Source organism: Gossypium hirsutum, chromosome A11 (genome assembly GCF_007990345.1).
Source record: "Gossypium hirsutum isolate 1008001.06 chromosome A11, Gossypium_hirsutum_v2.1, whole genome shotgun sequence".
Taxonomy (NCBI): domain Eukaryota; kingdom Viridiplantae; phylum Streptophyta; class Magnoliopsida; order Malvales; family Malvaceae; genus Gossypium; species Gossypium hirsutum.
Genome location: NC_053434.1, coordinates 39,072,212 through 39,144,300, shown reverse-complemented (window position 1 = coordinate 39,144,300; position 72,089 = coordinate 39,072,212). Strand labels below are relative to the sequence as shown.

Here is a 72,089-nt window from a genome sequence, read left to right as displayed (position 1 = left end):
AAGACCCAACAAACCACCCTATCTATCAAACGGAAGTGACTGTAGAACCAAGCTAAAAGTAACTGAGCACAACCAACTAACCTGCCTGCACTAGCCCTCTTACATGCATTCAATAACCTGAATGTCTCCACCAAAATCACAGGAACAGGAGTGACCCGCTTGCTAGGTCGATGGAAGAGATCCGTGGTCGCCTCATCCACATATCCCAAGGCCTTGGGGAAAACCATCAATCTGTATAAGCTTAAGGCAAATATGTCTACCCTCTTCGCCTTGTCTAGATGTGTCTGGATCAGATCTTTCAAAACTCCCCACGGAATGCACTTACTCTCACCCTTTTCCTTAATTCTAGCCATGATCCACTGCTCGCTCATCCCCGTAATGGTCATCAACTTCTTACCAAAGGTTGGGACACAAGCAGCTCGAGAATAAATCCTATCACACTGAAATCTAGGACACCGAAGTAAGGCTGTGTATTCCTCCACAGTAGACACTAAATCTACCTCCCCAAAGGTAAAACAACTATATGCTGGGTTCCAAAACTGAGCGAGAGCTCGAAACAAGTTCTCATCAACCTGAATATCAAACAAATAGGGCAAATCTCCGTACTTACCGTAGAATGATTGCTTGGTCTCATTGCCTCATTGATCCCAAATCGCCTTAAGCTCCTGCAGATTATTCTGTGTAACACTGATGCGAGTGTAGTCTGACAACTCCGACATATATCCCATAGTTATGCTATCCCCTTTTCCTAGCTGAGTTTGCTCAGACCATCTATGGACGTTAGCGTTGCCCTCCACTCTATCAAGAAGTCCGTTCTCCATAACAAAACTTTCTAACTTAGAAACTGACCATGAATCGATACCTTTTAAATACGAAATGACATGCAATGAAAAAAAGAAACAGTCAGTATCACATAATATTAATAAACTGAAGAATGATATGTGAAGGTAATATCTAAAGTATAATTCTAACTAAGTTAAGCTCTTACGGTTTTTCTATATAAGGTTTTAGTTCTAAAGTTGAGGTACCTGAACCAGCAGATTCCTCGATTCTCACCCATTATAGGCTCATTTGAATCGAGTTCAGTTCAGGGGAATACATTTCCCTATGGCTACACGGAGATGAAAATCTCACGAAACCATAGGTACGGATGTATCCCGAAAGTGATCCACTATCCTGCACGGAGGCGAAAACCTCACGAAGGCGTAGTTTCTCACTCCCACTTAAGGGTGTGACCACAATGGTCATGCAAATGTAATGCGTATCAGAATATATAACATATGCAATAATACAAACACATGTAATGCAAAGAGGATTGAATTTTAAAATTTTTCAAATTTTTGACATTAAGACAAAAGGTAATCAATTATATGGCTTGACTCTCTTATTAGTCCCCAGTGGAGTCGCCAAGCTGTCGAAACCATTTTTAAATCGAGTTTTGGAAAATGGGAATTGACTTTAAGCAAAAACGAAAACGGGAGTCGCCACCAATCTTTTTAGATGTGATTGGATCACCTTATAAAATGTTTTGTTTTAAAACATTAATTTTGGTCTACGAAAGTCGAGAAAACAGATTCGGGAGTCAGTTACATACGAGGAAGGGTTAGCACCCTCGTAACGCCTAAAATTGGTACCTAATTGATTATCAAGTGTTTTTAATGTCGGAAATTTGACAGTTTTAAGATGCAAACCTCTTTTAATTAGAATGTCTCAATTTTGAAAATTAAGGCTCACTTATTTCAAACGAGTCAAAACATCACATCCAGTAAGTTAGGACGCAACATTTTAAAACCTTCGAAACTAAGCTCGTCTTTCGAAAATTTCTATCTCAAAACAACAAAACGCCATATCCAGTAAGTTAGGACACTATGTTTTAAAATCTCGAAATAATTGTTTAAGTTTTGAAAACTCAAAATCACTTAGAAGGGTGCTTGACTATTTGAATTCAACGAGAAAAGTCGCAACCCAGTAAGTTAGGGCACTACCTTTCTCGAAGTTTCCAAACATCAAGCATTGCCTTTTATTTTTTTAAAAAAAAGCCTTGGAATATTATTTTAAATGACGTTTTAGGATGACATATTAATGCATCATGAAGCATAGATGTACAAAATATTCTAACATTCACATACAAACATAAATAATATCATTAAGACAAAACTAAATAACATGAACATACGTTTAATGAAAAAAATCATACTAGGGTAAATATAAGATAATAAACAAATAAAAACATGAGTCAACTAAAAGAAAAGCATAATACATGCAAAAATTATACAACAATATATATCATAAAATAGCACATAAAAGAAATAATTAAACATAGCATATAAAAAAGGAAACTATGCACAAATAAGATAAATGACATACACTAAAAAAAATGAATAAATAGAACATTTACAAATTATAAAAATATAATGCAATAGTTCAAAATACATGAAATGATAATATAATATATATACATGCATAGAAAATATATATTTGAAAATAAACTATATAAAAAGGTTAAATATTATAATATATAAAATACATAATCAAATGTATAAAAGATAGGAATAAATATACATATTTGAAAAATGAAGAAATTAAAAATAAAAAAGGTTGAAAAACTAATATAGACGACGAATAAAATAAGAACGAACCACAGACAGTAAGAATGCAAGAGGGAGAGAAATTTGAGTGAATGCTCTCAAGAATTCTTATTGCTTCCCAAAACTCAAGTGATTTACAATGAAGGGAGAGGCCTCTATTTATAGTTGAGCCTCCCCAAATCCAACGGTACAGATCAATTACATCAACGGTTAAGATTAAAGGATATCTACAAATTAAATCTCTAAGATTACAAAATCATATCTTCTAAGATTGCATATCATATCTAAGATTGCAATCATATCTAAGATTGTATCATATCTAAGATTGCATATCACATCTAAGATTGCATATCATTGAAGATTATATTTTCATATGAGTCAAGCTTGTAGATGGACCTTAAATCTTTTCAAGTAATGGGTCATTCTGATCGGGCCAAATTATATTTGTAATTACGGACTGAACTTGGACTTTTTTTTTGGGTTTATTATTTTTGTTTTTGGACTTATTTCTGGGCCCGAGAAAAATTGAGTATCTACACTAGCCATTCACCCTCTTCCTCTCCTATTTTCTCTTAATTTTTCTTTCTTTCTTCCCTTGTGTGCCGTCGCCCAAGCCACCAAGATTCACCATCAATTTCTCTTCTTTTTGCAATGGGTTCTTGCACCATTATTTTCTTCTTCTTGCTTTCACTTTATCATAAAATTTCCAGGCTTAAATCTGAAATTTTAGCACTCAAGATCTACTTCCATTGATGCCCCAAAAGAACTTCATTGCCACCCCTTTTACCTAGCTTGTGTAAGTTCTTGTTTTCTTTCAATTTCTTGATGAATCTTGTAAGTTAAAAGCCCAAACTTCCAAATCTAAAATTTAGGGGATTTTTAAAGATTTAATGGGTATTTTCCAGCTTTTTGATTTTTTAAATCAGCCCAAATTTTGCCATCACGAGTGGTGGTGCGCTCGCTTATGGGCAAGAAAAGAAGGTTGTTTTTCTTTATTTATTTCCCATCTTTTTCCAGCATGCTTTTGGGTTCTTGAACCCTTTCTAATTAGCCTTTAATCACATGTTAATTAGGGAAAATTATTCTTGATTAATCGGCAATTCAAATCTGACAATTTGGGGAGCATAATTGCGGGTAATTGTAAACTAGTTTGTCTTTCGACATAGATTTTGGGAAAATATTATGGATTCATTAAATGGAGGATTTTAATCAAGATTAACTACAGATTTTCTAGTATTTAATTGTGTTAGGTGATGACCTGAACACTCCAAATCAACAGTAAAGCCGAAAGACATTTGCGCGTACAATTTGCATCAAACAATGTAAGAAGTCTATCTAGTTTGGATTCAAAAAATAGGTGTAATTATGACGATTGGATCGAACCCATAAGTGGGTGTTTAGGGGTTGTTTAAGAGGCGTATTAATTGAGTTTTATACTGATTTTTTAATTTAATTTGATTTAGGTCCGTTTTAAAGTTTATTAGAGGAATTGTAAGATTCGCTAGTGTGCTGCAAAAGAGCGTTAAATAAGGTGTGAGCCCTAAACTAAATAACTTGATTGGTAATGATAATTATTATGATTTAATTGGTGATTTAGCTTGTTGATCGGGCTTGACTTAATTAGCTAAGTAATTAATTTATAAGTGGCTGAATCAAGTACGATCCGAGCCCTAACTATGTGGCATGGTAGCAATGTTGCTAGTTTGACTAAATGGTTGAATGTTTGGTAATTTGATGTATGATTGGTTGTATGTATAGTGTGGTTATAAATGAAAGCAAGGCTTATGCATGATATATTCATACAAGTGATTCGTTATGATATGTTTGAAAGACTGTTATACATGCACACAGAAATGTTGTAAATGTACATGAAATTGTGATTTGTCAAATGATACCATCTTATTGGTAAATTGAAAAGTTGGAATATTGATTCCATTCATTGAAAGTATTTGATAATTGAGGGCATGTTGAATATGCCAATTGAGCATAAAAGTATTTATTTATGGCTATGTATGAGATTGTATGACATATTACATGTGCATTAGGGAGGGTTATTTTTGTTGTTAACAGAGGAGTTCCATGGAGTACTAGCGGCATATTAAGTCTACATTTATACGTAGTCAGTGCACTGCACCTAAAGTACCTAGGGAAGCAGTGATTTATCACATTTTTACTGGCAGAATTTTCTGTTTATTTTTATTGGTGGTTTTAATCACAACAAGCTTAAACCCATATTGTTTTGGTGTTCAGATGATGGGTTATGGGGAACTCGTGGTGTTTACCAGATGGTTGGGGTAGGAATATTTTCGCATTGTTTCATGCTGATGACATACTCAAATGTTATTGATTTATGTTATGTATTGTATTGTGTTGTATTGAATGGTATCAAAATTAATGATTGTTACTCGAATGAATGATAACCCATGCTCATACATTGTTTGACATAAATATGATAATGGCTATATAATGATATGAAATTCCAATGATGGTTTTGTGTTCTTTTGTTAAAGCTGACATGTTTCATTGTATTTGGTATTTATGCCCGTTTAAATCATTGTTTGACTCACAGTAAGCTTTCATAAGCTCTTCCCCCATAGTGTTTAACTTTTCAAGTAAACCTCGAAACTAGGCCCGGACCCATCATATTACCTTGGACCTCAAACTATTATAATAAGTATTATTAAGTCTCTATTGGTTTTGAGTTTGTAATTTTCAATTATTTTTGGTCTGTGGCTTGGTAACTTTTCATTTGCGGAGTTTTGCATGCATGGATTTCTCAAGCAAAAAAACCGAAAAACACATGATATCTGGCTTAAGTAAAATTTGACATTGATCCCTAATTTCCATTGCATTACAAAGAAACCGATTTTGAAAAAAAAATTGATAAGGTGACTAGATTTTCAAAATGACATGAATAATGGTTTTTCCACTACATTAGTTAACATCAAGTTTTTACATTAGTTTCAAAATAACACCGTTAATAATAAAATGAATCTTAAATACAGATGACTTAATAAATGAATTTTTTTTACTAACTCAAAAGTACAACTACGGTTTTTCTCTAAAATAAGTTTATTTAAAGTCTTCAAAAGTAACATAAGTTAGCTTAGCCATTTCGGTGGCTAATGTAATCTTCTCAATCTAGCTATAATGTCTAGGCTGGGTTTGGGAGGTTAAAATTTTGTACTTTTCATAATTGATTGAACAAAAAAGATACTTATTTATAGTTAGGTGACTACTAAAGTAGTTTACCCTATTATTTAAGAGTTTGACTGAATTGGTGACACCCATAAACTAAATCCCAACTCAAGTGTGAAATTTTTACATAAAATCTAGAAAAATACTTACAAATGACTAGATTTAAACTCAAGTCATCATAATTTCTAATGTCTTAACATTATCATTTCAACCAAAATCACATTCGATTTTTTTGTCATTATTTATTTATTTGTTACATAGAATTTTCACCCACATTGTGAATGGTGTCCCATAATCTAATTATGAGAATTGTTGTTTACTAGTATATAGATATATACATATGAAGAATATTTAGTTTCTTGTACACTAAGTTTAACTCTTACCAAAGGAACATATTTTAAAATTACAAAAATGGATGAATGGTTAAGTTGAAAATTTTCTTAGCTCAAAGGGTAACATACTCCCTATAAATAACATATATGTCATTACAGTAATATTAGATGATCTGTTTCAAGAAATCTTGGGCACTTATGTTCCTGAAGAAATGAGGATAAGTCTGATCAAGCATGTGATAGTTGAAGTGATTAAGGGTACCTTTTTTTCCAAGGCCCCTAGCCCTAATGGATACCCTAAAAAAAATTTTCAAGAATTCTAGAATGTAGTGAGTGCTCTTACCTTTAGATTCATGTTGACTACTTTTAACTCCACAATTTTTGCTTTGATTCCTAAAAGTCCCCAATCACAGTCTTGCAACAGATTTTAGGCAAAATTCTTATTGCTTTATAGTGTGCCACAAAAGTCCTCCTAACAAATTAAACATTTCTTTGCCTAATCTTATTTCAAACTATTAGTGTGCTTTCATGAAGGATAGAAAGTTAGTGGACGATGTTTTACTAGCACAATAGTTGGTTTTCAACAGGATTTTAAACCTATCAAAGAGATGTCCATGGGTCGGGGTTGAGGCCCAGTTCCAAAATATTTTTTAAGTCCAAACCTATTTTCGAGGCAGTCTGACCTGTCCAAAAAACTCGTTTACTATTTAAAAATTAATAAAATATTAAAACTATATATTTTTTTAGTTACTATTTTATATATTTTATAATTAAATTTTAATTTAAAAATATTTTTATTATTTAAATTGAATTCATGCTAGACCGAACTGGCTCGAAGTGCAAAAATCCTTATCCAAGTCCAACCCTTAAACAAGACTATTTGAGATATGGTAAGGCATAGGCAAGCAAAGGTCGCTTGTGATAAACTTGCAGAAGGAAGTTCATTTATTATGTGGTTAGCTATACAAAATAGGGTCTTAATGAAAGAGAAAGTAGATTACATGGGGATATCAGGTTGATCCGCTACTTATATTGTTACAATTACATGTCTTGCGACCTAGTCCAAATAGCAACTAGGCTAAGAAAACCAGAACAGCTCGTTATCGCCCTTTCCACTTGATGTCCACAGCTCGCCTTCTCCCACATCCATAGCTCGCCATCCACCTAATGTCTACAACTTGCCTTCTCTTGCATACCCATCTCGCTAAGTTCCTAGCCCACCAGGTAGCTAGCTCGCCAAGTACCCTGCTCGCCAGGTATCCAACTCACCATGTAACTAGCTCATCGGATAGCCAGCTTGCCAAGTACCCAACCCACTAGGTAGCCAACTCGCTAGATAGCTAGCTCGTCAGGCTACCAGCTCACGCCTCGCACACCACAAGATCTCAGCAGGGATATCTCTAAGGACAAGTGTGGATCCTAGGGGGATAATGTGTCATTTATACATGTCATCTAGTTATCCTCTAACACCTCACATCAGGGAACCATACCTTGTAAATATGAAAAATAGCCTCTATGAGGAGGACAAGACGAAAAAGCCCTCAACATATATACATAAAATTTTGTCCATGTAATGCATTGATCTCAACTTACCATTGATCTACAAACTGCATGGAATGCATTTATACACATAATCTGATAGGAAAACAATCTAAGGGTGCATAAAGGTTCCCCATTGTTATTTAATGAAATCTATAACTATATATAATTTCAACATACATAGTGTACTGCAGATGTTTTCTTTTAAAAGCCAGACATATGGCCCCTTTTTATGGGTTCAGGGGTGAGATGATGCAAGAAAGAAGGGGAGTGGCTCTAAATGTCATTGTCAAAGTTCTAGGTTTATAGAATTTGGAAACTAGATCCAAAACCCAGTTAACTTTGTCTTTGTTTGTTGTTGTTGTTGTCATGTATTCCTTCAACACAACAACGTTCTTGCTGCTGCTTCCTTTACTCCTTTCGACGCTACTCCTTGTGATGGTGCAACATATCCTCGTCTAAAAACAAAAACCAAACATCATTAAGTCATTTTCCCTTTCTCACTTTACTTAAAAAAACTGAGCCATGGTGGGAGATGCATTGGAGTGAATAACCTAAAATAACGAATGTAACACCCCTTATCCATATTCGATGCCGGAACAGGGTACGAGGAATTACCGAACTTAAACACAAGAAAACATACGTTTCCAAGCCATAAATTTGGCATCAAATTAAAACTTTTCAACAACCAATCATATATCCCCTAAATCGAGCCTACGAGGTTCAAAACATACATTGGAGAAAGTTTAGGACTAAACCGAGAACTTTAGAAAATTCTTCAACACTTAGAAAATTTTTCATCAAAACAGGGTCACACGCTTGTGTGGCTTGAGACATGCCCGTGTGGGTAGGCCGTATGGTCAAACACACCCGTGTCTTAACCTGTGTAACTCTCTGTTTATGACGTCATGCACCAAGGAAAGTCACACGGGCGTGTCACACACCCATGTGCTGGGCTGTGTGGCGAATTTAATTTTTAAAATTTTTCATAAAATAGGTGCAGACTTCACACGCCCTAGACACACGCCCATGTCCCTATGCCGTGTCCTTCACATGGCTGAGACACACGGTCGTGTTTCTGCCCATATGGACAAAATAAGGCTATTTACCAAGCCATTTTGCCACTTTTACTTGCACCAATCTACACAACAACTGTAATATCCTGAATTAGGGCTTAATCGAAATAGTGGTTTCGTGACCACAAATCCGAGATAGAAATAATTATTTTATAATTATTTTGATGATTATGATATGATTGCATGATTGTGTGAAAATTTCGTGATGAAATTCTATGCCTAAAGTGCTTAAATTGAAAGTAGGGACTAAATCGAATAAGTTGCAAAATTTGCATTTTAGAAGTTTTTAGTATGAAATTGCATTGAAATATTAATTAGGAGATCTTAAATAGCAATTTTTGACCAATTTTAAGTTCATGGACAAAATTAGGACATGGAAGGAATTTTTGGAAAGTTTAGTAGTAAGGGCATTTTGGTCATTTAGTTATTAAAATGAATTAAAAACAAAATTAAAAGCCAATTTTGTCCATCTTCTTCATTAGGCTGAAATTTCAAGGGTTATCCATAGTTAGGGTTTGTTTCAAGCTTCCAAGCTCCATAGTAAGTGATTCCAAGCCCCATTTTTAATGTTCTTTACGTTTTTGGAATCACGGTAGCTCGATTAAGCTTATGTTAGCAATAATTCAACCTAGGGTTTATATTTGGAAAAATACCCATAGGCGAAATTTGTGTATTTTGATGTTTTATGATAGAATATGGGGTTTTAAATTATGTTAGACAACTTGTGCTACTCGATTTTGAGTGAAAACGAGTAAAAGGGCTTAATCGACAAAAATACCTAATAGTCACAAGTATATGTTAAAGTAAGAATTTGATGTTTCTATAGAAGGGAAAAATGATCAGCATGTTATAAAACATAAGAATAAGGAATAAAGTTTAATTCCCGAGCCTAGGGGCAAAAGTGTAATTATGCAAAAGTTTAGGGGCAAAAATGTAATTTTTCCAAAGTTCGTATTAAATGCTGTTTTGATGAATGTATGTATTGAATAAGATTAATTTGGCATTATAGATCAAGAGAAACGAGATTCAAGTCGCGATCGAGGAAAAGAAAAGATTGTGGACTAAATTGCAAAATCTTTATATTTTGGTACCAAGGTAAGTTCATGTGTAAATAATGTAGCATAAATGTTATTTTTAAGTTATTAATGTTAATTATATGATATGCTGATTTTTAATTGTGAAATATTATGCTTTGTGGTTAATATTGAGTAATATGCAAATTATGTTTACTACTTGATAAATATGAATTGCTACCGAGTATCGGTTCCGATATTCCATGGAAGACGAAAAATGTGAGATCGAGGAAAAAAGCCCGTTTGAACCTTAGGAATAGATTAGGATACAAGTGACATGTCACTAGGATGGTTGAGCATCCGAACTCGTTGAGTTGAGTCCGAGTTCACTTATGGATGCGAATGTCCGAACTTGTTGAGTTGAGTCCGAGTTCGTGAAATGTAACTAGGCATCCGAACTCGTTGAGTTGAGTCCGAGTTCACTTATGGATGCGAACGCCCGAGCTCGTTGAGTTGAGTCCGAGTTCACTTAAGGGCGGGTTACATGATTTCTTGATTACATATGAGGCACTTATGTGCAAATTATCCGTGTATCCGAGTTGTATTCCGATGTGTTCAACAGGTGAAATTTCTAGTGAAATGGAAGAACACTTAAGATGCAAGCGACGTTTTGGTAAGTGTTGTGAAATGGACACTTTGGACGGGTATGTTCTTAACCCTCGGGTTGAAAATAGATACAACAACGATAAGTTGGTAAGATGATGAATGATGTTTAGAAATGTGATATATGTTTTGGTGATACCATGCTAAAGTTGTTTGGTATATTTGTATTGTTATGTTACTTGTTATTTACATATGAACTTACTAAGCATTTATGCTTACTCCCTCCTCTTTATTTACTGTAGTTTTGAACAAGCCAGCTCGGGAATCGGGACAGGTCGAAGGTTCGATCACACTATCCAAAGGACTTTCATCTGGGTAAATGGCTTGTAAAACTTAAGTATGGCATGTATATCAATATAATTATTTTGTGTAAATAATTTTATGATATGGCCATGATTGGTTGAGAAAATGTTTGATATTGATAAGTCATGGTGATGGTTAAATTTAGATCATGTTTGATATCATGGAAGTTTAATAGGTTATCTAGTTCATAACAACTCATGAAAAGATGAAATTTGCCTTAAAACAGAATATTGCTGCAGCAATGACATGAATTTGAAAGATCACTAAATATAGTATAAATGGAACTAAATGATGAGTAAGTTATGAAATTGAAGCTTAATGAGTCTATTTTCATATGGATTAAAAAAAATAGGCATATAAATTATACTTTATGAGATATTTGAAACCTTGTGAAACAGGGCCAGAGTGATTTCTGGATCCTCTGTTATGACTTTAAAAATTCATAATAAATTGAAAACAAATAATTAGAAGTCATTATTTATATGTAAAGATTCCTTGTTGAGTCTAGTTTTAAGATAAATAAACCTTGTAGTCATTGAAATTCTGTATAGAGAGATATCTGATTCGTAATACACAGAGGTCAGAGTAGTCAAACCCTGAAACAGGGGAGACTTTAACTAATAAACTGTACTAATTGGCCCAACCAAAAATTCTAGAAAAAAATTAGTAAATATATATATGAGTCTAGATTTAGGGAAAATTTACAGATCTTGATTTCGAGTTCCGTAACTCGAGATATGATTTTTCTTGTAACTGTGACGCGGGTAGCTAGAAAGCTGTGAATGTAGAAACAAATGATTTGAAGTTCTTAATTTGATAAATTATGTTCGGTAACCCCTCAAGCTCGACTCCGGAGACGGTTTCGGGTGTGGGGGCATTACAACAACAAGCAACACCAATCCAAGCATAGACATGTAACCAAATCAGCCACAAACAAGATATCAATACATCATTTGCATATACTAATATCTATCATGCATAAACATCACATACTTTCTTTTCCATTCATGCCACTTTCATCTTCATGATAAGCTTCATCACATAATATACCAATGACCAATAAGATTAATATTAGTCAACTTCCATTGGCAATATACAAAATGAATCATTTACTATTATAGTGCCAACACATTTGGCTAAACCAATATGACACATAACAAAATGACCAAATCCCTATACTTTCCATACTCAAAATATTAAAACCAAGTATACCCGAAACAATCGTTTGATAGTGTGAATCGAGCTTTGACTTTCCTCAATCCCTGAGCTAGCTTGGCGACACTAGATGGAATAGAAAGAAAAAGGGAGTAAGCTTTAAAGCTTACTAAGTTTGCATGCAAATAATAAGCAACATAAATCATACATTAATCATATAACTACTCAACATAAGTTAACATAAATATCATCATATACCTAGGCATAACTTACTCATTAGCATTCTTACCAAGATTTCATCTCATACTAAAGTCCATACTCATGAGTTTTACATACATACTTGTACCAACTATAACATAGTTACATACTTTATCAACTTTGATACACTCTTCGGATTGCCCGTTGAACACTTGGAATATTATCAGATACACGAAAATTCTTGCACATAAGTGTCACATATATATCCAATGCTACTTCACATCTCATAACACGTAGGGCTCGCACACGAGCTAATTACACACAAGTTGTCAGTCAAGATGTAGCTACACGAGCTGCTCACACAAGCTGTCAGGTTCCGCAATGCATGCCGGACTACCTAGCCACTGGTAGGACGTACATGACCAGCACTCGGATTCACATAGATCACATAACACATGGTTTCCTAGTGACATGTCACTTGTATCCTAAACTATTCCTAAGGTTCAACCGGGATTTTCTTATCGCCGAAACTTCGTTGAATATTTCCATAGAAACAATCATACAATTTATGCAATATTAAATATTAAATACATAATACAACATTGAATTATTTACACACAAACTTACCTCGGTACAAAATAGTAGGAAATAGACCTAATTGTCAATAACCATATTTTTCCTCCGATCAAGGTCTGAACTTCGTTTTTCTTAATCTATAATAGCAAATTTAGCTTATTTAATTATTACATTACTCAATTCTGTCCAAAAATCAACTTATGACAAAGATTACATTTTTCCCCTAAACTTTGACATATTTACATTTTAATCCTTTGGCTCGTAAAATGAAATGTATCTATTTTCTTTGTTACCCAAGCCTAGCCAAACCTAAATCATGCTCATAACAGCCCACACTTTTCATCAAATCACATTTCTACTACCCATTTTCACAACTTTTACAAATAAGTCCTTTTTATGCATTTTCACTAAAAATCACTTAGTAAAAGTTGTTTATTACACCTTAAACATACAATATCTTCCATCAAACATCAAAATACATGCATGTCACATAGGGGTAAATTTTTAAACATGAACCCTACTTCAAAATAATGGTAGAAATAGGTAAATCGGGTTACGAGGACTTCAAAAATGTAAAGAGCATTAAAAACAGGGCTAGGATGTACTTACAATCAAGCTTGAAAATTGAAGAAACCCTAGCTATGGTCTCCTTGTAAAATTTGGCCAAGGTGAATAAGATGGACACCAATTTTTACTTTATTTTCCCTTTTTATTCTTTTATTTACCAAATGACCAAAATGTCTTTAATGCATAACTTTGAAATTTTACCTATTCATATCCATTTTTGTCCAATAACTTATCCAATGGTCTAATTACCAACTAAAGACCTCTAATTTAAAATCTCATAGCAATTGGACACCTTTAACAAGTAGAACTCAACTTTTGCACTTTTTACGATTTAGTCCTTTTGACTAAATTGAGTGTCCAAACGTTAAAATTTTCAAATGAGATTTTCATAGAATAGTTCCATAAAACTATAGACCATAAAAATATAATAAAAATAGATTTTTATATGTCAAATTCGTGGTCCCGAAACCACTGTTCCAACTAGCCCCAAAATTAGGCTATTACACCGAAAATTTAAAAAATTACCAAATTAGGCCATTTTTTTGAAAAATTACGGGACTAGGCTGATTTTACGAAAGTTTTTCTAGCTGGAAGCGTTTTAATCTAATTCCTAGAAAAGCTTACAGTTGAAAGCGTTTTTTGCTACTAAAAATGCTTTCAACTGAAAACGTTTTCCTTGTGTTTCATTTTTATAGGGTTAGGGTTTTGTGTTTTTAAAGTAGGGTTAGGGTAAAGATAAGGTTTTATGGATTTTAGTGTTTAAGGTTTTGTAGATTTTTTTATATTTTTTAAGTTTAAAGTTTAGGGGATTTTTTTATATTTTTTAAAGTTTTTTATATATTCTTTTTTCTTATAATATTTTGAGATGTAAAGTTAATCATTATTTAATTTGATGTTTAGAAGCATCATATTTACACACATCGTATATTCGAATCATTTGAATTACAAAATTTAATTCGATTCAAGTTTGAAACTCGAACTACTTTGTTTGATTAAATCTTAGTTTTTATTTTTTTTCGAATTTTTTTGAATGCAACTGAGTTTTGGTTATTATTTACAGTGCATTATTTTCGAACATTCAAATAGGTTCAGTACATTATTTTTTTCCAATGCATTATTTTCAAACATTGAGATCGATTCAGAAAATATATCCCAAGAATCTCAGGATATCTGATGGTTGAGTGGGGAAAAGTCTGGGGTTGAAATTGCTAGAGGGAAAATGCTCCATTTAGGATGCATTTACAGTGCACTGTTAGAAAAAAGCATACCGTGTAGACCTAGGTATTGCCGGGGGAGTGTACAATGTAGACCTGAAACAACAACTTGCAACTATGGGAGTTTTGACACACTTGGTTTTCAATGCGCTCATGCAATTGCAGCATGTAGCAATCAATGTTTGGATCACATGAGCTTTGTGAACAAAGTGTACAAACTAGAACACATGTATAACGTGTAGAGAAATGTATTCCCACCGGTCCCAGATGAACGTATGTGGCTACCTGTATCAAACGTTCCATTCAAGTTGTTACCCGATAGATCATTGCATCAAAAACCAAAAAATAGATCAACATCGACTTGAATAAACAACATAGACATTCAGGAGAAGTCAAACCAACTGAGGCTATGCGAGTGGTGTAGGAACCTAGGGCATACAATGTCATCATGTCCAAATCGACGGGGTGATATAAGGACAACACTTCATTAATAGATTTTTTAATTTTTTAATTCATATTCAAACTTTGATGTAATTTGTAAACACTTGATTTTATTATAGCATACAAATAAAAAACACAACTTTATTCTATTGTTCTTGTGCATGCTTGATTTAATAATATGAAATGACAACGACAACCAATTTTGATGCAAAAATGATATTTATCTAAAAACATAAGGATGTACAACATCGAGACAATAAAAAAATTTCATATTTATTTAAAATTTTACATAACAAGAACAAAAATAAAATAAATCAATGCAATCCCCGGTCAAAATGTGTGCCACATTGGGGTGGTTGACAATTGCAAGCCAGATTCCTTCTTAGTTCAACTTCTGGTATAGGTTGTGGTCTTAGTGTCTTATCTTTTTTGCTTTCATCCATAGTTGACTGTTATCGGCTGCTCCTTAGTTGCCATTATGTATCCTCTGGTCTAGGAATAGGTGGTTGCGAAGATGGTACCTTGGTAGAACAATGATCTCAAAGATGTTTGCAACAGCAACGACATAGGGGTATAACTATATTGTATCCTATACAACGATGGCATAACGATCGGACTCCCGGTCGATGCCTCAAACATAGACGACCTATACGTTGTCGTTGAAAACGTCGATGGAATCAATGTGTAATATACTGGAGATTGAGGTCCATAAGCAAAACATGGCATCGAAGTAGAAGCAGAAAAATGAGGTGCAATATGTGGTGCTGTGTAAAAAAGACGGGGTTAATATAAGCACTAGAATAAGTTGAGTCATATTGACCGGGGGTGGTGCGACCATCAGTGTTGATTCTTGTATAGGTGTAGACGATGGACCCGCCTTGGCAGCTCTTTCGTGGCCTCCTCGTATGCGGTTGTGTACCCCTTGCCTCTTCACTTAGCAAATATGGCTTGCCATAGACCCTAAACTATGGCATGTACTCCGATAGCAGGCTAACTTAGGTGCAACAATAGCCTCGTGAGTAGGTAAAAACTCATACTTATTGTTCCAAATGTTGATAAATTGCGCATGGAATTTAAGCCAATTCTCATCCGTTCTCTCATGCAAGTCGATATGATACAAATCTTTGATGTCATATGGTGCTGGTGGAATCAATTGCTTGAACTCGAATTGCCACGACACTCTATCCGACTCGTACATCTCCACAATAACGTACACTACCAATGGCACATTCACGTGCTGAATGTTAGGATTGACCAAGAATTTGGACGGGTTGTATTCTTGAATTGCCAGATTGGAGTATCCCGTCCATTCAAAATTTATTAAAATAATAAAAATTTTAGTTATCTATGTACTACCAATATTTAAATGAACTACGTTTATATTATATAATTCAAATTTAAAAAATACATACCTCTACTTTCGATCATTAATCTAACAGAAGCCATATATCTTGAAGCTCATCCAGTAGTCCCATGTGACTCGACCCATGATTCAACCTATTGAAATAATATGTTAACACAATAATTTAAAATTTAAATAATTTTATTATGGTAAATATATTATCTAATGGATTTTACCTTGTTACAAGTGAGAATGTATAAGGGTAGTCCGCTTGAGGATGTAAAAATGGCAGCCGATACCGTGCCCATGATTGTAGTAGTAACATGCAACTACCGATTTTGATTTTGTGTGACCCGACACATCTCTCGATACAATGTTGTCAACACGGCTAACCCTCAACTATGTTCGCCTGCTTCTCTAAAGTCAACGAGTTTTAGAAGTTACCTTAAATGGACAAGATTTCGTGACTTATTGGGCATTAAGAGACCCCCGATAATCATAAAGATGTACGCCCGAGCATGTTGTTCTCTTTGGACTTCAGTCAGCTCCTAATTGAGCCCACCGAATTTTTTTTAACCAATTCATATCTATCCGAGCTCCATAAATCGTTTCTAAAACCCTACCTAAAAGTTGCTCACATACGTCTCTCCAATCGACTGCGTAAATTGACCTAGTCACTATTAACCTATCCACCAGTAACCCGAGCCATAACTGCACGTCCTCTAGAGTGATAGTACGCTCGCTGCATGGAAGATTAAACATGTGTGTCTCGAGTCTCCACCTTTCTACCAACGCGCTTACAAATGTGGGGTCCAATTTACACCCTCGACCTATAAGGGCCATGTGCAAAAATCTAACATCTCGCAAGTAGGGTTCGATTAAGGGTGATGGAGGAACATGTAGATTACAAATATTAAATTCCAATATAATAAGAAAATATTTAAATTAAATTACACTAAATATAATAAAAAAATTTACCATTTGCAATTTATTGACAGAAATGTGCTTGCCATCCAAATGGATTAGAGACTGAGCCATTGTTAATTTCGAAAAACATGAAATAAACTGTAATAGAAAAAATATTTTTACGGAAATCTTAAAACAATTTTAATAAAAAAAGAGAGTTGACAGGGAAATAAATTCTAATTGAGAAATTAAGAGAGAATGGGAGAAATTTGAGAGCGGTTTGAGATTGAATTGAAGAAAAAAAAGAAATGGGGGGATTATATAGAAAAAAATTAAATGGTCGCTGGGGGAAACCGTTGGTCCCAACGGCTAATTAAATAGCCGTTGGAGAAAATAGTCATTGGGGTGAGTGACTGTTAGGAGAAAATGCTTTCAACTGAAAGCGCTTTTCTGCAAATTAGCTAAAAATGTTTCCAACTAGAAGCATTTTTGTAAAATCGATCTAGTCCTATGATTTATTGAAAAAAATGACCTAATCTAGTAATTTTTAAAATTTTCGATATTTTTAAGTTATTTACTCGATGAACTACCCGCAAAAATTGTAAAAATTATATTTTTGTCACTCTAAAAGTTGTAAGGTAAATAAAATGAAAAATTTATAATTCCCCCTAAAAATAAACGGAGAATATGGGCTTCAGTGCTTCACCACTAAGTTGGGATGGAGCAACAAATCAACAAAAGAAAATTAGTAAAATTATATTTTAGTCAATCTAAAAGTGGTAAAGTTGTAAGCTAATCAAAAGATAATTTTACATTTTTTTCATTTTGATCCCCGAAATTTATAATTTAGTCTTGATTCCCTCAAAATAAAATTTTATCGGGTACCTTGAGAAAGCATTAAGCGATTCCATGGAAAAGGGAAGTGTGAAAATATATAAAATATCAAAAAATTTTAAATATATTTTTTATAATTTTTTGAATCCTTTATTTTTTTTATAAATTTTAATAATTTTGGAAAATTATTTTTATTTCTAATTTATATTTTTAAATTTTTAGAACTAACAATAAATTAACAGAATATATAAATATTGATGTTAAATTTATTTTCTTTTTCCGAAATCAAGACTTAATTAACAAAAAAATAAATATTAGAGAATAAATTTATTATTATATCAAGTCCCATCAGTGTTCCATTTTGTGATAAAAGCACTTTAAAGATAAGGTGATTATCATGCGAAAGTGACATAACGGGTGCAACTAAATTAACAACAAAAAAAAAATTATCAAAACAAAAATGCATTAAAACTTGGGTAAGTATATGAGTAATTTACATAAAGTTTACCTAAAAGAAAAGGGCTTAATGCACACTTTAGTCCTTAAAGTATACTGTTTTCCCCACTCTGGTCTTTAAAGTTTTTTTAGCCTACTTCAATCCTTAACATTATCAGATGTTCCCAGTTTAGTCCCTAATGTTATCATACATTCCCGATTCGGCCCTTTGGATGTTAAAAAAAATCGGCCAACTAATCATATGTTGCCACATGTCATACAATGATGTCATCATTCGAAAAAAACCTTAAAAAATATTTAAAATTGCAAAAAATCATTTTAAAATTAAAAAATTACAAAAAATATTAAGAAATAATATTTTTAGAAAATTACAAAAACAATTGTAAAAATACTAAAACACTAAAAATATTAGAAACTTTAGTATTTTTAAAATTTTATAAATCACATTTATTAGAACTTGAATATGAGATCATTGTCTCTTAGAAGGATATCACCTATAATAGTTGTTTTACAATTTAATCAATCAAAATTTATAATTGGTAGATATTTTTAAGAGATAAATTTAGATAAATTTTTTAATTATTTAAATAATAAAAATAATGCTATTTAAATTAAATAATCATTTAAATCATAAATAATATTATTTTATTATTTAAATTATTTTAAAAAATTATCCAAGATTTATCACTTAAAATTTTAAAATATTAAAAATATTAAAATTTCTAAATTTAAAAAAAAACTTAGTAATTTATATATGTTTTTATTATTCAATTTTATAATTTTTTATTTTTAAATAATTTTAATAATTTTTAATTTTTTTAAAATATTTTTTGTATTTTTTAAATAATTTTCCATTTTTAAAGAATTTTTATAGTTTTTTCAATGATGCGCACGATAATATCATTATGTGACATATGACAGTATATGATAGACTAAACATCCCAGCTGTTAGTTTTTAATGTTTAAATGATTAAATTGAGAATATTTGATAATATTAAAAATTGAGGAGGGTTAAAAGAAAAACTTCAAGGACTAAAGTGAGAAAAGCGATATTATTGAGGAATTAAAGTGTACATTAAGCCAAAGAAAAATAAAAAGAAATTGAGATATCTTAAAAATTTGACGCGCATTCTAGCGCGTGTCTGATACATTCCTACTTCAAGCTTCTCTGTTTAATCAATCGGTATCAACACATGAAAAAGAACCATACTCGATCCATCTTGAAAACCAAATTCTGGATCTCTGCTTAGCTTTCTTTCTTTATCTCTTTAATTTTTTCAATTTTCCTAATCTTCGTATGTACTCCACTTAAGACGTTGAACATTTTATTTCTGGAAAAATATAGTTTTAAACCCAAGTTTAATCGATTGACAAATTTAAAGACAACACCACTTCTTGCATTCCAATTGTAAAAGATACCCATTGGCTTGTTAGATCCAATTTAGTTCAGAAATGATGGGTTTTTGGATCGTGGATTTGGGTGTAGATCTTGGGTGGATTTTGGTGTGAGATGGATATTGGTTTGAAATTTTGGGTACCCATTTCAAGAAATAATTACTGTGCTTTAAATTTGCGCCTGTTTGATGGGATTTGATTAGTATTGCAATTGCCTTAGAGTTCAGTTGGGTCATTTTTTGGACTAGATTTTTCTTGTTTTTTGTGTGCCAGAAGAAAGGAGAAAACAAGAAGGAAACATGTTTTGGAGGGAACGTGAGATGGAGAACAAAGAGCTTAATGGAGGACCTCCTTGTGGGCAGATTAGAGTTCTTGTCGTTGGTGATTCCGGTATCGAATTTTACTTTCTTTTCTTTCTTTCTTTTTTAGTCACAGAATCTTATGTTTTCATGTATTGTTTATGTATTTGCAAAATTTTCTGCTATTTTCTTTATGCATTTCTGTATGGAGTAACTGTTCAGGGTTTTAACGAGCTTGTATGCTTTAAAAGTATTATAATTGTAACTATACGAGAAGGAACATGCTTGATAGAGATATCTTGGTGTAGAAAAAACCATTGTTTAGCTATTGCTGATTTTGGATTGGCTAAACTTATGAATGTCAGCTTTTAGCCTCCCGAAGTGCAACTCTTGGAAAAAAGGACGTTTAATTTACCTGCCAAAATGTAAGGATAAGAGCATTTAAAGTAACAAATGATTTTATTTGCAAATCCAAATTTTGAGAGCTTGATCAGTGTGAAATAATAGACGAAGTTTATGGTGTGAAATAATTGCCTATCTCAGCTTTTGCTTGAGGAGATGTAGTGTGTGATATGCATGTATAATAAACGAATTTGGAGGCCATTGGAAAAAGGAATGGGATGGTGTATTAAGACTTGAAATAAATGGAGAGAAGGTAGAATTCTTAGAGCTAACTTGGTAAGTTGAAGTTTTTCTCTTGGTATAAGAGGGAGCACTGTGGTTTGAACCTATATCCATTTTCATACCTATCCTTCCCTTAATGCTTGAGTTACACTTCAAGTTTGTTTGAAGGAAAATATGCATGGCCTTGGTGGAAGTACTTCAGTAATTTGTCATTGACACTTCTAATACTTTCTGTGTCATCAAACAGATCTTTGCAACAGATTTACTGTTTCATATTACTATTTACTTTGATTTGTTTTTACTTCCTTGGTATTCCTGACACTATGTTAGGCTGTTATTAGGAAGTAAGGAGACTCTTGATCTACTGTTCTGTTTTATTTAGTTTCATGCTTAGATTAAATATAAAGATGTTTGTTTCCAGTTTTTTGTTAAATGCCGAACTTCAGATTGAAATCTTAGTCTTTTTGGCAGGTGTGGGGAAAACTTCTCTTGTTCATCTGATTGTTAAAGGTTCATCCACTGCTCACCCTCATCAAACTATTGGATGTACAGTTGGTGTGAAGGTAAGACTTAGTATTCCTTTATTGCTTTAAATAGAGCCAATTGTTTTAGTTCATTCACCAAGTAGCCACTAAAATCTCTACGCAGCATACAACATATGGTTGTCCTGGTAGCTCTTCAAGTAGCTTAAAAGGGGATGCTGAGAGAGTTTTCTTCATTGAACTCTGGGATGTGTCAGGACATGAGAGATATAAAGGTTGCAGATCTCTATTTTATTCACAACTTAATGGTGAGCATTTAATCTCTTTACTTGAGAAAATGTCTAAGTTCTTGATAATTGTTATAAAAAAAATTTCTGATTCTTAGCACGTAAGACTGGAAATCCACAGTCTTTCTTGTGCATTTTTCTAAGTATTGGTTGGTTTACACTGTGTATGTTCTATTGGTTGGCTTACACTGACCTCAGACCATGGCTGTTTCTTGGTAGATAGTTTGATCAGTGCCCTGGTAGAGTTACATGTATGCATGAATTGATGGCTACTGTCATCAGTTGCTCTATATCAGCTATCCTACAGCCTTTTAATCCATAAATGAAATAGAGACTGAAGCTGCATGCTTCCATTTTTTTTTTTTTTGCTTGACCATATTGCTTTTAATTTTTGGCTGCATTTAATTCTATAGACCGTAGATGTAAAAGATGGTTAGGAACTTATTTTTTCTGTGTAGAATCCCAGTTAGTTTCTGACCGGGCCACAATTTTGCAAAATACCAAACTGAATGAATTTATTCAACAGAGATGCTTGCAATATAGCTGATTACACCTATTAATTTTTAACTTAATGGTCTTAAATATTATCGGCATGCCAGCATTGCCATCCTAATGATATACACCTAATTGTCTGCAAGTAGAAATTTTTTCCTGCTCCATCTTCCCATGACTGCCTTTGTGATTATTCGAAGGGCTTTGACCTGTGATTTTCTCTCATGATTCTGGCTTGAAACTTTGTGCAGGTGTAATATTTGTTCATGATCTTTCTCAAAGGAGAACAAAAACAAGCCTTCAGAAGTGGGCAGCTGAAATTGCGGCTTCTGGCACATTTTCAGCTCCTCTAGGTTCTGGAGGTCCTGGGGGACTTCCTGTTCCATATATTGTTATTGGTAACAAAGCTGATATTGCTTCTAAAGAGGGTACAAGAAGTAGCAGTGGCAATCTTGTTGATGCAGCTCGTCATTGGGTTGAGAAACAGGGTTTGCTTCCATCTAGTGAGGAGCTTCCACTGACTGAGAGTTTTCCTAGTAGTGGAAGCCTTATTGCAGTAAGCATTTAACTTATGCTTTGACTTGCTTATATTTCGTTTAGAGTAAGAATTTCTTATTTTATTTTGCAGAAATTTATGAGAAAACTTGGGTGTTTCATTGTGATTGATTTATTTCTTTGTAGAACTGTAGTTGCTACAGTATTGAATTCTGGAGATGACGCTTTGGTTTTTCTTTTACTTGAGTAATTTACGTCTCCAATTGCTGTAAAGAAGGGTGAAGCGCATCAGTTTTCATAAATTATCCTCAATTTTCTCACATTTCAACTTGAGGCCCTCTCTCTCTCTCTGATAAATTACCCCTATTCTTTGAAATTTATGGTTTAGTTTATATGTAAATCCTAGTAATTCAGATATTTACTGTGGTAGTTGTCCTTGTCTGTTACCTACCATTTACTGGTGTGATTAATTCCAGCTTTGATTGTTTTAGCAACTGCGTGACATGGTAATTTTTAGGAACTCTCAAAACGTTTTTCATGAAATGCTATCCATTCTGTTGTTAAATTTCCTCTTCTTTGAACTTGATATCTAAGACTATTTTGAGATATGCTTGTTCATGGATATATGTTTTTTTATTGGTAAATGGTAAGATTTTACTTAACCAAAGATGGCAGCAAAGGCACTACAGGCAAAATTTTGCATTCAAAATTTTGGGAAAAACTGAGCCTTTTGTTGGTTCATTTAAAATGTTCTTGTTAATACACTGATTTTTGGTTGATTTGTTAAGATCTGCTGATGCTTTTGGTGGTTGGTTGTTGGTGCTGTGAATCCGGGTAGTTTTGATTCTGAATCTGCATTGTTGCAGTGGCAAGAGAGAGAGAGGAGCAAACTTCTTGGCTTTTGGCATTCATGTAGAACAAATAATGTTATTATTGTTTGTTTGTGGATTATCTGTTTATCTGAGTTAGAAATGGTGAATTGAGGTTAGAGTTATTGAGTGTTGAATATATAGGCTTAGTTCTTTTGACGGAAGTTTCATTAAGCGTGAGTTTAAGTTGCAGTGGTGGCAAAGAAGGAATTTTCTTTGAATAAGAAACACCAATAAATCTTTGTTCTTGAGTCCAGAAAATGAAAATTATTTTCTTCAGATGAACTATCTTCTATTGGAGATATTTTACTTCACGAAGTTGGTTTCTCAAGCAAAACATGAGCTAAGATGGCATCACAGCTTCCTTAGTTGGCTAATAAATCAATAAGGATGTAGTGTTTAAAACATTAGCAAAAAGTTGGGGTTGGTGAAGATCTAATACTTGCATATTTGCATGTCAAAACCCGAGTTAACAACATTGGTTCTGGCTTTTGCTAATTTTAGATGTCAACATTTTGCTTGATGTCTATAGGCTGCCAGAGATGCAAGATACGATAAGGAAGGTGTGATGAAGTTTTTCCATATGGTATTATTGCCATCTTTGCTTGCTTTATGTGATTCTCTAGCTCTGGATTTGTTGCGGGTTAGCTGTTGTTAGACTTACATCATGCTTGTTTCAGTTGATCAGGAGAAGATATTTTTCGGATGACTTACCAACGCCAAATACATGGTCCGCATCTCCTGTTCAGACAACCTCTCAGCGTTTAGATGAAAATTCCAGTGATGATGAACAGCTGTACAAGCGTACAAGGTAAATCAGGCAAAGGAGAGTTACCATTGTTGCCTTGTTCTCTCTTTCTCTGCCCCATGTTTCTGGTGCAGTATATGTGATACGATAGGATGCTTCCTTTTTTTGTATTGTTTGCAGTTTAAGTGGTGACCCTTACAAGTACAACATCCTTCCTCCTCTACCAGCACAGCGCAATCTGACTCCACCACCCACACTTTACCCTCAACAGCCTGTTTCCGTGACAGAGAATTACAGCCTGCCAAGATTCTCCTTTACAGGCTCCCAAGAAATCAGCGGCAGCAGCAGATCAAAGCGTGCAGATATTAGTGTCTGATATTGGATATTATTATTGTTTGCTCCTACATTCATTTTTCCCATATTCGTTTTGCTTGGCATGCCAATTCTTTTATATCGCACAGCCCCTCCACTTGTATGGGGTTTCTGGGTTGGGTTTCGCAGTTTTACTGGATGAATGTATAAATATTGATTGCTTTCCCCAATGTATAGCCCATTCTTTCTTATTTGACTTGGCCTCTTTCACAATTAAATTAAGAGATTTTATTTCTCAAAATAATTGTTTTTTTTTAATACAGTACTTACTTTTACTCAATCTCTCAAGAAAAATTGTGCTTAAAGGCGCCTGAACTATATCTTCCTAATTATCAATTAAATATTGGCAGTCTTTTCTTATACTTAACGCCAAAATGCTAAGTTAATTTCACTTTTAGATTATATAATTTAAATATTTTTTAATGTTGTTTTGTTGGTTCCATTGTCTGGATGAAAATAAAATTATGTTGAGGGTTTTTTACTAAAAAAGTATAAAAAATAAAAAAAATTTAAAATAATACACCTAAAAAATTAATTACCGAAATGGTACGTTCAGGGTGGTCACACCACTGTGAGAGGCGGCACCACCCCGATTTTTGACATGCACAGTAAAAAAAACGCTGAAAACGAAAAAAAAAATCGGGTCATGTGGTTGGCAGAGGTGGCACCCAAGGAGTGACCCCTCCTGGCAGATTTGACCCCTCATGCAGAGGGGTTTTGTTTTTTTGTTTGGGGGACCATAATATATGGTCCCCAAGGCTCATTTTGGGAATAAAGAAGGACAAAAAGAAGGAAAGAAGAGAAGAAGAAGAAGAAGAAGGAGGCCGGCACTTGAGAGAAGAAAAAAGAAAAAGAAAAAGAGAAGGAAAAAAAAAAGGTAAATTTTTTTTTTATAAATTTAAGTAAATAATGTTAGTTTAAGTGAAATAATTTATTTATTTTAGTTATTATTATTATTGTTGTTGATTGATTTGGATTTAATTCGGATATAATTTTTATTTTTTTTCTTTGCAAGGTGTTATTTGGTTAAGAAGAGATATTAAGGTATGTTTGTATTTATTTTATATTTTCATTGAAGTAATACGCATGTTATGTGCAAAGAATGTTTTATTGTTATTATTTTATGTAATTTATTTGTTAAGTGTGTTTTAGGTTGATTAAATATTTTTTTATAAAATTTATTTGACTTATTATATTTTGATTAATTTTTTTTATTTTTTATGTCATGGGAGTTTTAAACCTTTTACAAAAAATAGTATAAAAAATAAAATACTAAAAAATATGTTAATGAAAAAATAAAATACGAGAAGAAATAAAATACGAAAAAAAACTTTTTCATTGGACATAGTGGTGCTGGCGAGTTTTTTGCTAAAATAATATAAAAAAATAAAATATGAAAGTAGTATATTTTAAAAAATAAAATCCGAAAATAAAAAATACGAATAAAGTGGCAAAGTCAGGGTTATTTATTAAATTAATATAAAAAAACTTAAATAATACATTTGAATCATTTTTTGCTAAAATAATATAAAAAATAAAATACAAAAATAATATATTTTAAAAAATAATAACGAAAATAAAAAATACAAATAAAGTGCTAAAATTAGGGTTATTTATTAAAAAATATAAAAAAACACTTAAATAATACATTTGAAACATTATGTACTAAAATAATATAAAGAAATAAAATACGAAAATAATATACGAAAATAAAAAATACAAATAAAGTGCTAAAATCAGGGTTATTTATTAAAAAATATAAAAAATACCTAAATAATACATTTGAAACATTATGTACCAAAATAATATAAAAAAATAAAATACGAAAATAATATATTTTAAAAAATAAGATACGAAAATAAAAAAATACGAATAAAGTGCTAAAATCAGGGTTATTTATTAAAAAAATATAAAAACACTTAAATAATACATTTGAAACATTATGTACTAAAATAATATAAAGAAATAAAATATGAAAATAATATATTTTAAAAAATAAGATACGAAAATAAAAAAATACGAAGAAAGTGTCAAAATTAGGGTTATTTATTAAATTAATATAAAAAAACTTGTATACGAAAATAATATAAAAAATAAAATACAAAAATAATATATTTTTTAAAAATAAAAATAAAAATAAAAAATAAAAATTAATTTAAAATATATTGATCTATATGTGGGTATTATATTACATTCTAAACCAAAATATTTTACTTATTATCATTTTAAAATAATAATAAAAATATTTGTATTTAAGTCGGATATATTTAATTTTTTAATGTAGTATAGCAAAAAAAATATGTTGTCGAAAAAATTGTTTGCTATTTTTTTTGTAAGTTATTCTAATAAATATTTAAAATCTATCAAACATTAAAATTAATAACTGAAATTTATTTTGAAATTGCAGGCATCGCAATGGCTTCATTGATCAATAAGAAACTTCCTCACATACGTGACACAGTTAATAATACGGTAATATATTGTTATTTGTTAACCACGGGTTCCATTAAAAAAAGATCTACGTAATTTAAGGAAATAAATTATGTTATTATAACTATTTTCTGTAATTTAACACTGTCAGGACTCGTACCGCATATTAAGGGGCTGAGTGAATGGTGTAGGATATTCCCCGGATGCACGATTGATGCCCTAGTTGGAGCTAGCTGGATTCGGGTCAGCAGCATTGACCCGGACGTTCGATTTGCGTTACGATTTAATATCCGCATTGGTCGAGCATTGGCGACCGGAGACCTACACTTTTCATTTGCCGTGTAGGGAGTGCACAGTCACTCTAGAGGATGTTGCATTACAGTTTGGGCTCCCAATCGACGGGGATGCTGTCACGAGCGTAAGTACGATAGCTGAGCCGGCTGCACTTTGTTATAGCCTACTAGGAGCCTCGCCCGGCGATGTCGAGTCTATTTTTTCGGAGTTGAAATTTACATGGCTAAAAGCCAATTTTCAGCATTTATCAGATGATGCCACCGAAGAAGAGTTGGTGTGCGCAGCTCGAGCGTACATTATGCATATCATAGGGGGTGTACTGATGCCCAATTCGAACAACAACAAGGTTCAACTCCAGTATTTACCTTTATTAGCTGATTTGCGTAGTGTTCGCTCCTATAGTTGGGGTTCCGCAGTTCTGGCTATGTTGTATCGTGAGCTTTGTCGGACGACAAAGCCTGATGCTGTAGACATGGGTGGATGCCTTATACTGTTGCAATCATGGGCTCTTTATCGGATGCCATTTTTGGCATCGGTTAGTCACCAACCATACGTATATCCACTAGTTAACAGGTGATAAAATTTAAATTGTTATTAATTAACAATTTCTTTATAATGATACTATTCTAACGACACTATATTTACTTGAAAATTGTTTTCGTAGATGGAGTATTTATCCGGGTATCGGGAGATCGTACACTGTCCCGATATATCATATGATGATTGAACAGTATGCCGGGGAAGGGGTAAGCTATTCAAATATTCGTGACATGTAATTGCTTTGTACATCTTACTCTAACCGTATTAAATTTTAATCATGGTATTAATCGTGCAGTTTATATGGATTCCATATCGTAGACCAGAAATTGCGGCTATTATACCCTCGTCTGCCTATGTTGATTCTCATTTGTGGTGCACTAACGCACCAATTATCAGTTTCAATGTAGTCGAATGGTACCACGGGGATCGAGTACTACGACAATTTGGTTGTATCCAGTACATCCCGGATCCGTCAATGCAGGTGGGGGAGGAGGTTCACGGCAAGAACAAGAGAGGGAGGCATGGACAACATTGGGGGTTACGTACCGGAGATATGTTGCGGTGTAGGAGAATTGGATGGCTCGAAGACCTCAGATGGATATGTCTTCCAAATTGCGACCATCGTTAGAGTACATACAATGGTACTTTAGTATGGGGAAGCCATATTTACTTGGTGGGCAGTCGACTATAGTCCCCCCGCACGTACAGCGATCTGGGGCATACGAGCCAGTGGCCGATATAGAGCCCAATCCACAGCCAGATCCCAAGCCCGAGGCACAGTCGGAGGCCGAGTCCGAGCGATCACATTCACATTCGACTGATACTTCTTATCATCCGGATTTGACGGGCAATGACTATTTCCCGGGCTCGTCATCGCATTCACATTCGGCTGATACTTCTTATCATCTGGATTTTCCGAGCAATGACTATTTCCCAGGCTCCTCAGGGGGCGGATACCATTACGGGTTTGATATGTTTGGGTCGTACCCACCGCAGCATAGCACTTCTCCCGGCCCATGTCCACCACATTATAGCACACCCCCAGTCCGTATCCACTGCAGTACTCCACTTCTACTGGGTTGTATCGACCGCAGTACGACACTCCTCCCAGCTCAAGTTCATCGATGCCATTCGAGCCATTTGATTTTTCTTCTATGTATCAGACACCCTCACCTGCGACTGAAGAGGATGATGGTTGTCGCAACCACCCACAACGTGAACGTCGACCTCCTTAGAAATATACCCCTAGGACCACACCATTGAACCATCAATTTTAGGGGTTTCTTGGGTTTTTATATTAAAAAGTTTGTATTTTTTTGTATATGTTTAATTAGATTAATTGGAATTTTGAAACGTGAAACAAAATTTGACCATAACGTAATTTAGATTAATTTGGACATTTTTGAACATTAAAACACTAAAACTTATAACAAACTTAGTCTTGTAATATAAATTGGAACAAACTTTAAATACATTACAACATTAATCTAATTGGAACATTAATTAAATTGGAACAAATGACATGTATAGGTTGTTGTCTAATGTAACCTATATGGTTTGGTCAAGTATTTAGCCACTTGATTTGCCTTGTTTTATTACATGTTGTTATGTATATACAAGTAAATGGCCTTGTCATATTGATATATGTATCATGATGGTATGTGATATTATAACATGTTATAAGCTTGATGTTGGTTGGCTTTGAACGCGTAATTATGCGATGGTAGTATGTAGGGGGTGTTACATTTGCAATAATTTTTTTATATAAAATAAATACATTACAACATAAGCTCAACTCTTACCTGATTGTGACGATTGTCCAACATGATAGTTTCGCTGCGGGCATTTACTCTGATTATGACCAGCTAACCTGCATAATCCACAACGCGTACCGTCGGATTTTTCCCTAATGTCTATTTCATTATGGATTCTGGTTGATTGCGGACGACCTCTCGGATTCCTGTGTAGCCCTCTATCTGGGACAAGTTTGAAAGTCGTCGGAGGCACTTCCCACGTAGACAGGTCGGGCAGGACAGGGAACTCATTTTGCCATACACGTAATGTGCGATTGAGTGTGTACACATCATCGACAAATTGCTCAACATTAAGGTTCACTTTAGCACACGCCGCCACAACATGCGCACACGGATAATGAAGTGTTTAGAATCTCCTGCAATCGCATTGTCTACTCTAGAGATCAACTCCATAGGACCTAGGTGGTATACCGGGTCGACAACCAATGGTCTCCGTAACTCGAAACGTTTCAAGGTGTCGTGAATATATTTCTACATTCATCGACCTCGCCATCCGATAGTTTGCAACTATTGCATCCCTGACATCTTTGACAAACACATGTCCCGCCTCAATCTAGTTAACTTGTTCCTGGCCCATTCTTGGTATCAAGGTAGCCAATCTGTAGAATGTAGCCGAGAAGACTGTTGAAATCAGAAGATGTCGTGTTTTCAACAATACAGCATTGACCCCCTCCATTAAGTTTGTGGTCATTTGACCATAACGAAAGCCCTCATCAAAACTTTGAGACCATTGCCACGGCTCTATAGTACCCAACCACTGTCGAAAAGATGCATTCGTTTGACCCTCCATGTCATTCTCAAGTCGAGTCATTCTTTGGCAAAAAATGTGTGGATCTAGCTTGTACGCTGTATATGTATTAAGAAAAGATAAGTTACAGTATTGCCCTAAAAACTTATATTGAAAAGATAAGGCAATCATTTACCCATTTTCACAAATTGTCTTTCTAGTCTGCATTCTTATAATCTCGAATGAAGTTAGCTACGATGTGACAGATGCAGTAAACGGATCTTCATAGTACACCAGAACGTCTAATGGTGGCAATTAATCCTTTCCCTCTATCAGAGATAATTCAAATATTACCGTTGCTAATAACATACCTCCGCAGGTTGGTAAGGAAGAATTCCCATGATTCCATGTTCTCCTTATCTACAATGGCAAATGCTATCGGGAGCACGTTCTTGTTGTCATCTTGAGCAACCGCAAGAAGTAAGATTTGTGTATATTTTCCATATAGCTAGGTCCCATCCACTTGCACAAATGGCTTGTAGTGGGGAAATGCGCGCACACATAGATCAAACGTCCAGAACATCCGATGGAAAATTCTTTTTCCCAACTGTAGTTGGTCATCCGGGCCGTAATAAGGTCATGTCTGTAACTCAATGACGGTCCCCAGTACATACTCCCGCATAGCTACTATCCATCCCTGTAGCTCATTATACGACGCATCGAAATCCCCATACAATTGCTCCATTGCAATCTGTTTTGCTATCCATGCCTTTCGATATGACACTCGATACTGAAATCGTGCTTGTATTTCGGCAATCAGTACCGAAACTTTAATGGTCGGCATGTCTTTCACCATTGGCATGATACACGTACAGATAGTTTTAGAATCAAGTTTTCGATGATCTTCTGTCATATGTGTTGATGTGCATGTGTGAGGCCCAACAAAATTGCATATCTCTCACATCTGCAAATTTTGAATAAATGCAGCTCGTACCCGCCAATTGCAGCCTTTCGTCGACTTCCAACACTCCCCAATATATAATGTCGGTTTAGACACTGTAACTTTATAATCTACTGATATATTCATGCTATATCGCTTAATAGCAAATACGCACTCTTCTTTAGTTTTGAATCTCTGGCCGACGAATAACTTCTCAGGATCAGAATTTACGGCCAGTCGGTGAGCAGGAAGTATTTCAGGGTACTCTGGGAACTCGGCTACATGCGCCGCGTCGGGGTCTATGAGCGACATGTGAGGCCCAGGATTATTGTGAATCACGACACGTCACATCTGGTTCCCGACCGAAGACGCGTTAATGTTTCCATCGTCATTTACGTCTTCATCATCAATATCATCGGGGACATTGTCCACATCGGGATCACTATCACTATCGACCTCTTGATAACAAGGATCACTCATATCAGGTGTAACATTAAGATCGATATCGATCCCACGTATAGTCGATTCACTATCAATGTACGATATTGGAGCCACCATGCACGGTTCTTGAGCTCTATGTTTTTCACTATATGCAGTGAGATCTTCATTTTCCTCCATAGCAGCTAACTCAACAAATAAGTGAATCGGTGCATTTTTGTCACTCTCATTCCCACAGTAAAGAGCAATCATTGTCTCCACTTCTTCGTCATCTACAAGTTCAATTTCAGTTAATTTGATTGGATCTGTCGAAACTGGAAACTTGTAGAAAAGTTTTGAGATCCTTCTCCCACAACGTCTAACAAGTTTTGCGTTAATTCTTCCATTCATATCATCCAACGAAACATTTCTATTAAATCTCATTGCTATTTGTTGCCGACATTCAAATATGCATCCAACGGTTGTTGTCAAGATAATTCCATCGAAATAAACGCATACGAAAAACTGATTATCCATCTTTAATGCTCAATCTGTTAAAAAATAAACAAACTTTCTCAAAAAAATTTCGAACACCAACTACTTAAATAAAAAATTAATTAATCAATATGCAATTTTTTTCATTCATAAGCTCATAGTTTTTCAATTGTCATTTTATACATAAACAACATTTATCTTTACATTTAACCATTTAAATTTAGTTCTATGTTTTCTTCCATCTCCAACCCTGTATCTTCCTCTGGGAAATACTGTACAATCCAATTTAGATATTCTTGATTCTCTTCATATTCATCTTCTACAATTCAATTTGGCAATTCCTCGGGATCTTCTTCCTCTTCAATTTTTATAACAGGTATTGAAATTAGAAATTCTCTTGGTAATTTCCTAACATCTAATTTATCCATCCATGGTATGTCAATCACATTTTGCTTCCCAATCAACTTTCGTGAACCTATACTTTGTCTCACTATTTTCCTTGCTCCATAAGAGATTATAAACTTTACGAAGCATATGACTAGATTCCAATAGGTTCGTGGTACCAATGTCTTCCAAAGTTGGTCTATAATGATTTGATGTTCCCATTCTATTAATGTCCCTTTAAGGGTTAAGTATTGAACTTTATTCTTCCTAATCATTTCATGACCTTTCCACAACACTTTTTGCATCTTTTTATTTACTGTGATAATGTGTTGAACAATATCTTCTTCTGGTTTCATTCTGTAATCTTGCACTTCTCTCATCATCTTATCAACTTTCTCCCTTTGTGCTGAAGTTGTTATTTCATCAGGCAATACCAAATATGTTGCCATTTCTAACAATATCTATATATAACATGCCAAATAAATTTCATAAATATTATCTAATCAACCTAAAACGAGTTTTTTACCCTAATAATATAAAAAATAAAATAAAATAGCAAAATAGGTTATTTGAAAGATTAAGTGCCAAAAATGGTACTTAATCTTTCAAACAACCTATTTTGCTATTTTATTTTATTTTTTATATTATTAGGGTAAAAAACCCACCTAAAACACATATAACAAATAAGTTACATAAAAAAATAATACATTCTTTACATAACATAAATAGGCTTTTTTTAAGATTTTTTTACAAAATTAATATAAATCAACAATAATAATAACTAACAATAATTAGGGTTTTTTACTAACAATAATAATAAGGGTTTTTTACTAACAATAATAATAACTAATAGCAAAAAATAATAAAAATCAACAATAATAATAACAAAAAAAACACAATAACAATATAAATATCTATTATTTAAAAAAAATTATACTTTCTTTTTTCTTTTCTTTCTTTTTTCCTTCTCATTTTTTTTCTTCTCCTCCTTTCTTTCCCTTTATTTTCTTCTCCTTGCTGCTGCTTCTTGGTCTCGGAGTTGCTGATTCTACGTGCTTATATATTGTTTAGGTGCCGCCTCTGAGACCCACACCAGTAGTGTCGCCTCTGCCAGAGGCACAACCGGTGCCGCCTCTGGCAGCCACATGACCCTTTTTTTACTTTTTTTCGTTTTCAACTTTTTTTTTCGTTTCCAACATTTTTTTACTGTGCATGTCAGAAATTAGGGTGGTGCCGCCTCTCACAGTGGCGTGACCACCCTAAACGTACCATTTCGGTAATTAATTTTTTAGGTGTATTATTTTGGAATTTTTTATTTTTTTATACTTCTTTAGTAAAAAACCCATCATCTACACCGTAAAAGCATAACTTTTAATAGAAATTCAGTAATTAAAATACGACAATAGTCAATTTTAGAAATCTATACTATTTATTAGTCTTTTATTGACTCAATTAAGGAATTACAAGAGTTCATTTTATTTGTAAAGTAAATTTATATAAAATATTTCATTTACCATTTAAATTAAAATAATTTTTAGTTTTTATTTGAAATTTTAATAAGTTATATTTGTGTTTTAAATTTTTATATATTTGTGTATTTATACTTACTATTATCTAAACTCCTGATTAAATTGGTATCATGAGTTAATCGGATATTAACCCGGTTAGAAAATTCTTCATAATTAAAATAAGTGATATTATTCAAGGCTACTTTAAATTTTTTTATTTAAAAAATCAATAAAAATATACATCTAAATTGATTTGAACCTACACCAATCACATTAATAAAATCTTTTATTTACCACTTAATTAAAATTTTACTTTAACATTTTTATACCTTTTAATTTTATTATGCACTTTTTATAACCTCCAATTTTATTATGCACACATTTATATTCTAAGTATATAATTTTTTTAGTTTCTATTTTTAATTATTTATTGTATGTTATTTATTTTTTTAGTTTCTATTTTTAATTATTTATTGTATGTTATTTCTAAGGAACTAAAGAACCTTAGTTTTCCTGAAAATTTTGGGAAAGTATGAACTTTTATGTAAAAAATTTTAATTAAGCTCCTCCAAAAATTTTAGAAAATTCTCATAACACCTTTAAAATTTTTTCGTTAAACTCTTAAATTTTACTATAACCCTAAAAGAAACCTGGTCATAGGATACCCACTAATTATTTTTTAAAAAAATGCTTTGTTTCTGCTATAAAAATAATAAAAGCCCTTGAAAAAGGAAATTTTTGACAGTTGCAGCTCTAGTCTCTTTCGGTGAAGTTCTCTATATTGCTGCTCCAAAAGGTCAGGCTCTAAACCCCAAAGTTTTATTTTCTCCATTTCCCCTCTTTTTCATAGAAATTAAACCTCTGCGATTAGCAGCAGCATTCGGTATATCTTCTTTTTAATTTGATCTGTAACTAGGAATCTTGATTTCTCTTTTCTTTTTGCCCTTCTATCTAAATTTGTGGGTTTTAGCTTATTTTCAGTTTTTAAATTTGAATTTATTTTGCCTGTTTCTTGTCTAACTGTCCTTCCAATAATGGGTTTATGTTTCTGGCATGATGAGTTGTTATTCTTCCTATTACGAAATGGGTATTTGCTCAATTGTTGTTAAAAATAGTACGATTGTTAAAGCTCTAAGCTTTTAGGATTTATTGTGGTTGGTTTTTAACAATAAGAAATTTAATTTTTGGAATTGAATTTATGTGATTGTTTAAGAAAAGCTCTGGTTTAACTATTGATTGTTATGTGTAAAATAGTTACATAAATCGAGGATTCTGAGGCCATTTTATGGCTGTTGGTTGTAATAAGGACATTAATGTGCCTTGTTTGGGTTGTTCTTTTCTATTGGTTTAAAATATTTGAGACAGAAGGTGGGTAGCTTGAGTATGTTGTGTGGGAAACCAAGTAGAAAATGGATGTTATCGGGAGGTGAAATGCATGGGGTTTTATGTTATTTGGACTCTTTTCATTTTTCCTAAATTATTCGTGTTCGACATTTGTGTCGGAAACATATTTTGGGCATAGATGTGGATATGATCCTCCAAATATATGAAACCTCCTAAAAAATTGAGCATATTTGTATCAGACAAATACCAGGTGGTAGGTTCTATGCCGCATCTCTTATGTTCACAGATTATATCATGGAAGTATCATTCGTTGCTAACGAGAATGCATCATGTTTCAGCATATTGTTGCTAGACGTTCATGCGTTGTATTTTTCTCTTTCCACTTAAAAGTGCAGAAAGTAGGGAAAGAATAAGGTGAAAGGGCTTCTATACTGCAATTTGTGATGGTGGATGTGTGGTGGTCCCTTCTTGGGGCTGCCATCCCGGCTGTAATTGCAGGGCAAGCTTTTAGAATGAAGAAAAAGCATGCCGAAGAAGAGAGAATTAAGAGTGCCAGGGGAAGGGAGAAGACCTCGGATGATATCTTCGTTTGCGAGAGAGTCTGTACATCAAAGCGAATGTTGAAAAAAGTTGGGGCATTTTCAAAGGATCCAATTCCTGATACTTGTGTAACTGTTTGTGGTGTGTCTGAGCTCGATGCTTGCTCTGATGCTTGTGCTCGGACCGTTTGTGTTAACCAACATCAGGTACCCAACTGGAATGACATTTGCCTTCGAAGGTGTCAAAGTGAATGTCTTAGACTATCTGCTTCCCATTCTTCTTAGTGCAGTTCCCATTCTTCTTAGAACATTGGCTTTTAATTACAGTGACTGCCATATCAGTTTCAAAACATGGGTCTCTCAATGGTATGATCCTTTTAGTAGTCATTACGTGATTGTTGAATTTGTTTTTGTGTTTTGACAATTAGTGGTTAAAAAGGTCGTTTGAATTGTTCTTTGCATATGCTTCATATTATGATCTCCCACCTGTAAACTTAATTATTAAGCCTGGTTATGTATGTTCAATTATTAAGCAAGGTCGTTTCTCCATTTATGGAGATCATTGTAATAAAAATAACACATGCAAATTTAGGCTGTCTGGCTGTCACTTAATGCTTAAAAGTACCATAGAAGCTAAAAATGACGAATTTTTACTAATATTGAACCAAAACTAACTGTTATATCCTTATAATAACTAACTGTTAGATCCTTATAATATTCTCACTTGAAAATAGCCTCATAGCAAACGTTCCTAAAATTGCATTTCATACCTATACGTAATTACATGTGCTTTATTGATGGAAATCTCTCTGAATACTGAAGGCGGTGGTAGTTCTCTGGAGGCCGGTAGAGGCGATAGTCCTCGGGATGATCTGGATCGAAATACTAAGAAGGTACGTTTTAAAGAGAATAACGGGAATGGGGACATAGATATGGTGGTTGAATGAAATCTGATTCCAACATTGTCTTGGAAAGATAAATTGTTGGGGAATGGATTAGGTGATAAGGGAAAGACAATGGTGGAATCTGGAGAGGGGTTGACGATGATATCGAGTTTTTGGAATGAGATATTAATAGATAGGTTGTTAATGGGATCCTTGCTATCAATTTCTCAGACCAAATCTAGCAAATTCTCTTTTAAGGAAATGGAAACTATTGTAGTCCTAAAATTGCTGGGAAGGAGTATTGGATAGAGGTGTGCACGGGTCGGGTCTCGACCCAGATAAAAATGTTAAAACTTAAGCTTAATCTGATCCATCCATATTAAATTTTATATAATTTTAAAAAATATATAATACGTCAAAAATACTAACACTAAGATAGATGCAACTTAACAAGCAAATGCATTTAAAATAATAATAAAATTAACAAATGTCTTTAAAATAATAACAAAATTAAGAATAAAATAAATTTTATACAATATTCAAATAATAACAAAATAGTAGCAACATAATAGTAAAATGGTAACAAAATAAGGAGAAAATAATATTAAAAACAAAAAAATTTATCCTTTAGTGAATTTGGGCCGGGCTAAAAATGCCTTACCTGAGGCCTGGTCTATTTTTTAAACGGACTTTATTTTTGTGTCCAAGCATATTTTTCAGGCCTATATTTTTGCCCAAACCTTTCTACATTTTTAACAGGCCTTCGGGCCAGGCCAAGTGGCTCGACTCATGAACAGGTTTAGTATTGAATATTTTTCATTGAATAAACGGGTTAGTAGTCTTTGGAGACCTTCAAAGCCATTCCATCTCATGGATATAGAGAACAAATATTTATTAGCCAAGTTTCAATGTTTTGAAGATTTTGAGAAAGTTCTATTGCAAAGGCCTTGGTTAATATACAGACAGTACCTGACTGTTCAACCTTGGACCAAAGAGTTTAACCCCTTACAACCTTATTTGAGCATGGTAATGGCTTGGATCCGTTTTCCGGGACTCCCAGGGTTCTTGTACAAGAGGAGGGTCCTTGAAGAAATAGGTAGGATTATAGGGAAGGTAATCAAATTGGATTTAACACAGATAGCAGATCTAGAGGCCGGTTGGCTCGAATAATCATGTAAGTGAACCTGGAAAAGCTTCTGGTGTCACAAGTTCTTGTTAACGGTGTTCTCTAAAGAGTGGAATACGAATCCTTACAAACAATTCGTTACACTTGTGGGAAGTAAGGTCACACCAAAGAGATTTGTTCTTTGAAGGAACGAATCTCAATGGTGGAGAAGGAACGAATGGATTTTGCTTCGGATGGGACTATGGGCAGATGAGATGGTATGAGTTATAGGCCATGAATGGTGGTGGAGAAAAAAATAGGTGAAATCCGTGGGATCCAAAAAATCACAGAACTAATTTTTTGGGAAAAGGGGATTCGAGGTCTAGATTTAACACGTCGTCTAGGCTACAGAACTCGGGGGTATAGAGATTGAGGGGTTTAAGGCAATATCGAAAGAGATGGTAGGGATGAAGGGAAAATCTAAGGAAAAAATTGGATGAAGTGGGAACTAGAATAGGTTTACAGGAAGATATTAATTTTGTGAAGAATGTTGATTTGGTAAATGGTGAAAAGAATAAGGGGGAATGGGTTGCTCTTAAGCCCAACGGAAAATGAGGAGACATATTTTAATAATATGTGCCTTGATGGTTCTAGAAATTCTTTTAAGTCCCTTGGAAAGAAACAAATGTTAATTGTTGGGCCAAATATTATTACTAATGGACCCTTGTATTGCAGGTTCAAAATTCTTTAAGGAAACAGGTGCTGTAGGTTCCTCATCCAACAAACCGTCTGTTGTAAGGGATGAGATGGAGACCAAATTAGAGGCGATTAAACTTTTAAATAACAAAAAATGTATTAGAAGATGCGTCTATATTGTAATAAACATGTAATTATTTTCTATTTATTTGAACGATAAATAAATAAATAAAGTTAATTTCACATTTTACTATTATACCTTTTGTGTTTTTGTCTTTTATATTTTGCATGTATAGCTAAATTGTGACAAGCAAATATTAGTTCATTGATTGTTTAAGTTCAAACTGAATATAAGTGGCATTGTAAGAATGTTTGCATTACGAGAAAGAAAACTTAGTAGATAGTCTAAATATGTTTATAATTCCGTAAAAGAATCGAAGTGAGCATTTGATTCAAATATTGAGAAGGATTATTATGTTGTCTAGAATTCCAATTAGGAGATGGCTAGTCTTGGCTATCGGAGCAGTTGACTTCACAGGAAAAGATAAATGTATTCATTGATAGAATGATACATTGGACTAAACCCAAGATGAATTAATTTTGAATCCGTTTGTGAACTAATTCACTTGTGATGTTCATGGTGTGGTTTACCTAAATAATGATTTAGTCACTGGTGTAACACCCCTAACCTGTACCCGTTGTTAGAATAGGGTTACGAAGTGTTACTGGAATAAACAGATTAAATACAAACATTTTATATTATTTAACATTCATGTAAGATATTATTCATAAATTCCCTTATATGAGCCTTCGAGGCCCAAAACATACATTAGAAACAAATTGGGACTAAATCGGGTACTTAGAGAATTTTTCGTGCAATTTCAAAAACTCTCCTAGGGGTAGGGTACGCACTCCCGTGTGGTCAGGCTGTGTGAGCATTCGAAATTGAGCACATGGCCGTGTCCCAGCCTGTGACTGTACCAATGTAACTCTCTGACTTGGGTCATACGGCCAAGTCACATGCCTATGTGCTAGGCCATGTGTCACACACGGCTATCACACACGGCTAAGACACACGCTTGTGTCTCTGCCCCTGTGGATAAAAATAAGTCATTTTCAAGGTCACATTTCCCACTTAAACTTCGCATCACCTAACCAAACATTTTTGGACATCAATAGACCATAATAAAGCATTCAACCAAACCAAAAATAAGCTTCATACTTAACATATTACAATAACCATTCAAAAATCTTTACTTACCAATTTTAATCCAATCATCAATATGTTTATAAATTATCCATCTTTCAACCATATTAACTCACATTAGACTTGATAAGACCATTACTTACACATCAAAACATGTTCATCACAAGCCACTCTAATGGTTAGTTACAATACTTATAAGCCCACATTGGCCAAATTATCCTATACATGTCATTATAACCAAAAGTAATTTACTATTTATACCGAAATGAGCCGAAGGATAGTGTGATGATGCTCCGACCAACCTCCAACCTTTACGAGCTTCCGAGTACTATAAAACATAAACCATATTCCAAACAACTTGGCCAAAAGCTTAAACACATATCCTCAGTCAACATGTTAGTCATGTATTTCAAAGAAATATCAAGGGATATATATGAGCTCATAACAATAGAATTGCCATATACATATACTTTTCATATCATGGATTCATATAACATGTACAGACCATTTTCATGTATTTCAGACATATTCAGTAATAACCCATTCCGAATCTATATTATCACATATAAGAACTTTACCCGTTGAACCATTTAAAATCTCGATGAATACAAGGGTAGTACACACAAAGTGTACAAAACTGTAATCCGTCAATTCATATTCGAAAATACTCATACGAGCACATAAATGGGGAGCTTTCTCTTGAGCCATATAACGGGAAGCTCAGGTGAGCCATTTAACGAGAAGCTTATCTGAGCTATATGACGGGACGCTCATAAGAGCCATAACCAAGAAGCTCATGCGAGCCATCAATCAAGAAGCTCTAGATATCCATATATCGGGAAGTTCAAGAGAGCCATATCAGGTAGCTCCAGAGAGTCATTAATCAGGAAGCTCTCAAAGAGCCTTTAATCGGGAAGCTCACGAAGAGTTATAAAACGGGACACGCAGGATCACGACTGATGCTCCGAAGAGCTATTAATAGGAAGCTCACAAGAACCATATAACAGAAAGCTCGAGAGGGCTAATAACGGGATACTCTTTCAAACTATGGTGTGTCCGCAACATAAGTAGGATCACGACCGATCGGGATGCGCCGAAGAGCTATTAACGGGAAGCTCACAAGAACCATATAACGGAAAGCTCGAGAGGACTAATAACGGGATACTCTTTCGAGCTATGGTGTGTCCGCAACATATGCAGGACCACAACCAATTCGGGAACACTGTATCCATCGAATTTCATTTATTTAATCGAGGACTTAATACTTATCGAGCATTATCGGATATGTGGCCAATTTTCATACATGTAAATTATACAATACACATACATAATATTCAATTTAAACATATAAATATACACAATTTAGTTACACGAACTTACCTTAACAAGTGTTCGTTTATTTGTTGTTTACTAATCCGACACTTTCTCTTTTCCTCAATCTAATTTCGTATTTTGTCTATTCGAATCTATACGAGTAAATATAACTCAATTTAATACAATTCATATTCAATTCAATTCACATCTTAGGCAAAATTATCATTTTGCCCTTATACTTTTAATTATTAACGATTTCGACCCTAGGCTTAGAAAATGAAATTCATGCAATTTAATCCTTATTTCAAGCCTAACCAATTTTTACATGTAACATTAACAGCCCATGTATTTCATAAGATTCAAAATTTTTCCATAAATTTTACATCAATACAATTTAGTCCCTAAATCACAATTTCATAAAAATTCACTTTACAAAAGTTATTTATCTATCAACAACCTTTCATTTTCTACCATAAATGTCATAATTCATGCATATTCATCCATGAAAAAATTTTAATACTTTGATAACATTGCAAATTAATCCCCAAGATAGTTAAATTAAACTATTATGTTCTCGAAAACATAAAAATTACTAAAAACGAGACAAGATTACTTACCTAATTAAACCAAGTAAGCTTGTTTGAGTTCTCTTCTCTTAGCTATGGTTTTCATGTATTTAATTTTGGGAAAGATGATATAAAAGATGATATTTTTTTTATTTTATTATTTATCATCTTTATTTTTTCAACTTTCCAATTTTGTCATTTTCTTTATTTAACTTTCTGTGGATGAATCATCGTACTTATCTACTAACTCCTCTTAATGGTCTATTTACCATATAAGAACCTCCAAGTTTGAATACTATAGCTATTTGATACCTATAGCTACTAAAACTCAACTTTTGTATTTTATGCAATTTAGTCCTTTCCATCTAATTAGACTTGAAATCGGTAAAATTTTCCTAACAAAATTTTTATACGGTATTCCTATCATAATGTAGATCATGAAATAATATTAAAATAATTTTTCCTTCCAGACTCGAATTTGTGGTCCCAAAACCACTGTTCCAATTTCACTGAAAACGGGCTGTTACATTTTCCCCCTTAAAGAATTTTTGTCCTAAAAAATCTTACCAGTAAAGAGGTTTAGATATTGCTTTCTCATTGTTTCCTCCGGTTCCCAGGTAGCTTCTTCTATTCCGTGTCGTTGCCAGAGGACTTTTACTAGAGCTACCTTTTTATTTCTCAGTTTTTTCGTCTCATGTGCCAAAATTTTGATCGGTTCCTCTCTGTAGTCATATCAGGTTGAATCTCAACCTCTGTCGGGGAGATAATGTAACACCCCAAACCTGACCCAGGCGTTATGGCCGGATCCGACGTGTCACATTGAAGTTTTTAAGAAAACCCATGCCTCTTTCAACGTCCTTCTTAGTGTTTTAAAAGATAGTCTTTGCTAAGTTAATAAAGTGAATAGAAGCTGTGCACCAAGTAGGTATCCGAAACAGAGGAGGTGAGCCATGAAGGCTGCTTAAGTACCAAGCTCTTGATTGGATCCAATCCCAGACATGCCCACAACCATTGCCACACTTTGGTGCTAGGTTAGGTTTTGAGAAAAAACAAGTTGGAATTCATTTAAGTAGATATTTTTGATAAACCGATTAATTGTATCGTTGCGTTATTTTGAAAATAATTATCATTTTGGAAACGCGCCCTAGGTCTAACTCATATTGTTATCAGAAAAATATAGGGTATAAGATAAAATAATCCCAGAAAAATAATTAAAATGGCCTTATTACAACCCAAAACCAAATAATAATATTAATAAGATAAAACTTATAAAGAAATAAATTGGCTACTTATTGCAATTAAAAGAAACAGAAACAGTAGTGTGGCCATCTCCGAGTCCCTCGCAGCTCCAAACCATCTAAGCTTAGGGATTACCTGCACAGTTAGAAATGGGGTGAGTTTACGAAAACTTAGTGTGTAATCCCAATAACAAACAAACAGTAAATAACACGGTATCAGTACAATCTGGGCCAAAGCCCTATTTAGTCTTGACATATACTGGGCCGAAGCCTTTTCATAAATCATATTACTGGGTCGAAGCCTTTACTGTAAACGGTATGACCCTTAGGCCCATTTCAATATCACATGTAATGTCAATGGATGTATGCAAGCCCATTTCAATATCACATGTAATGTCAATGAATGTATGCAAGCCCATTTGGGGAGACTACTCGACCCACCATCCGCTACTCTCCACCCGTACCAACCAAGCTCTCCATGTGGGGAATAACTCAACCTACCCAACCAAACTCTCCACTGGAAGCATAGCTGCTTTATCATATAACTGGAGGCCTAGCCTCTTTTAATATCTAGGGCAAAGCCCTTTCTGATAAACTGGGGCAAAGCCCTTTTCGGTAAACTGGGGCAGAGCCCTTTTAGCACTTCCTCCATCAATATAACCCATATCCCATGCAATATGTCATGTATGCAGAATGTCATGCCCATATTTGAATCAAACAATCACAGTCAAGTCATTCATATCACCAACATATATTCACAATCAAATCCGTCAACCACACAGTCCAAGTCAGTCACTTGCCCACAAGGGCAAAATAGTCATTTTTCATATTATAAGGGTATTATGTAATTTTACCAAAAATTAGGGTTTTCCATGTTCATTACAATTGTCAATATTTCCGAGTGTTTAAACAATGATCTTTAACCCACTTATCAAATTCGGGCTTTTAGGCCCAAAACCCCTAATGGGCCCTACGAATGCTGATTTAGCCCACTAAGCCTGCTTAACCCAAATTTTACAATAATACTAACCGTGTTAACATGCAACTTTTCCAAATTCCATTTTCTATCAATTTTACCCAAATGGGCCCAAAAGCGCATTGGGTCCAATTCCAGCCCATTGAGACCCAACTTACCATTGTGCACAAAATTGAGTTCTTACCTGTTCCATCGATTCAAACACCGATCTTATCGTATTTATCGCATCTCTACCCAAACGCAACATTACAAGTTCCCAAAATACCGGTATTTTAGCATTTCGGCTTCTCAGCAAATATTAATCTAAGCTATTACGAGGGTTAGTACACACCTGTTACGGGTTGAAGTTGAAACGTTTCCATAATCAATCACCTACGATAACCACCACCTGTCACTCAAACTTAACTAATCCAATATCAATATATGTAAATCCTAAGCACATTAGTCATACGGAACATAAGGGCATATTCGTCATTTTACTATACAAAGGGTATTACGGTCACTTTACCCTACAGGGGCTTTACTGTCTTTTTACCTATTAGGGGTATTTTAGTCATTTCATCCTACATGTAACGCCCCAATTTTCGAGAATTCTGTGAATGTTGGCATAGGTTTAATTATGTTAGTGAGCCTCTAGAAGGCCCAAGATAGAATTCGGCAATTTTAGTTAATTTTTGTTCCATAAGAAAAAAGGGGGTGAAATTATGAAATAGGACCTATGTGAAAATGTTTGAAAATGCTATAGGCTAAATTGAAGTGGCCAAATAAATAGGAGTGCAAAATAGGAGGATTTGCATGACAAACCCCCCATTTTACATGAAGTGGCCAGCCATCATGTTGTTGTAGACAATATGAGCACTTGATATCCATAATTCATGGTACAAATTGATAATGGGTTAGGTAAATGTTCCATGATAATGGATTAGGTAAATATTCCATGATAATGGGTTAGGTAAATGTTCTATGATAATGGTTTAGGTAAATGTTCCATGATGGGCATTTCATGTCTTTTGTATTAAAGAATTAAATGGATGAAATATGAAATTTTATTAAAAGAAAAAGGGGTGAAAAGAACAAAGTTTTGTCCATCTTTGTTCATCATAGCCGAAAGTTAGAGAACAGAAAGGAGAGGAGAAAGCTCTTGAATGTTCGGTCACTTGGGGAAGAAAATTGAAGGTAAGTTCATGGTAGTTTGCTTTTATTTTGAGGTTTATGAGTTATTCTTGATTCTACCTTAACTCTTGAAGCATATTTTGGTTTTTAGTTGTGTTGTGAGCATTTAGTCATGAATTAAAATGAAGGAAATGGTTGTTGTTTCATGTTCTTTTGATGAAAAATGAAAGATAGGTGAAGTTGAGCCAAATAAATGAGCATGCATGTGCCTTAGATGCTAAGGGGAAAAATCGGCTAACATGTTGTGCTTTAAAATGATGAAATGGAGATTATAATTAAGTAACATCATAGATATGTGATGATTGATTGGTGATATACATGTTTAAATAACATGCATGCAAGTTATGTGTGAAAGAGTGAATTTGGTAATAAATCTGCTTGGGACAGCAGCAGTAACGTGACTTTGGAAAATCACCATAAATTGTGGGAGAAGAATTAGAAGCTAAATAAATTATGTAATTAAAGGTTGTTGAGTCTAGTTTCAAATAAAATAAACTAGAACATATTTTTAATTCTGTACAATGAGAAATTTGATTCGTAATGAAGAGTGGTCAGATTAGTCAAACAGTGAAACTTGCGAAACTTTGAGAAAAATCTGGTATTGATTGGCCAAACCAAAAATTATGAAAATTTTATGGATATAAGATATATGAGTCTATTTTCAGGGAAAATTAACGGCACTTGATTTGGAGTTTCTTAGCTCCATTTATAAATGATTTAGTGACTGTTGCTCAGGAAGACAGCTTGCAGTGAAATTATGATTATGTGGTAAACATTGACAAAAATTTGTTAATGAGTTGCTTATTGATTTCTTATAAGCTTACTATGATCTGTAGGTGTGGTTGACCGAATATTGTAAGGGGTTAATATGTAGTTTGTATTTGAATAGTTAGATTAACGTGTTAGTAACCCAATTGTAGGCGGTTCGTGTGTGGATCTCGTCAGCATATCGTCACAAACAGGTGTGTAACTAACACTCTCTTTCTTAGTCTAGATCGGCAAAAGTTGAAAAGCCGAAATGCTGAAAACCGGTATTTTGTAGATTTGCGAGTGTACGAATGCTCGTGAGGTAAATCGATTAATGTTTTTCATAAGCTGCAATGTTTGAACTGCAAAGTGCATGATTTCTGTGCCCTCGATATTTTTGGGCTTAATGGGCCAAAATTGGAATGATGGGCCAACGGGCCCAATTCGGTAAGAACCCTCGGTAGTGATTCTGTTAGTACGTGAAAGGTAGGAATATGCATGAAAAACTCTAAAATAGATAAATTACTGAAATACCTTTAAAAGTGGAAAATTTACAGTTTTACCTCTAGGAGATAAATTACCGAAATACCCCTAGGGTTAAATTGACCTAAATGCATGTTTAACTGTTGTTATTTACTGCATGCCATTTTGTTATTATCTGATGCATGGGACTGGGATATTGACGGAGGAAGTACTGAAAGTGGCTTGTCCACGTACTGGAGGTTTTGCCTCAATTTACTGTTAACTGAGCAGCAAGGCTGCAACTGTGGAGTGTTGGGCTGGGTGGGTTTAGCTATTCCCCATATGGAGTGCAGGGCTGGTACGGGTGGAGTGTAGTGGTTGGTGGGTTGAGTAGTCTCCCCAAATGGGCTTGTATATGTTATTGATGTTGCATGTATTTCGAAATGGGCCTATGGGCCATACTGTTATCTGAATAACGGGCTAAGGCCCAGTTTATTGTAATCTGAAAAGGGCTTTGGTCCAGTACCACTGTTACCTGAATGGGCTTAGGCGCAATAGGCTTGAGCTGACTTGGGCTTTGAATGGGTTTTCCTTACACACTGAGTTTCCCAAACTCACCCTTTTTATTTTCATCCACGCAGGTAATCCCCAACCATAGTGGGCTTGGAGCTGTGAGGGAATTCGGAGTGGCCACCCGTTCTGAAAGTTTGATTTTCTTCTGGTGAACTGGACATCCTTTTATTTACGTTTGAAGTTTTGGGTTTTTAGATGTAATAAGGCCGCTTAATTATTTTTGATGGTTTTAATATGTATTACTAAGATAGGTATTACTTATTTTAACTGTTGAAATTGGACAGCTTTAGGGCACGTTTTCAAGAAAAAAAAACAAAAATTGATTTCAAAATAACACGACAACAAGCAAAGCTTCCGCAATGAAAGTATTTTCCAAAATTAATCACTTTTCCTAAAAATGATTTAATCAAATCGGTTTTCTAGAAATATACATGACGTTAAGGTGTGGCAATGGCGGTGTGCATGTCTAGGATTGGATCCGAAGGGAGCTTGGTACTTAAGTAGTCCGATAGACTCACCTCCTCTTTTCCGGATTCCTACCTGGTGCACAGCTTCCATTCACTTTAACCTATAATGAAATTATCTTTTAAAACACTAAGTAGGTTTTTCTGGATCAACAATATAAAATGTTTTGAACGCTTCGATGTGGCATGTCGGATCCGGCCATAACGTCTGGGTCGAGTTTGGGGTGTTACATTTAGTGGTATCAGAGCCTAGGTTGCAACAACTCGGTTGTGGAATGGGTTTACAAAAACAAAGATTTTCAAAAACGAAAATTTTATAAAAAATGCGAAAAACCCGATTTTCAAAATTTAGATCTTTTGAAGGTGGCATTCCGAATCTCCGGCCCAAGCCTGTAAGTATTACTCTAAACTTTTTTGAATATTTTCCTGAATTATCTGTCTATACTGAAATTCTATTAGGATACTCTAGATAGGATGATACTGAAACCATAGGAAAATCTGATAAGAGACTGAAACTGTAGCTAGACTTCGATTCTGCGAAAACAAACTTTGAACTATTGTCTGATTCATAAAACATCTGTAATAAACATTGAAATATTAATTGATGCATAAAAATTCGTAATCAAGATAATACGATATGAGTACAAGAGGCCGTGGACGGAGCCGAGGAAGTGCTCGAGCGAGATCTTCGTCTTCGAGACATATGCTGGCGGTAGATGCACCGGTACCACCGGCAACAAAGGTAGAGTCTCATGACCGCGGTGCTGAGGATGATGCCCTATCACAGGCAATGTTTCATGTTCTAGAAAGGGTTGCCGGGGCAAGTACGGGTAATGGAGTTCGGGGATCTATTTCTGAACGACTTCAGGCTAACGGAACGGAGATCTTTAGGGGCGTGTCTGGTATAGCCCCGAATGTGGGGAATATTGGTTGGAGGCCACAGAACAGATTATGGACAACTTGGACTGCTCTAAGGAGATTGTGAGTGGGGTATCTGTACTAAGTTCTTTGGGTCACTCGGTTAGGGTAGACAAACTATATAGGGATGTACCCTTAGAAACTCAAGGCAAGGTTTTCCCTAGAGATCTGATGGAGTTACCGTTCGGAGAGTTTGACCTCATTCTGGGAATAGACTGGCTTGTTAAGCATAGGGCGACTCTGGATTGTGCTGCTAAACGAATGGTGTTAAGGACCACAAAGGATGGGGAGGTTATGGCGATAGGTGAGCGAAGGGATTATTTTTCCAATGTGGTGTCGGCATTAAGAGTTTAGAAGTGGATTCAGAAAGGTTGTGCGGCCTATTTGGCATTTGTAAGTCAGTCGGAAGGGGATGGATTGTCAGTGGATAAGGTTAGGACAGTAAAGGAGTTTCAAGATGTTTTTCCGGAAGAGCTTCCAAGATTGCCTCTGAACCGAGAAGTGGAGTTTAGAATCGACTTACTGCCTGGAACGGCACTAGTGTCTATCGTACCGTATAAAATGGCACCGAAGGAGTTGGTGGAGCTAAAGACACAAATTCAAGAGTTGTTGGATAGGGGCATCATTAGGCCAAGCGTGTCTTTATGGGGAGCGCCCGTGCTATTCGTGAAGAAGAAGGATGGTGCAATGCGGATGTGCATTGATTATCGCCAGTTGAACAAACTGGCAATTAAGAATAAGTATCCACTACCAAGGATTGACGACCCGTTCGACCAGCTTAGAGGAGCTTCTGTATTTTCCAAGATCGACCTTCGATCTGGATATCATCAGTTAAGAGTCAAGGAGGCAGATATCCATAAGACAGCGTTCAGGACTCGGTATGGTCATTACGAGTTTTTGGTTATGCCATTTGGACTGACGAACGCTCCTGCAGCATTTATGGATCTGATGAATCGTGTGTTCCAACCATTTTTTGATCAGTTCGTAGTTGTCTTTATTAACGATATCCTGGTATATTCTGAAACTGAAGCGAAACATGATGAGCATCTCCGTATAGTGCTGCAACTATTAAGGAAGAAGGAACTCTTTGTGAAGTTCAGCAAGTCTGAACTTTGGTTGAGGGAGGTAACCTTCTTAGGACATGCGGTCTCTGCTGAGGGGATTAAGGTGGACCCTAGAAAAATTAAAGCGATTTTGGAGTAGAAGCTGCCTAGGTCAGTGTCAGAAATACGAAGTTTCCTAGGACTAGCAGGATACTACAGAAGGTTTGTGGAAGGTTTTTCTGTGATGGCAGCACCTCTGACAAAACTCATAAGGAAAGGAGTACCGTTTGTATGGACTAAGAAGAAGCAGGAAGCTTTTGAGAAGTTGAAGAAAGTTCTGACTGAAGCACCTGTGTTGATTCAACCGGAGTCTGGGAAGGACTTCACTGTGTACAGCGATGCGTCGTATGTGGGGTTAGGATGTGTACTGATGCAAGAGGGTAAGGTGGTCGCTTATGCTTCGCGGCAGCTTAAGCCTCACGAAGCGAATTACCCTACACACGACTTAGAGCTAGCAGTAGTGATCTTTGCGTTTAAAATCTAGAGACATTACTTATATGGAGAAAAGTGCATCATATACACGGACCATAAGAGTCTAAAGTATCTGTTAACTCAGAAGGAGTTAAACCTTAGGCAATGAAGATGGGTAGAGTTGCTTAAGGATTACGACTGTTTGATTGAGTACCACCCAGGTAAGGCTAACGTGGTGGCTGATGCGTTGAGTCGAAGGGTTGTTTCTGATTTGAGAGCCTTGTTTGCACGTTTGAGTCTATTTGATGATGGAAGTCTGTTAGCAGAATTGCAAGTGAGACCTATTTGGACTGAGCAGATTAAAGAAAAACAGTTGAAGGATAACTCGTTGGTTATTCGGTTTCAGCAAGTTGAGAAGGGTGAGAATGAGGATTTTGGACTGAATACTGAAGGAGTTTTATGCTTCCAAGGAAGAATTTGTGTTCCGAAGGACTCTGACTTGAGACAGTCAATATTGAAGGAAGCTCATGGGGGACTTTGTGCCATGCATCTTGGAGGGAATAAGTTGTATCACGACTTGCGAGAACTGTACTGGTGGCCTGGGCTTAAACGAGAAGTAATGGAGTTCGTGGGGAAATGTCTGACATGCCAGCAAGTGAAAGTTGAACATCAAATTCCCTCTGGATTACTGCAACCGGTGAAAATTCCATTGTGGCAGTGGGAGAGAATCACTATGGACTTTGTGAGTGGGCTACCTTTGACACCCACCAAGAAAGACTCTGTGTGGGTAGTGGTAGATAGGTTAACAAAATCTGCCATTTCATACCAGTTCGTACTGATTACTCCCTGCAAAAGTTGGCTAGGTTGTATGTGGCAGAGATAGTGCGACTACATGGAGTGCCAGTGTCGATTATTTCCGACCGAGACCCTAGGTTTACATCTCGGTTCTGGAGGAAGTTGCAGGAGGCATTGGGTACACGTTTGGATTTCAGTACTGCCTTTCACCCACAGACAGATGGACAGTCGGAGAGGGTTATTCAGATTTTGGAGGATATGTTAAGGGGTTGTATCATCGATTTTAATGGGAGTTGGGAGGATTACTTGCCATTGGCAGAGTTTGTATACAATAACAGCTACCAAGAAAGTATTCAAATGGCTCCATATGAGGCACTTTATGGGCAGAGATGTCGTACGCCTACGTGTTGGATAGAGTTGGATGTGTGACAGCCCTAAAGTGACCCTAGTCGGAAAGCGGTTTCGGGACCGCTAAACCGAGTCACCAAATTATTTGAATATGATATTTATTGTCTAAAATAAATGTGTGAAAATTTTAAGCTTCGATTTAGTAAATTGCATGTGAATTTAGTCAATAGGACTTATGTGTGACATTTTTGAAATGTGATAGATCAAAACATAAGGACCTATTAGTGCATGTTGAAAAAGGGGGGGACTTGCATGTCAATTTTCCCCCCATCTAGTAGTGGCCGGCCATGACATTAGGATTGACAAAGGGTGATGGGCAAAACATGTCATAGACATGTTGTGTTGGTGCATCATGGGAGGAAACAATAAAATAAAATAAGGAGTATGGGTAATAAAATAATAATGGAAAGGTAAATGATGATGAAAAAAAAATTGTCTCATCCATGTTTCCCCCCCATTGCCGTGAATTGAAGAAAGAAAACAAAAAAAAAAGTGTTCATTCTTGAACATCTTTGGCCGAATAGAGGAAAGAAAGGAAGGGGAAGAGCTTGAGAAAATCGGCTATGGTGGTTTGCTAGACTAAGGTATGTTTGATGTTGTCCTTGAGATTCATGCATGTTTTTAGTTGTTAGTTTGAGTTCTACCTAGCCCATGGTTTAAATCTTTGCTATGAGATGGAGATGATATTCGGCCATCGGTGTTGTCTTCTTGGTTGATGTTTGATGTTGTGGTGATGAGGCATGAAGATGAGTTAAGTTTCGGCTAAGGTGGATTTGTGTTGATGTCATTTGCATGCTAAGTGTAAAGCTTTGTAATGATACATGTGATGGTGATTGATGACTCTTAGATTTTCTTTTTGGCATTTTTGAGTTAGACATTAAGTTCTTTGTGTAACCCATGACCAAAATTGAATGGTATGGTGTCTTGATGCATTCGGCCATGGTAGAAAATAGATGTGAAATGGTAGTAAGGTGAAGTGCAAAATGTTAGTATTTGATTACTAGTGTATATATGCGTATTAGCCGAGTTTTGAACTTGAAACAAGATGATATATAATCAATACAAGTAACCATACTTGTAGGAAGTATTAAGCATATAATCAGCCTCAACATAGACATGCATATTCGGCCATAGGAAGAAGATTGGTGTTGCATGTATTCGGTTAGAGGCAAGCATATTGATGCTTTTATCTTGGCTTAGACAATCGGCTAAAAGGAAGTGTGGGTTAATATGTTGAGTTGATTCATGATTTCATATGTATGTGACTTTAATGTCTAATGTATATATATATGGGCTAAGTATCTTGAGTTCCTCTTTTCGATGCTCAAATGATTAAATCAATTTATTTGTTAAATTAAGCCCAAGAGCAAAGAGGATCAAAGTCGGATAGGGGAAAAGAGAAAGTAGACGAATAGCCGTGGATATCTAGTCGTCAACCGCTTCCGAGGTAAGTTTTAAGTGATTAAACGTTGAGTAAATTCAATTATAATAGGACATGATGAGTTGATTTAATAAGATATGATGTGGCCATGATATGTTCTAAGCTCAAATGGTAAGTTCTTAAGTGTTTGAGCTTGGGAATTTAAGGGTAATTTGAAATAGTCTGCTTAGGACAGTAGCAGTAACGTGACTTTAGAAAATCACCATAAATTTATGGATTTGAATTAGAGGCTGACTGAGACATGAAATTAAAGCTTAATGAGTCTAGTTTCTTATAAAAGAAACCGTGTAAGCAAAGAAATTTCCGATAATGAGATACTTAAAGTTGTGTGAGACAGCGCAGAATGACACTGTAATCCTCTGTTCTGTTTTTAGAAAATCATTATAAATTGTACAAAAATGGTTATAAGATAAAATTTATATGCTTAGACTCCTTAATGAGTCTAGTTTCAAATGAAATCAAATACAACACATTTTGAATTCTGTAAAATGAGAAATTTGATTCGTAGTGAAGAGTGGTCAGATTAGTCAAACAGTGAAACGGGGGAAACTTTAAGAAAAATCTGGTATTGATTGGCCAAACCTAAAATTCTGGAAATTTTATGGATGGAAGATATACGAGTCTATATTCAGGAAATATTAACGGAAAGTGATTTGGAGTTTTGTAGCTCCAGTTATAAATAATTTAGTGACTATTGCTCAGGAAAAACAACTTGTGCTGAATTTGAGATTGTGTTGTAAACCTTGATAAACTTGTTTTAGTTGCTCATAAGCTATTGATTAAACCCATACGTGAATTCTAAATTGTGATATTGGAAAATGATAGATGTAGATTCAGCCAAGACAGCGTGTATATGTGAAAGTATATGTGGTATGTGAAGTATATTTGGATAATTGTGATGTGAATACATGAAAATCTATATTTTGATTTAGGATTCTATGTGATGGATGTGAACATGCATATATGAGATAAGGCCTAATGGCCGATGTGATGAATGTGAAAGTGTATATATGTGATAAGGCCTAATGGCCGATGTGATGAATGTGAAAGTGTATATATATGTGATAAGGCCTAATGGCCGATGTGATGAATGTGAAAGTGTATATATGAGATAAGGCCTAATGGCCGATGTGATGAATGTGAAAGTGTATATATGTGATAAGGCCTAATGGCCGATGTGATGAATGTGAAAGTGTATATATATGTGATAAGCCATGCGAAAATGGCATCTTTTGAATGTTTACTTTGTGAAGTTTAAATTTTACCTCTGGTTGTGCTTAGTACTTATTTAAACGAACGATCTTTATTTCAAGAAAAAGTTCAAAATTTTACTGTTCTGACATGAGTTACAAGTCCGGTAATGCCCCTTACCTATTCTGGCGACGGTTACGGGATAGGGGTGTTACATTTTATTGGTATCAGAGCTACGGTTTAGTCGATTCTAGGACTAACGTATCACGCGTGAGTCTATTTATACATGCCATAAAGTGATAAAATGATAGTGTGATGATTTTTGGCTATTAAAATGTGTTTGTTGTATTGCAATGAATCTTGATCCCGATCGAGCTGTAGCAAGCTTCTGACTATGAGAATTTGCGATATAACTTCACTTAGATATGCCTAAATTATTAAGTTGATCAGGTACGTATCATGTACTCGTATTTGAATTTCGATTTGGTTTGAATTATAAGGGTATAAGTGATGCAATTTTGAAAGAGTGTTATGACTATAAATGTGATTTTTGTATGTGGCTATGGAACTGGAAGTTGAATGGTCGATAAGCATGTTGTGTTTGCATTCAAGTAATGTAAATGATATACTAATGTGTATTGCTATATGTGTATATGTACATGAGAATTGAGAGTGATATATCCGGGCTAAGTCCCGAGGAGCATTCGTGCTAGTGATATATCCGGGCTAAGTCCCGAGGAGCATTCGTGCTAGTGATATATCCGGGCTAAGTCCCGAGGAGCATTCGTGCTAGTGATATATCCGGGCTAAGTCCCGAGGAGCATTCGTGCTAGTGATGTATCCGGGCTAAGTCTCGAAGAGCATTCGTGCTAGTGATGTATCCGGGCTAAGTCTCGAAGAGCATTCGTGCTAGTGATGTATCCGGGCTAAGTTCCGAAAAGCATTCGTGCTAGTAATATATCCGTGCTAAGCCTCGAAGAGCATTCGTGTTGGTGTTATATCCGGGCTAGGTCCCGAAGAGTAATCATGCTGGTGACGTGTATTCGGGCCTTCGTGCCTAGTAGGCTTCGTGCCGGTAATTTGAGCAAAGTTTAAGTGCTCATTACTATACGAATTAAAATTTAAATGAGATGATATGTTTAAAAGTGTACATACATGATGTTTATAGACTTGGTTAAGTCAAATCAATGTGTATTAACGAATGAATAAGAGCACTATGTATGTGAATGATTAGAGGCACTGTGTGTGTGCGAATTCCTTTAACCGAGCACTATGAGTGCGAGATCGGTCAGTGGGCACTAAGTGTGTGAAGTGGAATTCATGTAAGACCTCGTTTGGGACGAAGGCATTGATTTGAGATAGTGTGTAAGACCATGTCTGGGACATGGCATCGGCTCGATATGTGAGAATATGTAAGACCATATCTAGGATATGGCATTGTAAGAGCTATATGTGCTATTGCTGAATGGACACTATTTTGTTAATCTTGTTCAAGAAATTATTTTGATTAAGTTTCGAGATTCGAAAGTTTGAAAGAATTTTTGATGAATGTTGATAATTTTGGATATACGAGTTATGCGCTAGAATAAATCTCATGCCAGTGTATTATATTAGGCTTCATGCCTATTCGACTGTATACAGGTAACGTTAACTATGATTGAATGTGCTAAATGAACTAAATGTTCAGGTACGTGGAAGTTGACTTTTCTTTTGGAAATGAGTTAAGTTGAATATTGAGATGTGATAAAGTTATAAAGGATATTTATTGGGATGTTTGAGTATATGTGTACTTTCGGTCAGGTTACAGCTTATACATGAATGAAAATGTGGGTTACAAGTATGTAGGTTGATGATGTGAATTATACATGTTAATATGTGCTTAATATGTGTTTGAAATGCATTTGTGAATTAAATTAAGTAATTATTGCTTATGAAATCAAGAAAATGAGATATATGTGCATACTTGTAGAAATGTTTATGTATTTGTTTTAAGATAAGAAAATGATTTTATAGGTCGATGCGAAATCAGTAATGAATTACAATTGCTATCGATGAGCTAATGTTTATATGGATATAATTCAATAAGAGGACGTTATCCTAAACTATGCATCGGTAGAAATTTTTCGAGGACGAAAATCCCTAAAGGGGGGAAGAGTTATGACAGCCCTAAAGTGACCCTAGTCAGAAAGCGGTTTCGGGACCGCTAAACCGAGTCACCAAATTATTTGAATTTGATATTTATTGTCTAAAATAAATGTGTGAAAATTTTAAGCTTCGATTTAGTAAATTGCATGTGAATTTAGTCAATAGGACTTATGTGTGACATTTTTGAAATGTGATAGATCAAAACATAAGGACCTATTAGTGCATGTTGAAAAAGGGGGGGACTTGCATGTCAATTTCCCCCCCATCTAGTAGTGGTCGGCCATGACATTAGGATGGACAAAGAGTGATGGGCAAAACATGTCATAGACATGTTGTGTTGGTGCATCATGGGAGGAAACAATAAAATAAAATAAGGAGTATGGGTAATAAAATAATAATGGAAAGGTAAATGATGATGAAAAAAAATTGTCTCATCCATGTTTCCCCCCCATTGCCGTGAATTGAAGAAAGAAAACAAAAAAAAAAAGTGTTCATTCTTGAACATCTTTGGCCGAATAGAGGAAAGAAAGGAAGGGGAAGAGCTTGAGAAAATCGGCTATGGTGGTTTGCTAGACTAAGGTATGTTTGATGTTGTCCTTGAGATTCATGCATGTTTTTAGTTGTTAGTTTGAGTTCTACCTAGCCCATGGTTTAAATCTTTGCTATGAGATGGAGATGATATTCGGCCATCGGTGTTGTCTTCTTGGTTGATGTTTGATGTTGTGGTGATGAGGCATGAAGATGAGTTAAGTTTCGGCTAAGGTGGATTTGTGTTGATGTCATTTGCATGCTAAGTGTAAAGCTTTGTAATGATACATGTGATGGTGATTGATGACTCTTGGATTTTCTTTTTGGCATTTTTGAGTTAGACATTAAGTTCTTTGTGTAACCCATGACCAAAATTGAATGGTATGGTGTCTTGATGCATTCGGCCATGGTAGAAAATAGATGTGAAATGGTAGTAAGGTGAAGTTCAAAATGTTAGTATTTGATTACTAGTGTATATATGCGTATTAGCCGAGTTTTGAACTTGAAACAAGATGATATATAATCAATACAAGTAACCATACTTGTAGGAAGTATTAAGCATATAATCGGCCTCAACATAGACATGCATATTCGGCCATAGGAAGAAGATTGGTGTTGCATGTATTCGGTTAGAGGCAAGCATATTGATGCTTTTATCTTGGCTTAGACAATCGGCTAAAAGGAAGTGTGGGTTAATATGTTGAGTTGATTCATGATTTCATATGTATGTGACTTTAATGTCTAATGTATATATATATGGGCTAAGTATCTTGAGTTCCTCTTTTCGATGCTCAAATGATTAAATCAATTTATTTGTTAAATTAAGCCCAAGAGCAAAGAGGATCAAAGTCGGATAGGGGAAAAGAGAAAGTAGACGAATAGCCGTGGATATCTAGTCGTCAACCGCTTCCGAGGTAAGTTTTAAGTGATTAAACATTGAGTAAATTCAATTATCATAGGACATGATGAGTTGATTTAATAAGATATGATGTGGCCATGATATGTTCTAAGCTCAAATGGTAAGTTCTTAAGTGTTTGAGCTTGGGAATTTAAGGGTAATTTGAAATAGTCTGCTTAGGACAGCAGCAGTAACGTGACTTTAGAAAATCACCATAAATTTATGGATTTGAATTAGAGGCTGAATGAGACATGAAATTAAATCTTAATGAGTCTAGTTTCTTATAAAAGAAACCGTGTAAGCAAAGGAAGTTCCGATAATGAGATACTTAAAGTTGTGTGAGACAGCGCAGAATGACACTGTAATCCTCTGTTCTGTTTTTAGAAAATCATTATAAATTGTACAAAAATGGTTATAAGATAAAATTTATATGCTTAGACTCCTTAATGAGTCTAGTTTCAAATGAAATCAAATACAACACATTTTGAATTCTGTAAAATGAGAAATTTGATTCGTAGTGAAGAGTGGTCAGATTAGTCAAAGAGTGAAACAGGGGAAACTTTAAGAAAAATCTGGTATTTATTGGCCAAACCTAAAATTCTGGAAATTTTATGGATGGAAGATATACGAGTCTATATTCAGGAAAAATTAACGAAAAGTGATTTGGAGTTTTGTAGCTCCAGTTATAAATAATTTAGTGACTATTGCTCAGGAAAAACAGCTTGTGCTGAATTTGAGATTGTGTTGTAAACCTTGATAAACTTATTTTAGTTGCTCATAAGCTATTGATTAAACCCATACGTGAATTCTAAATTGTGATATTGGAAAATGATAGATGTAGATTCAGCCAAGACAGTGTGTATACGTGAAAGTGTATGTGGTAGGTGAAGTATATTTGGATAATTGTGATGTGAATACATGAAAATCTATATTTTGATTTAGGATTCTATGTGATGGATGTGAACATGCATATATGAGATAAGGCCTAATGGCCGATGTGATGAATGTGAAAGTGTATATATGTGATAAGGCCTAATGGCCGATGTGATGAATGTGAAAGTGTATATATGTGATAAGGCCTAATGGCCGATGTGATGAATGTGAAAGTGTACATATATGTGATAAGGCCTAATGGCCGATGGGATGAATGTGAAAGTGTATATATGTGATAAGGCCTAATGGCCGATGTGATGAATGTGAAAGTGTATATATGTGATAAGGCCTAATGGCCGATGTGATGAATGTGAAATTGTATATATGAGATAAGGCCTAATGGCCGATGTGATGAATGTGAAAGTGTATATATGTGATAAGGCCTAATGGCCGATGTGATGAATGTGAAAGTGTATATATATGTGATAAGGCCTAATGGCCGATGTGATGAATGTGAAAGTGTATATATGTGATAAGGCCTAATGGCCGATGTGATGAATGTGAAAGTGTATATATGTGATAAGGCCTAATGGCCGATGTGATGAATGTGAAAGTGTATATATGTGACAGGGCCGAGTGGCCAACATGATGGATGTGAAAGTGTATAAATGTGATAAGTCCCGAAGGGCATTTGTGTCAGTACTATATCCGGGTTAAAACCCCGCAGGCTTTATGCGAGAATATTATCACTGATTAATGTCCGTAAGCTTCGTGCTCGTACTATATCCGAGCTCTAAAGACCCGATGACTACGTGTGGGGATTTTGTCCGGGTAAGACCCGATAACTTCATCTGGAGATTATGTCCGGGTAAGACTTCGTAATAAGAATTGCTTATAAATATATTCAATGCGAAAGGTTAAACAAGTATGTACTCCAAGTTTATATGTGAGCTTGATTTGCACTAAATCATAAGGTAGTTATGTGATGCATACGGGAGCAATCTATGAGACTATTCCTATGATTAAGTGACATCGGATCAGTGTGAGAGGTTAGTGAAATCATACGATATATCTATGAAAGTTTATCTGCCTATTGTATATGATGAGATGTGCATATTCGGAAAAGGGATGGTATGCCCGAAGGAAGAGTGAAATAAAATATACGAACAACTATGTTATAATTTGATTGTTATCTGTTGACACTGCTTAAAACTTACTAAGCATTGTAATGCTTACTCCGTTTACTCTGTTTCCTCTGTTTTATAGATCTCATTTGGAAGCTACAGGCTCGGGGATCATCAGCAACTAGTCACACTATCACTATCCATTGTTTGGTATTGCTACGTTTTGGATTATCTTATGGCATGTATAGAATAGACTAGTGGCGGAAGAATATTTTTGGTTAATGTATATAAGTCATGCGAAAATGGCATCTTTTGAATGTTTACTTAGTGAAGTTTAAATTTACCTCTGGTTGTGCTTAGTACTTATTTAAACGAACGATCTTTATTTCAAGAAAAAGTTCAAAATTTTACTGTTCTGACATGAGTTACAAGTCCAGTAATGCCCCTTACCTATTCTGGCGACGGTTACGGGATAGGGGTGTTACAGGATGAGCGACAAGTGCTTGGACCGGAGTTGGTGGTAGATACTGAAAGTAAGGTTAAGTTGATAAGAGATCGATTAAAGGAGGCATCTGATACACAAAAGTCGTTGATAAGAGATAGAGTTCGCGGTTGGGGATATGGTTTTCTTAAAGGTTTCACCTTGGAAGAAGATCTTGAGATTCAACAAGAAAGGAAAATTGCGTCCGCGGTTTATAGGGCCTTATCAGGTTCTTAAGCGGGTAGGGCCAGTAGCGTATCAGTTAGAGTTACCACCAGAGTTAGACAGAATCCATGACGTCTTTCATGTGTCCATGTTAAGACGATATCGATCGGATCCCTCACATGTTGTGCCAGTGGAGGAGATTGAAGTAAGGACTGATTTGACCTTTGAGGAAGAACCCATACAAATTTCAGATCGAGAGGTTAAAGTTCTAAGAAGAAAGTTGGTTCCGTTGGTAAAAGTACTGTGGCGTAATCATGGAAGGGAAGAAACTACTTGTGAATCAGAAGAGACTATGCGTCAACAATACCCTCAACTATTTGGATCTGGTAAATTTCGAGGCTGAAATTTCTTTAAGGGGGTAGAGTTGTAACGCCTCAATTTTCGGGAATTTTGTGAATGTTGGCATAGATTTAATTATGTTAGTGGGCCTCTAGAAGGCCCAAGCTTAAGATAGAACCCGGCAATTTTAGTTAATTTTTGTTCCATAAGAAAAAGGGGGTGAAATTATGAAATAGGACCTATGTGAAAATGTTTGAAAATGCTATAGGCTAAATTGAAGTGGCCAAATAAATAGGAGTGCAAAATAGGAGGATTTGCATGACAAACCCCCTATTCTACATGAAGTGGCCAGCCATCATGTTGTTGTAGAAAATATGAGCACTTGATATCCATAATTCATGGTACAAATTGATAATGGGTTAGGTAAATGTTTCATGATAATGGATTAGGTAAATATTCCATGATAATGGGTTAGGTAAATGTTCTATGATAATGGTTTAGGTAAATGTTCCATGATGGGCATTTCATGTCTTTTGTATTAAAGAATTAAATGGATGAAATATGAAATTTTATTAAAAGAAAAAGGGGTGAAAAGAACAAAGTTTTGTCCATCTTTGTTCATCATAGCCAAAAGTTAGAGAAGAGAAAGGAGAGGAGAAAGCTCTTGAATGTTCGGTCACTTGGGAAAGAAAATTGAAGGTAAGTTCATGGTAGTTTGCTTTTATTTTGAGGTTTATGAGTTATTCTTGATTCTACCTTAACTCTTGAAGCATATTTTGGTTTTTAGTTGTGTTGTGAGCATTTAGTCATGAATTAAAATGAAGGAAATGGTTGTTGTTTCATGTTCTTTTGATGAAAAATGGAAGATAGGTGAAGTTGAGCCAAACAAATGAGCATGCATGTGCCTTAGATGCTAAGGGGAAAAATCGGCTAACATGTTGTGCTTTAAAATGATGAAATGTAGATTATACTTAAGTAAAATCATAGATATGTGATGATTGATTGGTGATATACATGTTTAAATAACATGCATGCAAGTTATGTGTGAAAGAGTGAATTTGGTAATAAATCTGCTTAGGACAGCAGCAGTAATGTGACTTTGGAAAATAACCATAAATTGTGGGAGATGAATTAGAAGCTAAATAAATTATGTAATTAAAGCTTGTTGAGTCTAGTTTCAAATGAAATAAACGACAACATATTTTGAATTCTGTACAATGAGAAATTTGATTCGTAATGAAGAGTGGTCAGATTAGTCAAATAATGAAACATGCGAAACTTTGAGAAAAATCTAGTATTGATTGGCCAAACCAAAAATTCTGAAAATTTTATGGATATAATATATATGAGTCTATTTTCAGGGAAAATTAACGGCACTTGATTTGGAGTTTTGTAGCTCCAGTTATAAATGATTTAGTGAATATTGCTTAGGAAGATAGCTTACTATGATCTGTAGATGTGGTTGTCCGAATATTGTAAGGGGTTAATACGTAGTTTGTATTTGAATAGTTAGATTCACGTGTTAGTAATCCAATTGCAGGCGGTTCGTGTGTGGATATCGTCAGCATATCGTCGGAAACAGGTGTGTAACTAACACCCTCTTTCTTAGTCTAGATCGGCAAAAGTTGAAAGCCGAAATGCCGAAAACCGGTATTTTGTAGATTGCGAGTGTGCGAATACTCGTGAGGTAAATCGATTAATGTTTTTGGTAAGCTGCAATGTTTGGACTGCAAAGTGCATGATTTCTGTGTCCTCGATATTTTTGGGCTTTATGGGCCAAAATTGGAATGATGGGCCAAGGGGACCAATTTGGTAAGAACCCTCGGTAGTGATTCTGTTAGTACATGAAAGGTAGGAATATGCATGAAAAACCCTAAAATAGATAAATTACTGAAATACCTTTAAAAGTGGAAAATTTATAGTTTTACCCCTATGAGATAAATTACCGAAATACCCCTAGGGTTAAATTGACCTAAATGCATGTTTGACTGTTGTTATTTACTACATGCCATGTTGTTATTATCTGATGCATGGGACTGGGATATTGACGGAGGAAGTACTGAAAGTGGCTTGTCCACGTACTGGAGGCTTTGCCTCAATTTACTGTTAACTGAGCAGCAAGGCTGCAACTGTGGAGTGTTGGGCTGGGTGGGTTGAGCTATTCCCCATATGGAGTGTAGGGCTGGTATGGGTGGAGTGTAGTGGTTGGTGGGTTGAGTAGTCTCCCCAAATGGGCTTGTATATGTTATTGATGTTGCATGTATTTCGAAATGGGCCTATGGGCCATACTATTATCTTAATAAGGGGCTAAGGCCCAGTTTATTGTAATCTGAAAAGGGCTCTGGTCTTGTACTACTGTTACCTGAATGGGCTTAGGCCCAATAGGCTTGAGTTGACTTGGGCTTTGAATGGGTTTTCCTTACACACTGAGTTTCCCCAAGCTCACCCTTTTTATTTTCATCCACGTAGGTAATCCCTAACCATAGTGGGCTTGGAGCTGTGAGGGAATTCAAAGTGGCCACCCGTTCTGAAAGTTTGATTTTCTTCTGGTGAACTGGACATCCTTTTATTTACGTTTGAAGTTTTGGGTTTTTAAATGTAATAAGGCTGCTTAATTATTTTTGATGGTTTTAATATATATTACTAAGATAGGTATTACTTATTTTAACTGTTGAAATTGGACAGCTTTAGGGCGCGTTTTCAAAAAAAAAAAACTACAATTGATTTCAAAATAACACGACAACAAGCAAAGCTTTCGCAATGAAAGTATTTTCCATAATTAATTACTTTTCCTAAAAATGACTTAATCAAATCGGTTTCCTAGAAATATACATGACGTTAAGGTGTGGCAATGGCGGTGTGCATGTCTAGGATTGGATCCGAAGGGAGCTTGGTACTTAAGTAGTCCAATAGACTCACCTCCTCTTTTCAGGTTTCTTACCTGCAGCATTTATGGATTTGATGAATCGTGTGTTCCAACCATTTTTTGATCAGTTCGTAGTCGTCTTTATTAACGATATCCTGGTATATTCTGAAACTGAAGCGAAACATGATGAGCATCTCCGTATAGTGCTGCAAGTGTTACGGAAGAAGGAACTCTTTGTGAAGTTCAGCAAGTCTGAACTTTGGTTGAGGGAGGTAGCCTTCTTAGGACATGCGGTCTCTGCTGAGGGGATTAAGGTGGACCCTAGAAAAATTGAAGCGATTTTGGAGTGGAGGCCGCCTAGGTCAGTGTCGAAAATACGGAGTTTCCTAGGACTGGCAGGATGCTACAGAAGGTTTATGGAAGGTTTTTCTGTGATGGCAGCACCTCTGACAAAACTCATAAGGAAAGGAGTACCGTTTGTATGGACTAAGAAGCAGCAGGAAGCTTTTGAGAAGTTGAAGAAACTTCTGACTGAAGCACCTGTGTTGATTCAACCGGAGTCTGGGAAGGACTTCACTGTGTACAGCGATGCGTCGCATGTGGGGTTAGGATGTGTACTGATGCAAGAGGGTAAGGTGGTCGCTTATGCTTCGCGGCAGCTTAAGCCTCACGAAGCGAACTACCCTACGCACGACTTAGAGCTAGCAGCAGTGATCTTCGCGTTGAAAATCTAGAGACATTACTTATATGGAGAAAAGTGCATCATATACACGGACCATAAGAGTCTAAAGTATCTGTTAACTCAGAAGGAGTTAAACTTTAGGCAATGAAGATTGGTAGAGTTGCTTAAGGATTACGACTGTTCAATTGAGTACCACCTAGGTAAGGCTAACGTGGTGGCTGATGCGTTGAGTCGAAGGGTTGTTTCTGATTTGAGAGCCTTGTTTGCACGTTTGAGTCTATTTGATGATGGAAGTCTGTTAGCAGAATTGCAAGTGAGACCTATTTGGACTGAGCAGATTAAAGAAAAACAGTTGAAGGATAACTTGTTGGTTCTTCGGTTTCAGTAAGTTGAGAAGGGTGAGAATGAGGATTTTGGACTGAATACTGAAGGAGTTTTATGCTTCCGAGGAAGAATTTGTGTTCCGAAGGACTCTGACTTGAGACAGTCAATATTGAAGGAAGCTCATGGGGGACTTTGTGCCATGCATCTTGGAGGGAATAAGTTGTATCACGATTGCGAGAACTGTACTGGTAGCCTAGGCTTAAACGAGAAGTAATGGAGTTCGTGGGGAAATGTCTGACATGCCAGCAAGTGAAAGCTGGACATCAATTTCCTTCTAGATTACTGCAACCGATGAAAATTCTATTGTGGAAGTGGGAGAGAGTCACTATGGACTTTGTGAGTGGGCTACCTTTGACACCCACCAAGAAAGATTCGGTGTGGGTAGTGGTAGATAGGTTAACAAAATCTGCCCATTTCATACTAGTTCGTACTGATTACTCCCTGCAAAAGTTGGCTAGGTTGTATGTAGCAGAGATAGTGCGACTACATGGAGTGCCAGTGTCGATTATTTCCGACCGAGACCCTAGGTTTACATCTCGGTTCTGGAAGAAGTTGCAGGAGGCATTGGGTACACGTTTGGATTTCAGTACTGCCTTTCACCCACAGACAGATGGACAGTCGGAGAGGGTTATTCAGATTTTGGAGGATATGTTAAGGGGTTGTATCATCGATTTTAGTGGGAGTTAGGAGGATTACTTGCCATTGGCAGAGTTTGCATACAATAACAGCTACCAAGAAAGTATTCAGATGGCTCCATATGAGGAACTTTATGAGCGGAGATGTCGTACGCATACGTGTTGGACAGAGTTGGGTGAACGACAAGTGCTTGGACCGGAGTTGGTGGCAGATACTGAAAGTAAGGTTAAGTTGATAAGAGATCGATTAAAGGAGGCATCTGATAGACAAAAGTCGTATGCGGATCTAAAGCGCAAAGAGATAGAGTTCGCGGTTGGGGATATGGTTTTCTTAAAGGTTTCACCTTGGAAGAAGATCTTGTGATTCGACAAGAAAGGAAAATTGGGTCCGCAGTTTGTAGGGCCTTATCAGGTTCTTAAGCGGGTAGGGCCAGTAGCGTATCAGTTAGAGTTACCACCAGAGTTAGACAGAATCCATGACGTCTTTCATGTGTCTATGTTAAGACGATATCGATCGGATCCCTCACATGTTGTGCCAGTGGAGGAGATTGAAGTAAGGACTGATTTGACCTTTGAGGAAGAACCCATACAAATTTTAAATCGAGAGGTTAAAGTTCTAAGAAGAAAGTTGGTTTCGTTGGTAAAAGTACTGTGGCGTAATCATGGAAGGGAAGAAGCTACTTGGGAATCAGAAGAGACTATGCGTCAACAATACCCTCAACTATTTGGATCAGGTAAATTTCGAGGCTAAAATTTCTTTAAGGGGGTAGAGTTGTAACGCCCCAATTTTCGGGAATTCTGTGAATGTTGGCATAGGTTTAATTATGTTAGTGGGCCTCTAGAAGGCCCAAGCTTAAGATAGAACCCGACAATTTTAGTTAATTTTGTTCCATAAGAAAAAAGGGGTGAAATTATGAAATAGGACCTATGTGAAAATGTTTGAAAATGCTATAGGCTAAATTGAAGTGGCCAAATAAATAGGAGTGCAAAATAGGAGGATTTGCATGACAAACCCCCCATTCTACATGAAGTGGCCAGCCATCATGTTGTTGTAGACAATATGAGCACTTGATATCCATAATTCATGGTACAAATTGATAATGGGTTAGGTAAATGTTTCATGATAATGGATTAGGTAAATATTCCATGATAATGGGTTAGGTAAATGTTCTATGATAATGGTTTAGGTAAATGTTCCATGATGGGCATTTCATGTCTTTTGTATTAAAGAATTAAATGGATGAAATATGAAATTTTATTAAAAGAAAAAGGGGTGAAAAGAACAAAGTTTTGTCCATCTTTGTTCATCATAGCCGAAAGTTAGAGAAGAGAAAGGAGAGGAGAAAGCTCTTGAATGTTCGGTCACTTAGGGAAGAAAATTGAAGGTAAGTTCATGGTAGTTTGCTTTTATTTTGAGGTTTATGAGTTATTCTTGATTTTACCTTAACTCTTGAAGCATATTTTGGTTTTTAGTTGTGTTGTGAGCATTTAGTCATGAATTAAAATGAAGGAAATGGTTGTTGTTTCATGTTCTTTTGATGAAAAATGGAAGATAGGTGAAGTTGAGCCAAACAAATGAGCATGCATGTGCCTTAGATGCTAAGGGGAAAAATCGGCTAACATGTTGTGCTTTAAAATGATGAAATGGAGATTATACTTAAGTAAAATCATAGATATGTGATGATTGATTGGTGATATACATGTTTAAATAACATGCATGCAAGTTATGTGTGAAAGAGTGAATTTGGTAATAAATCTGCTTAGGACAGCAGCAGTAACGTGACTTTGGAAAATCACCATAAATTGTGGGAGATGAATTAGAAGCTAAATAAATTATGTAATTAAATCTTGTTGAGTCTAGTTTCAAATGAAATAAACGACAACATATTTTGAATTCTGTACAATGAGAAATTTGATTCGTATTGAAGAGTGGTCAGATTAGTCAAACAGTGAAACATGAGAAACTTTGAGAAAAATCTAGTATTGATTGGCCAAACCAAAAATTCTGAAAATTTTATGGATATAAGATATATGAGTCTATTTTCACAGAAAATTCACGGCACTTGATTTGGAGTTTCGTAGCTCCAGTTATAAATGATTTAGTGACTATTGCTCAGGAAGACAGCTTGCAGTGAAATTATGATTATGTGGTAAACATTGACAAAAATTTGTTAATGAGTTGCTTATTGATTTCTTATAAGCTTACTATGATCTGTAGGTGTGGTTGGCCGAATACTGTAAGGGGTTAATACGTAGTTTGTATTTGAATAGTTAGATTAACGTGTTAGTAATCCAATTGTAGGCGGTTCGTGTGTGGATATCGTCAGCATATCGTCGCAAACAGGTGTGTAACTAACACCCTCTTTCTTAGTCTAGATCGGCAAAAGTTGAAAAGCCGAATTGCCGAAAATCGGTATTTTGTAGATTTGCGAGTGTGCGAATGCTCGTGAGGTAAATCGATTAATGTTTTTGGTAAGCTACAATGTTTGGACTGCAAAGTGCATGATTTCTGTGTCCTCGATATTTTTGGGCTTAATGGGCCAAAATTGGAATGATGGGCCAACGGGCCCAATTCGGTAAGAACCCTCAGTAGTGATTCTGTTAGTACGTGTAAGGTAGGAATTTGCATGAAAAACCCTAAAATAGATAAATTACTGAAATACCTTTAAAAGTGGAAAATTTATAGTTTTACCCCTAGGAGATAAATTACCGAAATGCCCCTAGGGTTAAATTGACCTAAATGCATGTTTGACTGTTGTTATTTACTACATGCCATGTTGTTATTATCTGATGCATGGGACTGGGATATTAACGGAGGAAGTACTGAAAGTGGCTTGTCCACGTACTGGAGGCTTTGCCTCAATTTACTGTTAACTGAGCAGCAAGGCTGCAACTGTGGAGTGTTGGGCTGGGTGGGTTGAGCTATTCCCCATATGGAGTGTAGGGCTGGTACGGGTGGAGTGTAGTGGTTGGTGGGTTGAGTAGTCTCCCTAAATGGGCTTGTATATGTTATTGATGTTGCATGTATTTTGAAATGGGTCTATGGGCCATACTATTATCTTAATAAGGGGCTAAGGCCCAGTTTATTGTAATCTGAAAAGGGCTCTGGTCCAGTGCTACTGTTACCTGAATGGGCTTAGGCCCAATAGGCTTGAGCTGACTTGGGCTTTGAATGGGTTTTCCTTACACACTGAGTTTCCCCAAACTCACCCTTTTTATTTTCATCCACGCAGGTAATCCCCAACCATAGTGGGCTTAGAGCTGTGAGGGAATTCGGAGTGGCCACTCGTTCTGAAAGTTTGATTTTTTTCTGGTGAACTGGACATCCTTTTATTTACGTTTGAAGTTTTTGGTTTTTAAATGTAATAAGGCCGCTTAATTATTTTTGATGGTTTTAATATGTATTACTAAGATAGGTATTACTTATTTTAACTGTTGAAATTGGACAGCTTTAGGGTGCGAATTGAAAAAAAAAAACAACAATTGATTTCAAAATAACATGACAACAAGCTTCCGCAATGAGAGTATTTTCCAAAATTAATCACTTTTCCTAAAAATGAATTAATCAAATCGTTTTCCTAGAAATATACATAACGTTAAGGTGTGGGAATGGCGGTGTGTATGTCTAGGATTGGATCCGAATGGAGCTTGGTACTTAAGTAGTCCGATAGACTCACCTCCTCTTTTCCGGTTTCCTACCTGGTGCACAGCTTCCTTTCACTTTAACCTATAATGAAATTATCTTTTAAAACACTAAGTAGGTTTTTCTGGATCAACAATATAAAATGTTTTGAACGCTTCGATGTGGCATGTCAGCTCCGGCCATAACGTCTGGGCCGTGTTTGGGGTGCTACACTACAAGGGTGTTTTGGTAAATCTACAAACCAAGGGTATTTCAGTAATTTTGTAAACCAATGGTATTTCTATAATTTTTAGAAAGTCAAGGGTATTTCTGTAATTTTGTAAATCAGGGGTATTTTGGTAAATTTACAAATTGAGGGTATTTCGGTAATTTCACAAACCAGTGGTATTTCGGTAATTTTACAAACTAGGGGTATTTTGGTAATTTTACAAACTAGGGGTATTTTGGTAATTCTATCCTACAGGGGTATTTCAGTAATTTCACAATCGAGGGTAAAATGGTAATTTTGTAAACTGAGGGTAAAATGGTAATTTTGTAAATCGAGGGTAAAACAATAATTCTATAAATCTAGGGTACTTTGGTAATTTTACAAGTCGAGGGCATTTCAATAATTGGTAAACTAAAGTATTCTAAACAGGGATAACAATACAAATGGCCCTAAAGCCCATTCTCGGCCCAAATGGGCCCATACGCTCGTGTGGCCCTTTTAGCCCAAATCTAGCCACGAATATGAGATTCACCTAGCCTAGTCCAATATTTACTACACCATCAAACAACTTATCCAATTGGGCCCATAGGCCCATTGGACCCACATAACCCTTTTCGGCCCATCGCGGCTCGAAGTAGCCATCCTACAGCTAGAGTAGTGAGAAATACACACCTGATGTAACAGCCCAAAATTGACCCTAGTTGGGAAGTGGTTTCGGGACCACAAAACCGAGTCATAAAAATAATTAATTTCCATATTCTATGCTTATTATGTGTGTACATGAGTATGTGGAAGTTTCATTCTCCAATTTTGCCAATTGCATGAGAAATTATTAAATAGGGATCGATATGAGACATGGTGAAAATATGATAGGCTAATTTAAAATGGTCTATTAATGCATGTTGTGAAAATGATGGGTTTGCATGTCAAATTACCCAAAATTTGAGCTAGTGGTTGGCCATGCTATGGGTGGAAACATGTTGGGAACATGTTGGCCTAGTGAGGTATGTAGGAAAAAAATAAAATAAGGAATATGGGTAATAAAGAAAGGAAAAACAAAAAAAATGAGTGGTTGTTTCCCCCCCATTGCCGTGAGCTAAAGAAAGGAAAAGAAAAATTTTGTTCATCCTTTTTCATCCTCTTTTGACCGAAAATTCTAAGGGAGGAGGAAGGAGTTCTTGCTTCATGTTTGGTTTGGAAGAGAATTAGGAGGAAGTTTGGCCATGCATGTAACTGGATTGAGGTATGTTTGATATTATTCTTTGAGATTCATGTATATTTTAAGTTGTAAGTTTGAAATCTACCTAGCCATGGTTCAAACTTTGTTAAATGATGGAGATGATATTCGGCCATGCATGTTACATTCTTGGTTGGTATTTTGATGTTTGATGTTGTGGTGATGAGGCATGAAGATGAGTTAAGATTCGGCCTAGGTGGAGTTTGTGTTAATGCCATTGCATGCTAAATATGAAGCTTGTAAATGATGCATGTGATGGTGGATTGATGATTCTTGAATCTCTTTTTTTTTTAGCATTTTTGAGTGAGCACATATGTGCATTGGTTGCTAGATGGGGAAGAATCGGCTAGCAAGTTGTGTGCTAAGGCCGAATATAATTTTTGTAGGTTAATGAGTAATGCATGTGCTAAATTGATGGAAAGGGAGAGGATGCTTTACTAGTGTATAAATGATATAAAGATTTTAGAAATTATTTTTTGGTTAGGTGTATGTATGATTAGGTATATTCGGCCATATGAGTAAATATATAGATGATGTTAAAATTGATTATGTATAATGGGCCATATAGGGTACACATTGTGATATTAACTTTGATTCTCTATAATTGATCAAGTGGGTGATTAGTAAGGGTGATTGCCGAATATACTAACATACATATGCATGTGTAATTGGATTGTAAATATTTAGCAAAGCGGTTAAACTAGTTGATTTATTGATTAAGCTCAAGGAGTTAAAGGAGGAGAATCGAGCAAAGGCAAAGAAAAGATCATCGAGTGGCCGAGTTGGAACCATCTTACCCAACACAAGTAAGTCATTAAGCATATCTTTGGTATTGATTATAGGATCGTAATACCTACACCATTGTGTTTAATGAGATGAAATGTATACAAATGAATATGTAAGTAGAGATGAAATTTGTCGAATGTAAAAAGGAAGTGAAGCCTATTGAGTGGCTGGTTTACGGCACTAAGTGTGCGGGCAATAAGTGTTCACGGTCATGAGATTGGCACCAAGTGTGCGCAGTTGATTATTAAGCATTATGTGTGCGAACCCAATATATATTTTCTATAAATTATTTACATTAAGGGTGCGACTTTACCGAGTCGATTTTGGACAGCGGAAAAGGTAAGTGTGCGAACTTGAAATGCATGGCACTAAGTGTGTGAGTTTAAAGTGCATGGCACTAAGTGTGCGCGGTTGATTATTGAGCACTATGTGTGCGAACCCAATATATATTTTCTATAAATTATTTACATTAAGGGTGCGACTTTACCGAGTCGATTTTGGACAGCGGAAAAGGTAAGTGTGCGAACTTGAAATGCATGGCACTAAGTGTGTGAGTTTAAAGTACATGGCACTAAGTGTGCGCGGTTGATTATTAAGCACTATGTGTGCGAACTCAATATATATTTTCTATAAATTATTTACATGAAGGGTGCGACTTTACCGAGTCAATTTTGGACAGCGGAAAAGGTAAGTACCTTGAGTTCATGGCTAATAGGCGCTATGTTTATATTTGGAGTTGAGCTTGGTAAGTTTTGAACCTATGTGACGATTATAGTTGAAGTCACGTACATAAGGTTCATTGTGGAATAGGTGAAAGTTCGTTTAATTGTATGATTATAACGAAAATAAAATGATGTATGAAAGGCCAATGTAGGACTTGGTATGAGATTGAACCATAGGGTTTAAGGAACTATGGTATAGTTTGGTATGGATGGAGTACTTAACCTCATTTCATTGTTTCCTGTTGTGATAATTTTATTAATGGATGGTTGTGGAATGCTTATGGCTTACTGAGTTATATACTCATTCGGTGTTTGCTTGTCACCTATTCTAGGTTTCTTGGACTCGTCTCTTTTTGCGTGATCGTGCCGTCGTCGAAGTCATCACACCGGCTAGCAACCTTTGGTATTTTCTTCTTAGTTGGTCTAAGAGAACATTTCGGCATGTATAGGCTAATATGTTTTGTTGAAATTTGGTATGTAAACTTTTAGCCATGCGAAAATGGCATAATGTTCGGTTGAATTTGGTTCTAATGTTGGGTCGTAAGTCTTGGTAATACGATTTTTATGCCATATGTCATGGTTGATTATTTTGGTGTTAAAATTCATGATATGGCAATAGTGTAGTAGGGGGATGTTTGACAATGATTAGCCTTTGGCATGGCTAGTCATGATCATAATTTGTGATATGTATGACGAATCACTAGTTAGATCAAGGAGAAATCACGAAATGGGCATAGTTGCTTTCATAACAGATGCTGGCAGCAGCAGTGACGTGAGATTGAAAAATCACTAAAAATAGTAGGAG

The 72,089-nt window shown here is 35.4% G+C and overlaps 2 protein-coding genes across 10 annotated transcripts; both read left to right on the top strand.

Annotated features, from left to right (window-relative positions):
• The first annotated feature begins 19,532 nt into the window (after positions 1-19,532).
• On the top strand, positions 19,533-24,705 carry LOC107948876 (small GTPase LIP1). Of its 4 annotated transcripts, XM_016883534.2 has the most exons (8): positions 19,533-19,935; positions 20,070-20,186; positions 21,191-21,282; positions 21,368-21,509; positions 22,232-22,536; positions 23,877-23,930; positions 24,025-24,155; positions 24,273-24,705. In XM_016883534.2, the coding sequence occupies exons 2-8, from the start codon at positions 20,096-20,098 to the stop codon at positions 24,466-24,468; spliced, it is 1,011 nt and encodes a 336-aa protein (XP_016739023.1). In that variant the 5' UTR covers positions 19,533-19,935; positions 20,070-20,095; the 3' UTR covers positions 24,469-24,705. The 4 variants fall into 4 exon arrangements, with proteins under 4 accessions (XP_016739023.1, XP_040936317.1, XP_040936318.1 ...); XM_041080383.1 differs by having other exon boundaries at positions 19,543-20,186; XM_041080384.1 differs by lacking the exon at positions 23,877-23,930 and having other exon boundaries at positions 19,545-19,935.
• A 9,780-nt stretch (positions 24,706-34,485) lies between these two features.
• LOC107948835 (uncharacterized protein At5g64816) lies at positions 34,486-36,432 on the top strand. Of its 6 annotated transcripts, none has more exons than XM_041081955.1 (2): positions 34,486-34,809; positions 35,753-36,432. In XM_041081955.1, exon 2 carries the CDS (start codon positions 35,801-35,803, stop codon positions 36,179-36,181), a length of 381 nt encoding a protein of 126 aa, XP_040937889.1. In that variant the 5' UTR covers positions 34,486-34,809; positions 35,753-35,800; the 3' UTR covers positions 36,182-36,432. The 6 variants fall into 6 exon arrangements, with proteins under 6 accessions (XP_040937889.1, XP_040937885.1, XP_040937886.1 ...); XM_041081951.1 differs by having other exon boundaries at positions 35,748-36,432; XM_041081952.1 differs by having other exon boundaries at positions 34,543-34,809; positions 35,696-36,432.
• The last annotated feature ends 35,657 nt before the right edge of the window (positions 36,433-72,089 follow it).

What these genes read in the sequence shown, in the direction of transcription:
- LOC107948876 (XM_016883534.2), top strand. Translation starts at nt 20,096, where the DNA reads ATGTTTTGGAGGGAACGTGAGATGGAGAACAAAGAGCTTAATGGAGGA. An exon ending in ATTTTATTCACAACTTAATG is followed by an intron (nt 21,510 to 22,231) that starts GTGAGCATTTAA and finishes AACTTTGTGCAG; the next exon opens with GTGTAATATTTGTTCATGAT. An exon ending in GTAGTGGAAGCCTTATTGCA is followed by an intron (nt 22,537 to 23,876) that starts GTAAGCATTTAA and finishes TGATGTCTATAG; the next exon opens with GCTGCCAGAGATGCAAGATA.
- LOC107948835 (XM_041081955.1), top strand. Translation starts at nt 35,801, where the DNA reads ATGGTGGATGTGTGGTGGTCCCTTCTTGGGGCTGCCATCCCGGCTGTA.